Source organism: Martes martes, assembly GCF_963455335.1.
Source record: "Martes martes genome assembly, chromosome: 18".
NCBI classification, from domain to species: Eukaryota; Metazoa; Chordata; class Mammalia; order Carnivora; family Mustelidae; genus Martes; species Martes martes.
In genome coordinates, this window is record NC_137906.1 from 17,719,011 (window position 1) to 17,786,233 (window position 67,223).

Sequence of the window (67,223 nt, forward strand, 5' to 3'; positions counted from 1 at the left end):
CCTCCACCCCGGGGACGTGTGGGTGCCGCCCGCGCCTCCGGTCCGGCGGCGGGCTTCAGGGAGTCAGGCACTTTGGAAGCATGGGCCGGGCACGAGAGCGAGACAGCGGGGCCCTGAATTCACAGCAACACCGTGCTCCGGGGAGAACGACGTCCGGGGAAAGACGAGTGCAGAGAGAGAAGCACGCAGGAGAGTGGAAGCGTCCCGCTTCGGGAGGCCGGAGCGCCCGGGCCGTGGGGCCGGGCTCTCCCAGGGTAGCGCTCCGAAGCGGAGGTGGGAAGCTGTTGGCTGCCTCGGCCTCTGTGGCATGGCCCGCGTTCCGGTCCCCTGGAGCTCCCTGGGAGAAACAAGAGAGGGGGGCATGCCAACAGCACCACCCCGCACTCGTCGCTCCACGGAGAAGCATGCCTTAGGAAAGCTGAGCCTGGAAAGCTCGAGTGAGCACCACAGCCTTCCCTCCGAGCGAGAAGCCTGGAGCTGAGCGGCATTGGGCGTGCAGGCCTCTCTGGCCGAGAGCGAGAGAGTGGGCGCGGCGGGTGGAGGCGGAAGCCCAGGGAAGGCTGCCTGCAGGGCCTGGGGTCGGGGGCCGACCGAGATGTCGGCCCCTTCTCTCGGCCTCACCGTAGCCCCGCAGAAGGGCTGCGAAAGCGGCTCCTGCTGCGACGGTGAAGCGCCACATGGAGCAGGACAAACGGCCTAGTTCGGAGGGCGCGGGAGAACGTCTGACAGCAGCCTCGTTTCCCTCAGCTGCAGAGAGCCTTCGGAAGACCCCAGCGGAGCAAGCGTTCGGAAAGCCCCGGGTTGCACAGCCGGCTCGTGGAGAGAGCCGAAAGGCTACGCCGGCCTCCCACCAGCCTCTCTGGGGTGGCTCTGAGCAGGGAGCCCTGCCGGAAGCGGGCGGTGGAAGCGCAGAGCTCCTGCCAAGGGAGAGCGTCAGGAAGAGGCAGTGGCCCAGCAAGCCCCACTCCGTCCCGTGAAGAGAGAAGCGCTTGTGGCCCCTAGGAGCACAGAGCAAGGGCCAGACCCTCAGCTCCTTCTGCGCGCGTCACGGAGCGGTCCCTGTCAGCTCCCCCTTCCCCTCAGTCCCAGAGCCTTCCCTCAGACGCAGTGGAGGACGCCCACGCTCTGCCGGCTCGGGCCTCCACCCCGGGGACGTGTGGGTGCCGCCCGCGCCTCCGGTCCGGCGGCGGGCTTCAGGGAGTCAGGCACTTTGGAAGCATGGGCCGGGCACGAGAGCGAGACAGCGGGGCCCTGAATTCACAGCAACACCGTGCTCCGGGGAGAACGACGTCCGGGGAAAGACGAGTGCGGAGAGAGAAGCACGCAGGAGAGTGGAAGCGTCCCGCTTCGGGAGGCCGGAGCGCCCGGGCCGTGGGGCCGGGCTCTCCCGGGGCAGCGCTCCGAAGCGGAGGTGGGAAGCTGGTGGCTGCCTCGGCCTCTGTGGCATGGCCCGCGTTCCGGACCCCTGGAGCTCCCTGGGAGAAACAAGAGAGGGGGGCATGCCAACAGCACCACCCCGCACTCGTCGCTCCACGGAGAAGCATGCCTTCGGAAAGCTGAGCCTGGAAAGCTCGAGTGAGCACCACAGCCTTCCCTCCGAGCGAGAAGCCTGGAGCCGAGCGGCCTTGGGCGTGCAGACCTCTCTGGCCGAGAGCGAGAGAGTGGGCGCGGCGGGTGGAGGCGGAAGCCCAGGGAAGGCTGCCTGCAGGGCCTGGGGTCGGTGGCCGACCGAGATGTCGGCCCCTTCTCTGGGCCTCACCGTAGCCCCGCAGAAGGGCTGCGAAAGCGGCTCCTGCTGCCACGGTGAAGCGCCACATGGAGCAGGCCAAACGGCCTAGTTCGGAGGGCGCGGGAGAACGTCTGACAGCAGCCTCGTTTCCCTCAGCTGCAGAGAGCCTTCGGACGACCCCAGCGGAGCAAGCGTTCGGAAAGCCCCGGGCTGCACAGCCGGCTCGCGGAGAGAGCCGAACGGCTGCGCCGGCCTCCCACCAGCCTCTCTGGGGTGGCTCTGAGCAGGGAGCCCTGCCCGAAGCGGGCGGTGGAAGCGCAGAGCTCCTGCCAAGGGAGAGCGTCAGGACGAGGCAGTGGCCCAGCAAGCCCCACTCCGTCCCGGGAAGAGAGAAGCGCTTGTGGCCCCTAGGAGCACAGAGCAAGGGCCAGACCCTCAGCTCCTTCTGCGCGCGTCACGGAGCGGTCCCTGTCAGCTCCCCCTTCCCCTCAGTCCCAGAGCCTTCCCTCAGACGCAGTGGAGGACGCCCACGCTCTGCCGGCTCGGGCCTCCACCCCGGGGACGTGTGGGTGCCGCCCGCGCCTCCGGTCCGGCGGCGGGCTTCAGGGAGTCAGGCACTTTGGAAGCATGGGCCGGGCACGAGAGCGAGACAGCGGGGCCCTGAATTCACAGCAACACCGTGCTCCGGGGAGAACGACGTCCGGGGAAAGACGAGTGCGGAGAGAGAAGCACGCAGGAGAGGGGAAGCGTCCCGCTTCGGGAGGCCGGAGCGCCCGGGCCGTGGGGCCGGGCTCTCCCGGGGCAGCGCTCCGAAGCGGAGGTGGGAAGCTGGTGGCTGTCTCGGCCTCTGTGGCATGGCCCGCGTTCCGGCCCCCTGGAGCTCCCTGGGAGAAACAAGAGAGGGGGGCATGCCAACAGCACCACCCCGCACTCGTCGCTCCACGGAGAAGCATGCCTTCGGAAAGCTGAGCCTGGTAAGCTCGAGTGAGCACCACAGCCTTCCCTCCGAGCGAGAAGCCTGGAGCCGAGCGGCCTTGGGCGTGCAGACCTCTCTGGCCGAGAGCGAGAGAGTGGGCGCGGCGGGTGGAGGCGGAAGCCCAGGGAAGGCTGCCTGCAGGGCCTGGGGTCGGTGGCCGACCGAGATGTTGGCCCCTTCTCTCGGCCTCACCGTAGCCCCGCAGAAGGGCTGCGAAAGCGGCTCCTGCTGCGACGGTGAAGCGCCGCATGGAGCAGGACAAACGACCTAGTTCGGAGGGCGCGGGAGAACGTCTGACAGCAGCCTCGTTTCCCTCAGCTGCAGAGAGCCTTCGGAAGACCCCAGCGGAGCAAGCGTTCGGAAAGCCCCGGGCTGCACAGCCGGCTCGCGGAGAGAGCCGAACGGCCGCGCCGGCCTTCCACCAGCCTCTCTGGGGTGGCTCTGAGCAGGGAGCCCTGCCCGAGACGGGCGGTGGAAGCGCAGAGCTCCTGCCAAGGGAGAGCGTCAGGACGAGGCAGTGGCCCAGCAAGCCCCACTCCGTCCCGTGAAGAGAGAAGCGCTTGTGGCCCCTAGGAGCACAGAGCAAGGGCCAGACCCTCAGCTCCTTCTGCGCGCGTCACGGAGCGGTCCCTGTCAGCTCCCCCTTCCCCTCAGTCCCAGAGCCTTCCCTCAGACGCAGTGGAGGACGCCCACGCTCTGCCGGCTCGGGCCTCCACCCCGGGGACGTGTGGGTGCCGCCCGCGCCTCCGGTCCGGCGGCGGGCTTCAGGGAGTCAGGCACTTTGGAAGCATGGGCCGGGCACGAGAGCGAGACAGCGGGGCCCTGAATTCACAGCAACACCGTGCTCCGGGGAGAACGACGTCCGGGGAAAGACGAGTGCGGAGAGAGAAGCACGCAGGAGAGTGGAAGCGTCCCGCTTCGGGAGGCCGGAGTGCCCGGGCCGTGGGGCCGGGCTCTCCCGGGGCAGCGCTCCGAAGCGGAGGTGGGAAGCTGGTGGCTGCCTCGGCCTCTGTGGCATGGCCCGCGTTCCGGCCCCCTGGAGCTCCCTGGGAGAAACAAGAGAGGGGGGCATGCCAACAGCACCACCCCGCACTCGTCGCTCCACGGAGAAGCATGCCTTCGGAAAGCTGAGCCTGGAAAGCTCGAGTGAGCACCACAGCCTTCCCTCCGAGCGAGAAGCCTGGAGCCGAGCGGCCTTGGGCGTGCAGGCCTCTCTGGCCGAGAGCGAGAGAGTGGGCGCGGCGGGTGGAGGCGGAAGCCCAGGGAAGGCTGCCTGCAGGGCCTGGGGTCGGGGGCCGACCGAGATGTCGGCCCCTTCTCTCGGCCTCACCGTAGCCCCGCAGAAGGGCTGCGAAAGCGGCTCCTGCTGCGACGGTGAAGCGCCACATGGAGCAGGACAAACGGCCTAGTTCGGAGGGCGCGGGAGAACGTCTGACAGCAGCCTCGTTTCCCTCAGCTGCAGAGAGCCTTCGGACGACCCAGCGGAGCAAGCGTTCGGAAAGCCCCGGGCTGCACAGCCGGCTCGCGGAGAGAGCCGAACGGCCGCGCCGGCCTCCCACCAGCCTCTCTGGGGTGGCTCTGAGCAGGAAGCCCTGCCCGAAGCGGTCGGTGGAAGCGCAGAGCTCCTATCAAGGGAGAGTGTCAGGAGGAGGCAGTGGCCCAGCAAGCCCCACTCCGTCCCATGAAGAGAGAAGCGCTTGTGGCCCCTAGGAGCACAGAGCAAGGGCCAGACCCTCAGCTCCTTCTGCGCGCGTCACGGAGCGGTCCCTGTCAGCTCCCCCTTCCCCTCAGTCCCAGAGCCTTCCCTCAGACGCAGTGGAGGACGCCCACGCTCTGCCGGCTCGGGCCTCCACCCCGGGGACGTGTGGGTGCCGCCCGCGCCTCCGGTCCGGCGGCGGGCTTCAGGGAGTCAGGCACTTTGGAAGCATGGGCCGGGCACGAGAGCGAGACAGCGGGGCCCTGAATTCACAGCAACACCGTGCTCCGGGGAGAACGACGTCCGGGGAAAGACGAGTGCGGAGAGAGAAGCACGCAGGAGAGTGGAAGCGTCCCGCTTCGGGAGGCCGGAGCGCCCGGGCCGTGGGGCCGGGCTCTCCCGGGGCAGCGCTCCGAAGCGGAGGTGGGAAGCTGGTGGCTGCCTCGGCCTCTGTGGCATGGCCCGCGTTCCGGCCCCCTGGAGCTCCCTGGGAGAAACAAGAGAGGGGGGCATGCCAACAGCACCACCCCGCACTCGTCGCTCCACGGAGAAGCATGCCTTCGGAAAGCTGAGCCTGGAAAGCTCGAGTGAGCACCACAGCCTTCCCTCCGAGCGAGAAGCCTGGAGCCGAGCGGCCTTGGGCGTGCAGGCCTCTCTGGCCGAGAGCGAGAGAGTGGGCGCGGCGGGTGGGGGCGGAAGCCCAGGGAAGGCTGCCTGCAGGGCCTGGGGTCGGGGGCCGACCGAGATGTCGGCCCCTTCTCTCGGCCTCACCGTAGCCCCGCAGAAGGGCTGCGAAAGCGGCTACTGCTGCGACGGTAAAGCGCCGCATGGAGCAGGACAAACGGCCTAGTTCGTAGGGCGCGGGAGAACGTCTGACAGCAGCCTCGTTTCCCTCAGGTGCAGAGAGCCTTCGGACGACCCCAGTGGAGCAAGCGTTCGGAAAGCCCCGGGCTGCACAGCCGGCTCGCGGAGAGAGCCGAACGGCCGCGCCGGCCTTCCACCAGCCTCTCTGGGGTGGCTCTGAGCAGGGAGCCCTGCCCGAGACGGGCGGTGGAAGCGCAGAGCTCCTGCCAAGGGAGAGCGTCAGGACGAGGCAGTGGCCCAGCAAGCCCCACTCCGTCCTGTGAAGAGAGAAGCGCTTGTGGCCCCTAGGAGCTCAGAGCAAGGCCAGACCCTCAGCTCCTTCTGCGTGCGTCACGGAGCGGTCCCTGTCAGCTCCCCCTTCCCCTCAGTCCCAGAGCCTTCCCTCAGACGCAGTGGAGGACGCCCACGCTCTGCCGGCTCGGGCCTCCACCCCGGGGACGTGTGGGTGCCGCCCGCGCCTCCGGTCCGGCGGCGGGCTTCAGGGAGTCAGGCACTTTGGAAGCATGGGCCGGGCACGAGAGCGAGACAGCGGGGCCCTGAATTCACAGCAACACCGTGCTCCGGGGAGAACGACGTCCGGGGAAAGACGAGTGCGGAGAGAGAAGCACGCAGGATAGTGGAAGCGTCCCGCTTCGGGAGGCCGGAGCGCCCGGGCCGTGGGGCCGGGCTCTCCCGGGGCAGCGCTCCGAAGCGGAGGTGGGAAGCTGTTGGCTGCCGCGGCCTCTGTGGCATGGCCCGCGTTCCGGTCCCCTGGAGCTCCCTGGGAGAAACAAGAGAGGGGGGCATGCCAACAGCACCACCCCGCACTAGTCGCTCCATGGAGAAGCATGCCTTCGGAAAGCTGAGCCTGGAAAGCTCGAGTGAGCACCACAGCCTTCCCTCCGAGCGAGAAGCCTGGAGCCGAGCGGCCTTGGGCGTGCAGGCCTCTCTGGCCGAGAGGGAGAGAGTGGGCGCGGCGGGTGGAGGCGGAAGCCCAGGGTAGGCTGCCTGCAGGGCCTGGGGTCGGGGGCCGACCGAGATGTCGGCCCCTTCTCTCGGCCTCACCGTAGCCCCGCAGAAGGGCTGCGAAAGCGGCTACTGCTGCGACGGTGAAGCGCCACATGGAGCAGGACAAACGGCCTAGTTGGGGGGGCGCGGGAGAACGTCAGACAGCAGCCTCTTTTCCCTCAGGTGCAGAGAGCCTTCGGACGACCCAGCGGAGCAAGCGTTCGGAAAGCCCCGGGCTGCACAGCCGGCTCGCGGAGAGAGCCGAACGGCCGCGCCGGCCTCCCACCAGCCTCTCTGGGGTGGCTCTGAGCAGGGAGCCCTGCCCGAAGCGGGCGGTGGAAGCGCAGAGCTCCTGCCAAGGGAGAGCGTCAGGACGAGGCAGTGGCCCAGCAAGCCCCACTCCATCCCGTGAAGAGAGAAGCGCTTGTGGCCCCTAGGAGCACAGAGCAAGGGCCAGACCCTCAGCTCCTTCTGCGCGCGTCACGGAGCGGTCCCTGTCAGCTCCCCCTTCCTCTCAGTCCCAGAGCCTTCCCTCAGACGCAGTGGAGGACGCCCACGCTCTGCCGGCTCGGGCCTCCACCCCGGGGACGTGTGGGTGCCGCCCGCGCCTCCGGTCCGGCGGCGGGCTTCAGGGAGTCAGGCACTTTGGAAGCATGGGCCGGGCACGAGAGCGAGACAGCGGGGCCCTGAATTCACAGCAACACCGTGCTCCGGGGAGAACGACGTCCGGGGAAAGACGAGTGCGGAGAGAGAAGCACGCAGGAGAGTGGAAGCGTCCCGCTTCGGGAGGCCGGAGCGCCCGGGCCGTGGGGCCGGGCTCTCCCGGGGCAGCGCTCCGAAGCGGAGGTGGGAAGCTGGTGGCTGCCTCGGCCTCTGTGGCATGGCCCGCGTTCCGGCCCCCTGGAGCTCCCTGGGAGAAACAAGAGAGGGGGGCATGCCAACAGCACCACCCCGCACTCGTCGCTCCACGGAGAAGCATGCCTTCGGAAAGCTGAGCCTGGAAAGCTCGAGTGAGCACCACAGCCTTCCCTCCGAGCGAGAAGCCTGGAGCCGAGCGGCCTTGGGCGTGCAGGCCTCTCTGGCCGAGAGCGAGAGAGTGGGCGCGGCGGGTGGAGGCGGAAGCCCAGGGAAGGCTGCCTGCAGGGCCTGGGGTCAGGGGCCGACCGAGATGTCGGCCCCTTCTCTCGGCCTCACCGTAGCCCCGCAGAAGGGCTGCGAAAGCGGCTCCTGCTGCGACGGTGAAGCGCCACATGGAGCAGGACAAACGGCCTAGTTCGGAGGGCGCGGGAGAACGTCTGACAGCAGCCTCGTTTCCCTCAGCTGCCGAGAGCCTTCGGACGACCCAGCGGAGCAAGCGTTCGGAAAGCCCCGGGCTGCACAGCCGGCTCGCGGAGAGAGCCGAACGGCCGCGCCGGCCTCCCACCAGCCTCTCTGGGGTGGCTCTGAGCAGGAAGCCCTGCCCGAAGCGGTCGGTGGAAGCGCAGAGCTCCTATCAAGGGAGAGTGTCAGGAGGAGGCAGTGGCCCAGCAAGCCCCACTCCGTCCCGTGAAGAGAGAAGCGCTTGTGGCCCCTAGGAGCACAGAGCAAGGGCCAGACCCTCAGCTCCTTCTGCGCGCGTCACGGAGCGGTCCCTGTCAGCTCCCCCTTCCCCTCAGTCCCAGAGCCTTCCCTCAGACGCAGTGGAGGACGCCCACGCTCTGCCGGCTCGGGCCTCCACCCCGGGGACGTGTGGGTGCCGCCCGCGCCTCCGGTCCGGCGGCGGGCTTCAGGGAGTCAGGCACTTTGGAAGCATGGGCCGGGCACGAGAGCGAGACAGCGGGGCCCTGAATTCACAGCAACACCGTGCTCCGGGGAGAACGACGTCCGGGGAAAGACGAGTGCGGAGAGAGAAGCACGCAGGAGAGTGGAAGCGTCCCGCTTCGGGAGGCCGGAGCGCCCGGGCCGTGGGGCCGGGCTCTCCCGGGGCAGCGCTCCGAAGCGGAGGTGGGAAGCTGGTGGCTGCCTCGGCCTCTGTGGCATGGCCCGCGTTCCGGCCCCCTGGAGCTCCCTGGGAGAAACAAGAGAGGGGGGCATGCCAACAGCACCACCCCGCACTCGTCGCTCCACGGAGAAGCATGCCTTCGGAAAGCTGAGCCTGGAAAGCTCGAGTGAGCACCACAGCCTTCCCTCCGAGCGAGAAGCCTGGAGCCGAGCGGCCTTGGGCGTGCAGGCCTCTCTGGCCGAGAGCGAGAGAGTGGGCGCGGCGGGTGGAGGCGGAAGCCCAGGGAAGGCTGCCTGCAGGGCCTGGGGTCGGGGGCCGACCGAGATGTCGGCCCCTTCTCTCGGCCTCACCGTAGCCCCGCAGAAGGGCTGCGAAAGCGGCTCCTGCTGCGACGGTGAAGCGCCACATGGAGCAGGACAAACGGCCTAGTTCGGAGGGCGCGGGAGAACGTCTGACAGCAGCCTCGTTTCCCTCAGCTGCAGAGAGCCTTCGGACGACCCCAGCGGAGCAAGCGTTCGGAAAGCCCCGGGCTGCACAGCCGGCTCGCGGAGAGAGCCGAACGGCTGCGCCGGCCTCCCACCAGCCTCTCTGGGGTGGCTCTGAGCAGGGAGCCCTGCCGGAAGCGGGCGGTGGAAGCGCAGAGCTCCTGCCAAGGGAGAGCGTCAGGACGAGGCAGTGGCCCAGCAAGCCCCACTCCGTCCCGTGAAGAGAGAAGGGCTTGTGGCCCCTAGGAGCACAGAGCAAGGGCCAGACCCTCAGCTCCTTCTGCGCGCGTCACGGAGCGGTCCCTGTCAGCTCCCCCTTCCCCTCAGTCCCAGAGCCTTCCCTCAGACGCAGTGGAGGACGCCCACGCTCTGCCGGCTCGGGCCTCCACCCCGGGGACGTGTGGGTGCCGCCCGCGCCTCCGGTCCGGCGGTGGGCTTCAGGGAGTCAGGCACTTTGGAAGCATGGGCCGGGCACGAGAGCGAGACAGCGGGGCCCTGAATTCACAGCAACACCGTGCTCCGGGGAGAACGACGTCCGGGGAAAGACGAGTGCGGAGAGAGAAGCACGCAGGAGAGTGGAAGCGTCCCGCTTCGGGAGGCCGGAGCGCCCGGGGCCGTGGGGCCGGGCTCTCCCGGGGCAGCGCTCCGAAGCGGAGGTGGGAAGCTGGTGGCTGCCTCGGCCTCTGTGGCATGGCCCGCGTTCCGGCTCCCTGGAGCTCCCTGGGAGAAACAAGAGAGGGGGGCATGCCAACAGCACCACCCCGCACTCGTCGCTCCACGGAGAAGCATGCCTTAGGAAAGCTGAGCCTGGAAAGCTCGAGTGAGCACCACAGCCTTCCCTCCGAGCGAGAAGCCTGGAGCCGAGCGGCCTTGGGCGTGCAGGCCTCTCTGGCCGAGAGCGAGAGAGTGGGCGCGGCGGGTGGAGGCGGAAGCCCAGGGAAGGCTGCCTGCAGGGCCTGGGGTCGGGGGCCGACCGAGATGTCGGCCCCTTCTCTCGGCCTCACCGTAGCCCCGCAGAAGGGCTGCGAAAGCGATTCCTGCTGCGACGGTGAAGCGCCACATGGAGCAGGACAAACGGCCTAGTTCGGAGGGCGCGGGAGAACGTCTGACAGCAGCCTCGTTTCCCTCAGCTGCAGAGAGCCTTCAGAAGACCCCAGCGGAGCAAGCGTTCGGAAAGCCCCGGGTTGCACAGCCGGCTCGCGCAGAGAGCCGAAAGGCTACGCCGGCCTTCCACCAGCCTCTCTGGGGTGGCTCTGAGCAGGGAGCCCTGCCGGAAGCGGGCGGTGGAAGCGCAGAGCTCCTGCCAAGGGAGAGCGTCAGGACGAGGCAGTGGCCCAGCAAGCCCCACTCCGTCCCGTGAAGAGAGAAGCGCTTGTGGCCCCTACGAGCACAGAGCAAGGGCCAGACCCTCAGCTCCTTCTGCGCGCGTCACGGAGCGGTCCCTGTCAGCTCCCCCTTCCCCTCAGTCCCAGAGCCTTCCCTCAGACGCAGTGGAGGACGCCCACGCTCTGCCGGCTCGGGCCTCCACCCCGGGGACGTGTGGGTGCCGCCCGCGCCTCCGGTCCGGCGGCGGGCTTCAGGGAGTCAGGCACTTTGGAAGCATGGGCCGGGCACGAGAGCGAGACAGCGGGGCCCTGAATTCACAGCAACACCGTGCTCCGGGGAGAACGACGTCCGGGGAAAGACGAGTGCGGAGAGAGAAGCACGCAGGAGAGTGGAAGCGTCCCGCTTCGGGAGGCCGGAGCGCCCGGGCCGTGGGGCCGGGCTCTCCCGGGGCAGCGCTCCGAAGCGGAGGTGGGAAGCTGGTGGCTGCCTCGGCCTCTGTGGCATGGCCCGCGTTCCGGCCCCCTGGAGCTCCCTGGGAGAAACAAGAGAGGGGGGCATGCCAACAGCACCACCCCGCACTCGTCGCTCCACGGAGAAGCATGCCTTCGGAAAGCTGAGCCTGGAAAGCTCGAGTGAGCACCACAGCCTTCCCTCCGAGCGAGAAGCCTGGAGCCGAGCGGCCTTGGGCGTGCAGGCCTCTCTGGCCGAGAGCGAGAGAGTGGGCGCGGCGGGTGGGGGCGGAAGCCCAGGGAAGGCTGCCTGCAGGGCCTGGGGTCGGGGGCCGACCGAGATGTCGGCCCCTTCTCTCGGCCTCACCGTAGCCCCGCAGAAGGGCTGCGAAAGCGGCTACTGCTGCGACGGTAAAGCGCCGCATGGAGCAGGACAAACGGCCTAGTTCGTAGGGCGCGGGAGAACGTCTGACAGCAGCCTCGTTTCCCTCAGGTGCAGAGAGCCTTCGGACGACCCCAGTGGAGCAAGCGTTCGGAAAGCCCCGGGCTGCACAGCCGGCTCGCGGAGAGAGCCGAACGGCCGCGCCGGCCTTCCACCAGCCTCTCTGGGGTGGCTCTGAGCAGGGAGCCCTGCCCGAGACGGGCGGTGGAAGCGCAGAGCTCCTGCCAAGGGAGAGCGTCAGGACGAGGCAGTGGCCCAGCAAGCCCCACTCCGTCCTGTGAAGAGAGAAGCGCTTGTGGCCCCTAGGAGCTCAGAGCAAGGCCAGACCCTCAGCTCCTTCTGCGCGCGTCACGGAGCGGTCCCTGTCAGCTCCCCCTTCCCCTCAGTCCCAGAGCCTTCCCTCAGACGCAGTGGAGGACGCCCACGCTCTGCCGGCTCGGGCCTCCACCCCGGGGACGTGTGGGTGCCGCCCGCGCCTCCGGTCCGGCGGCGGGCTTCAGGGAGTCAGGCACTTTGGAAGCATGGGCCGGGCACGAGAGCGAGACAGCGGGGCCCTGAATTCACAGCAACACCGTGCTCCGGGGAGAACGACGTCCGGGGAAAGACGAGTGCGGAGAGAGAAGCACGCAGGATAGTGGAAGCGTCCCGCTTCGGGAGGCCGGAGCGCCCGGGCCGTGGGGCCGGGCTCTCCCGGGGCAGCGCTCCGAAGCGGAGGTGGGAAGCTGTTGGCTGCCGCGGCCTCTGTGGCATGGCCCGCGTTCCGGTCCCCTGGAGCTCCCTGGGAGAAACAAGAGAGGGGGGCATGCCAACAGCACCACCCCGCACTAGTCGCTCCATGGAGAAGCATGCCTTCGGAAAGCTGAGCCTGGAAAGCTCGAGTGAGCACCACAGCCTTCCCTCCGAGCGAGAAGCCTGGAGCCGAGCGGCCTTGGGCGTGCAGGCCTCTCTGGCCGAGAGCGAGAGAGTGGGCGCGGCGGGTGGAGGCGGAAGCCCAGGGTAGGCTGCCTGCAGGGCCTGGGGTCGGGGGCCGACCGAGATGTCGGCCCCTTCTCTCGGCCTCACCGTAGCCCCGCAGAAGGGCTGCGAAAGCGGCTACTGCTGCGACGGTGAAGCGCCACATGGAGCAGGACAAACGGCCTAGTTGGGGGGGCGCGGGAGAACGTCAGACAGCAGCCTCTTTTCCCTCAGGTGCAGAGAGCCTTCGGACGACCCAGCGGAGCAAGCGTTCGGAAAGCCCCGGGCTGCACAGCCGGCTCGCGGAGAGAGCCGAACGGCCGCGCCGGCCTCCCACCAGCCTCTCTGGGGTGGCTCTGAGCAGGGAGCCCTGCCCGAAGCGGGCGGTGGAAGCGCAGAGCTCCTGCCAAGGGAGAGCGTCAGGACGAGGCAGTGGCCCAGCAAGCCCCACTCCATCCCGTGAAGAGAGAAGCGCTTGTGGCCCCTAGGAGCACAGAGCAAGGGCCAGACCCTCAGCTCCTTCTGCGCGCGTCACGGAGCGGTCCCTGTCAGCTCCCCCTTCCTCTCAGTCCCAGAGCCTTCCCTCAGACGCAGTGGAGGACGCCCACGCTCTGCCGGCTCGGGCCTCCACCCCGGGGACGTGTGGGTGCCGCCCGCGCCTCCGGTCCGGCGGCGGGCTTCAGGGAGTCAGGCACTTTGGAAGCATGGGCCGGGCACGAGAGCGAGACAGCGGGGCCCTGAATTCACAGCAACACCGTGCTCCGGGGAGAACGACGTCCGGGGAAAGACGAGTGCGGAGAGAGAAGCACGCAGGAGAGTGGAAGCGTCCCGCTTCGGGAGGCCGGAGCGCCCGGGCCGTGGGGCCGGGCTCTCCCGGGGCAGCGCTCCGAAGCGGAGGTGGGAAGCTGGTGGCTGCCTCGGCCTCTGTGGCATGGCCCGCGTTCCGGCCCCCTGGAGCTCCCTGGGAGAAACAAGAGAGGGGGGCATGCCAACAGCACCACCCCGCACTCGTCGCTCCACGGAGAAGCATGCCTTCGGAAAGCTGAGCCTGGAAAGCTCGAGTGAGCACCACAGCCTTCCCTCCGAGCGAGAAGCCTGGAGCCGAGCGGCCTTGGGCGTGCAGGCCTCTCTGGCCGAGAGCGAGAGAGTGGGCGCGGCGGGTGGAGGCGGAAGCCCAGGGAAGGCTGCCTGCAGGGCCTGGGGTCAGGGGCCGACCGAGATGTCGGCCCCTTCTCTCGGCCTCACCGTAGCCCCGCAGAAGGGCTGCGAAAGCGGCTCCTGCTGCGACGGTGAAGCGCCACATGGAGCAGGACAAACGGCCTAGTTCGGAGGGCGCGGGAGAACGTCTGACAGCAGCCTCGTTTCCCTCAGCTGCCGAGAGCCTTCGGACGACCCAGCGGAGCAAGCGTTCGGAAAGCCCCGGGCTGCACAGCCGGCTCGCGGAGAGAGCCGAACGGCCGCGCCGGCCTCCCACCAGCCTCTCTGGGGTGGCTCTGAGCAGGAAGCCCTGCCCGAAGCGGTCGGTGGAAGCGCAGAGCTCCTATCAAGGGAGAGTGTCAGGAGGAGGCAGTGGCCCAGCAAGCCCCACTCCGTCCCGTGAAGAGAGAAGCGCTTGTGGCCCCTAGGAGCACAGAGCAAGGGCCAGACCCTCAGCTCCTTCTGCGCGCGTCACGGAGCGGTCCCTGTCAGCTCCCCCTTCCCCTCAGTCCCAGAGCCTTCCCTCAGACGCAGTGGAGGACGCCCACGCTCTGCCGGCTCGGGCCTCCACCCCGGGGACGTGTGGGTGCCGCCCGCGCCTCCGGTCCGGCGGCGGGCTTCAGGGAGTCAGGCACTTTGGAAGCATGGGCCGGGCACGAGAGCGAGACAGCGGGGCCCTGAATTCACAGCAACACCGTGCTCCGGGGAGAACGACGTCCGGGGAAAGACGAGTGCGGAGAGAGAAGCACGCAGGAGAGTGGAAGCGTCCCGCTTCGGGAGGCCGGAGCGCCCGGGCCGTGGGGCCGGGCTCTCCCGGGGCAGCGCTCCGAAGCGGAGGTGGGAAGCTGGTGGCTGCCTCGGCCTCTGTGGCATGGCCCGCGTTCCGGCCCCCTGGAGCTCCCTGGGAGAAACAAGAGAGGGGGGCATGCCAACAGCACCACCCCGCACTCGTCGCTCCACGGAGAAGCATGCCTTCGGAAAGCTGAGCCTGGAAAGCTCGAGTGAGCACCACAGCCTTCCCTCCGAGCGAGAAGCCTGGAGCCGAGCGGCCTTGGGCGTGCAGGCCTCTCTGGCCGAGAGCGAGAGAGTGGGCGCGGCGGGTGGAGGCGGAAGCCCAGGGAAGGCTGCCTGCAGGGCCTGGGGTCGGGGGCCGACCGAGATGTCGGCCCCTTCTCTCGGCCTCACCGTAGCCCCGCAGAAGGGCTGCGAAAGCGGCTCCTGCTGCGACGGTGAAGCGCCACATGGAGCAGGACAAACGGCCTAGTTCGGAGGGCGCGGGAGAACGTCTGACAGCAGCCTCGTTTCCCTCAGCTGCAGAGAGCCTTCGGACGACCCCAGCGGAGCAAGCGTTCGGAAAGCCCCGGGCTGCACAGCCGGCTCGCGGAGAGAGCCGAACGGCTGCGCCGGCCTCCCACCAGCCTCTCTGGGGTGGCTCTGAGCAGGGAGCCCTGCCGGAAGCGGGCGGTGGAAGCGCAGAGCTCCTGCCAAGGGAGAGCGTCAGGACGAGGCAGTGGCCCAGCAAGCCCCACTCCGTCCCGTGAAGAGAGAAGCGCTTGTGGCCCCTAGGAGCACAGAGCAAGGGCCAGACCCTCAGCTCCTTCTGCGCGCGTCACGGAGCGGTCCCTGTCAGCTCCCCCTTCCCCTCAGTCCCAGAGCCTTCCCTCAGACGCAGTGGAGGACGCCCACGCTCTGCCGGCTCGGGCCTCCACCCCGGGGACGTGTGGGTGCCGCCCGCGCCTCCGGTCCGGCGGTGGGCTTCAGGGAGTCAGGCACTTTGGAAGCATGGGCCGGGCACGAGAGCGAGACAGCGGGGCCCTGAATTCACAGCAACACCGTGCTCCGGGGAGAACGACGTCCGGGGAAAGACGAGTGCGGAGAGAGAAGCACGCAGGAGAGTGGAAGCGTCCCGCTTCGGGAGGCCGGAGCGCCCGGGGCCGTGGGGCCGGGCTCTCCCGGGGCAGCGCTCCGAAGCGGAGGTGGGAAGCTGGTGGCTGCCTCGGCCTCTGTGGCATGGCCCGCGTTCCGGCTCCCTGGAGCTCCCTGGGAGAAACAAGAGAGGGGGGCATGCCAACAGCACCACCCCGCACTCGTCGCTCCACGGAGAAGCATGCCTTAGGAAAGCTGAGCCTGGAAAGCTCGAGTGAGCACCACAGCCTTCCCTCCGAGCGAGAAGCCTGGAGCCGAGCGGCCTTGGGCGTGCAGGCCTCTCTGGCCGAGAGCGAGAGAGTGGGCGCGGCGGGTGGAGGCGGAAGCCCAGGGAAGGCTGCCTGCAGGGCCTGGGGTCGGGGGCCGACCGAGATGTCGGCCCCTTCTCTCGGCCTCACCGTAGCCCCGCAGAAGGGCTGCGAAAGCGATTCCTGCTGCGACGGTGAAGCGCCACATGGAGCAGGACAAACGGCCTAGTTCGGAGGGCGCGGGAGAACGTCTGACAGCAGCCTCGTTTCCCTCAGCTGCAGAGAGCCTTCAGAAGACCCCAGCGGAGCAAGCGTTCGGAAAGCCCCGGGTTGCACAGCCGGCTCGCGCAGAGAGCCGAAAGGCTACGCCGGCCTTCCACCAGCCTCTCTGGGGTGGCTCTGAGCAGGGAGCCCTGCCGGAAGCGGGCGGTGGAAGCGCAGAGCTCCTGCCAAGGGAGAGCGTCAGGACGAGGCAGTGGCCCAGCAAGCCCCACTCCGTCCCGTGAAGAGAGAAGCGCTTGTGGCCCCTACGAGCACAGAGCAAGGGCCAGACCCTCAGCTCCTTCTGCGCGCGTCACGGAGCGGTCCCTGTCAGCTCCCCCTTCCCCTCAGTCCCAGAGCCTTCCCTCAGACGCAGTGGAGGACGCCCACGCTCTGCCGGCTCGGGCCTCCACCCCGGGGACGTGTGGGTGCCGCCCGCGCCTCCGGTCCGGCGGCGGGCTTCAGGGAGTCAGGCACTTTGGAAGCATGGGCCGGGCACGAGAGCGAGACAGCGGGGCCCTGAATTCACAGCAACACCGTGCTCCGGGGAGAACGACGTCCGGGGAAAGACGAGTGCGGAGAGAGAAGCACGCAGGAGAGTGGAAGCGTCCCGCTTCGGGAGGCCGGAGCGCCCGGGCCGTGGGGCCGGGCTCTCCCGGGGCAGCGCTCCGAAGCGGAGGTGGGAAGCTGGTGGCTGCCTCGGCCTCTGTGGCATGGCCCGCGTTCCGGCCCCCTGGAGCTCCCTGGGAGAAACAAGAGAGGGGGGCATGCCAACAGCACCACCCCGCACTCGTCGCTCCACGGAGAAGCATGCCTTCCGAAAGCTGAGCCTGGAAAGCTCGAGTGAGCACCACAGCCTTCCCTCCGAGCGAGAAGCCTGGAGCCGAGCGGCCTTGGGCGTGCAGACCTCTCTGGCCGAGAGCGAGAGAGTGGGCGCGGCGGGTGGAGGCGGAAGCCCAGGGAAGGCTGCCTGCAGGGCCTGGGGTCGGGGGCCGACCGAGATGTCGGCCCCTTCTCTCGGCCTCACCGTAGCCCCGCAGAAGGGCTGCGAAAGCGGCTCCTGCTGCGACGGTGAAGCGCCACATGGAGCAGGACAAACGGCCTAGTTCGGAGGGCGCGGGAGAACGTCTGACAGCAGCCTCGTTTCCCTCAGCTGCAGAGAGCCTTCGGAAGACCCCAGCGGAGCAAGCGTTCGGAAAGCCCCGGGTTGCACAGCCGGCTCGCGGAGAGAGCCGAAAGGCTACGCCGGCCTCCCACCAGCCTCACTGGGGTGGCTCTGAGCAGGGAGCCCTGCCGGAAGCGGGCGGTGGAAGCGCAGAGCTCCTGCCAAGGGAGAGCGTCAGGACGAGGCAGTGGCCCAGCAAGCCCCACTCCGTCCCGTGAAGAGAGAAGCGCTTGTGGCCCCTAGGAGCACAGAGCAAGGGCCAGACCCTCAGCTCCTTCTGCGCGCGTCACGGAGCGGTCCCTGTCAGCTCCCCCTTCCCCTCAGTCCCAGAGCCTTCCCTCAGACGCAGTGGAGGACGCCCACGCTCTGCCGGCTCGGGCCTCCACCCCGGGGACGTGTGGGTGCCGCCCGCGCCTCCGGTCCGGCGGCGGGCTTCAGGGAGTCAGGCACTTTGGAAGCATGGGCCGGGCACGAGAGCGAGACAGCGGGGCCCTGAATTCACAGCAACACCGTGCTCCGGGGAGAACGACGTCCGGGGAAAGACGAGTGCGGAGAGAGAAGCACGCAGGAGAGTGGAAGCGTCCCGCTTCGGGAGGCCGGAGCGCCCGGGCCGTGGGGCCGGGCTCTCCCAGGGTAGCGCTCCGAAGCGGAGGTGGGAAGCTGTTGGCTGCCTCGGCCTCTGTGGCATGGCCCGCGTTCCGGTCCCCTGGAGCTCCCTGGGAGAAACAAGAGAGGGGGGCATGCCAACAGCACCACCCCGCACTCGTCGCTCCACGGAGAAGCATGCCTTAGGAAAGCTGAGCCTGGAAAGCTCGAGTGAGCACCACAGCCTTCCCTCCGAGCGAGAAGCCTGGAGCCGAGCGGCATTGGGCGTGCAGGCCTCTCTGGCCGAGAGCGAGAGAGTGGGCGCGGCGGGTGGAGGCGGAAGCCCAGGGAAGGCTGCCTGCAGGGCCTGGGGTCGGGGGCCGACCGAGATGTCGGCCCCTTCTCTCGGCCTCACCGTAGCCCCGCAGAAGGGCCGCGAAAGCGGCTCCTGCTGCGACGGTGAAGCGCCACATGGAGCAGGACAAACGGCCTAGTTCGGAGGGCGCGGGAGAACGTCTGACAGCAGCCTCGTTTCCCTCAGCTGCAGAGAGCCTTCGGAAGACCCCAGCGGAGCAAGCGTTCGGAAAGCCCCGGGTTGCACAGCCGGCTCGTGGAGAGAGCCGAAAGGCTACGCCGGCCTCCCACCAGCCTCTCTGGGGTGGCTCTGAGCAGGGAGCCCTGCCGGAAGCGGGCGGTGGAAGCGCAGAGCTCCTGCCAAGGGAGAGCGTCAGGAAGAGGCAGTGGCCCAGCAAGCCCCACTCCGTCCCGTGAAGAGAGAAGCGCTTGTGGCCCCTAGGAGCACAGAGCAAGGGTCAGACCCTCAGCTCCTTCTGCGCGCGTCACGGAGCGGTCCCTGTCAGCTCCCCCTTCCCCTCAGTCCCAGAGCCTTCCCTCAGACGCAGTGGAGGACGCCCACGCTCTGCCGGCTCGGGCCTCCACCCCGGGGACGTGTGGGTGCCGCCCGCGCCTCCGGTCCGGCGGCGGGCTTCAGGGAGTCAGGCACTTTGGAAGCATGGGCCGGGCACGAGAGCGAGACAGCGGGGCCCTGAATTCACAGCAACACCGTGCTCCGGGGAGAACGACGTCCGGGGAAAGACGAGTGCGGAGAGAGAAGCACGCAGGAGAGTGGAAGCGTCCCGCTTCGGGAGGCCGGAGCGCCCGGGCCGTGGGGCCGGGCTCTCCCGGGGCAGCGCTCCGAAGCGGAGGTGGGAAGCTGGTGGCTGCCTCGGCCTCTGTGGCATGGCCCGCGTTCCGGCCCCCTGGAGCTCCCTGGGAGAAACAAGAGAGGGGGGCATGCCAACAGCACCACCCCGCACTCGTCGCTCCACGGAGAAGCATGCCTTAGGAAAGCTGAGCCTGGAAAGCTCGAGTGAGCACCACAGCCTTCCCTCCGAGCGAGAAGCCTGGAGCAGAGCGGCCTTGGGCGTGCAGGCCTCTCTGGTCGAGAGCGAGAGAGTGGGCGCGGCGGGTGGAGGCGGAAGCCCAGGGAAGGCTGCCTGCAGGGCCTGGGGTCGGGGGCCGACCGAGATGTCGGCCCCTTCTCTCGGCCTCACCGTAGCCCCGCAGAAGGGCTGCGAAAGCGGCTCCTGCTGCCACGGTGAAGCGCCACATGGAGCAGGCCAAACGGCCTAGTTCGGAGGGCGCGGGAGAACGTCTGACAGCAGCCTCGTTTCCCTCAGCTGCAGAGAGCCTTCGGACGACCCCAGCGGAGCAAGCGTTCGGAAAGCCCCGGGCTGCACAGCCGGCTCGCGGAGAGAGCCGAACGGCTGCGCCGGCCTCCCACCAGCCTCTCTGGGGTGGCTCTGAGCAGGGAGCCCTGCCCGAAGCGGGCGGTGGAAGCGCAGAGCTCCTGCCAAGGGAGAGCGTCAGGACGAGGCAGTGGCCCAGCAAGCCCCACTCCGTCCCGGGAAGAGAGAAGCGCTTGTGGCCCCTAGGAGCACAGAGCAAGGGCCAGACCCTCAGCTCCTTCTGCGCGCGTCACGGAGCGGTCCCTGTCAGCTCCCCCTTCCCCTCAGTCCCAGAGCCTTCCCTCAGACGCAGTGGAGGACGCCCACGCTCTGCCGGCTCGGGCCTCCACCCCGGGGACGTGTGGGTGCCGCCCGCGCCTCCGGTCCGGCGGCGGGCTTCAGGGAGTCAGGCACTTTGGAAGCATGGGCCGGGCACGAGAGCGAGACAGCGGGGCCCTGAATTCACAGCAACACCGTGCTCCGGGGAGAACGACGTCCGGGGAAAGACGAGTGCGGAGAGAGAAGCACGCAGGAGAGTGGAAGCGTCCCGCTTCGGGAGGCCGGAGCGCCCGGGCCGTGGGGCCGGGCTCTCCCGGGGCAGCGCTCCGAAGCGGAGGTGGGAAGCTGGTGGCTGCCTCGGCCTCTGTGGCATGGCCCGCGTTCCGGCCCCCTGGAGCTCCCTGGGAGAAACAAGAGAGGGGGGCATGCCAACAGCACCACCCCGCACTCGTCGCTCCACGGAGAAGCATGCCTTCCGAAAGCTGAGCCTGGAAAGCTCGAGTGAGCACCACAGCCTTCCCTCCGAGCGAGAAGCCTGGAGCCGAGCGGCCTTGGGCGTGCAGACCTCTCTGGCCGAGAGCGAGAGAGTGGGCGCGGCGGGTGGAGGCGGAAGCCCAGGGAAGGCTGCCTGCAGGGCCTGGGGTCGGGGGCCGACCGAGATGTCGGCCCCTTCTCTCGGCCTCACCGTAGCCCCGCAGAAGGGCTGCGAAAGCGGCTCCTGCTGCGACGGTGAAGCGCCACATGGAGCAGGACAAACGGCCTAGTTCGGAGGGCGCGGGAGAACGTCTGACAGCAGCCTCGTTTCCCTCAGCTGCAGAGAGCCTTCGGAAGACCCCAGCGGAGCAAGCGTTCGGAAAGCCCCGGGTTGCACAGCCGGCTCGCGGAGAGAGCCGAAAGGCTACGCCGGCCTCCCACCAGCCTCTCTGGGGTGGCTCTGAGCAGGGAGCCCTGCCGGAAGCGGGCGGTGGAAGCGCAGAGCTCCTGCCAAGGGAGAGCGTCAGGACGAGGCAGTGGCCCAGCAAGCCCCACTCCGTCCCGTGAAGAGAGAAGCGCTTGTGGCCCCTAGGAGCACAGAGCAAGGGCCAGACCCTCAGCTCCTTCTGCGCGCGTCACGGAGCGGTCCCTGTCAGCTCCCCCTTCCCCTCAGTCCCAGAGCCTTCCCTCAGACGCAGTGGAGGACGCCCACGCTCTGCCGGCTCGGGCCTCCACCCCGGGGACGTGTGGGTGCCGCCCGCGCCTCCGGTCCGGCGGCGGGCTTCAGGGAGTCAGGCACTTTGGAAGCATGGGCCGGGCACGAGAGCGAGACAGCGGGGCCCTGAATTCACAGCAACACCGTGCTCCGGGGAGAACGACGTCCGGGGAAAGACGAGTGCAGAGAGAGAAGCACGCAGGAGAGTGGAAGCGTCCCGCTTCGGGAGGCCGGAGCGCCCGGGCCGTGGGGCCGGACTCTCCCAGGGTAGCGCTCCGAAGCGGAGGTGGGAAGCTGTTGGCTGCCTCGGCCTCTGTGGCATGGCCCGCGTTCCGGTCCCCTGGAGCTCCCTGGGAGAAACAAGAGAGGGGGGCATGCCAACAGCACCACCCCGCACTCGTCGCTCCACGGAGAAGCATGCCTTAGGAAAGCTGAGCCTGGAAAGCTCGAGTGAGCACCACAGCCTTCCCTCCGAGCGAGAAGCCTGGAGCCGAGCGGCATTGGGCGTGCAGGCCTCTCTGGCCGAGAGCGAGAGAGTGGGCGCGGCGGGTGGAGGCGGAAGCCCAGGGAAGGCTGCCTGCAGGGCCTGGGGTCGGGGGCCGACCGAGATGTCGGCCCCTTCTCTCGGCCTCACCGTAGCCCCGCAGAAGGGCTGCGAAAGCGGCTCCTGCTGCGACGGTGAAGCGCCACATGGAGCAGGACAAACGGCCTAGTTCGGAGGGCGCGGGAGAACGTCTGACAGCAGCCTCGTTTCCCTCAGCTGCAGAGAGCCTTCGGAAGACCCCAGCGGAGCAAGCGTTCGGAAAGCCCCGGGTTGCACAGCCGGCTCGTGGAGAGAGCCGAAAGGCTACGCCGGCCTCCCACCAGCCTCTCTGGGGTGGCTCTGAGCAGGGAGCCCTGCCGGAAGCGGGCGGTGGAAGCGCAGAGCTCCTGCCAAGGGAGAGCGTCAGGAAGAGGCAGTGGCCCAGCAAGCCCCACTCCGTCCCGTGAAGAGAGAAGCGCTTGTGGCCCCTAGGAGCACAGAGCAAGGGCCAGACCCTCAGCTCCTTCTGCGCGCGTCACGGAGCGGTCCCTGTCAGCTCCCCCTTCCCCTCAGTCCCAGAGCCTTCCCTCAGACGCAGTGGAGGACGCCCACGCTCTGCCGGCTCGGGCCTCCACCCCGGGGACGTGTGGGTGCCGCCCGCGCCTCCGGTCCGGCGGCGGGCTTCAGGGAGTCAGGCACTTTGGAAGCATGGGCCGGGCACGAGAGCGAGACAGCGGGGCCCTGAATTCACAGCAACACCGTGCTCCGGGGAGAACGACGTCCGGGGAAAGACGAGTGCGGAGAGAGAAGCACGCAGGAGAGTGGAAGCGTCCCGCTTCGGGAGGCCGGAGCGCCCGGGCCGTGGGGCCGGGCTCTCCCGGGGCAGCGCTCCGAAGCGGAGGTGGGAAGCTGGTGGCTGCCTCGGCCTCTGTGGCATGGCCCGCGTTCCGGACCCCTGGAGCTCCCTGGGAGAAACAAGAGAGGGGGGCATGCCAACAGCACCACCCCGCACTCGTCGCTCCACGGAGAAGCATGCCTTCCGAAAGCTGAGCCTGGAAAGCTCGAGTGAGCACCACAGCCTTCCCTCCGAGCGAGAAGCCTGGAGCCGAGCGGCCTTGGGCGTGCAGACCTCTCTGGCCGAGAGCGAGAGAGTGGGCGCGGCGGGTGGAGGCGGAAGCCCAGGGAAGGCTGCCTGCAGGGCCTGGGGTCGGTGGCCGACCGAGATGTCGGCCACTTCTCTGGGCCTCACCGTAGCCCCGCAGAAGGGCTGCGAAAGCGGCTCCTGCTGCCACGGTGAAGCGCCACATGGAGCAGGCCAAACGGCCTAGTTCGGAGGGCGCGGGAGAACGTCTGACAGCAGCCTCGTTTCCCTCAGCTGCAGAGAGCCTTCGGACGACCCCAGCGGAGCAAGCGTTCGGAAAGCCCCGGGCTGCACAGCCGGCTCGCGGAGAGAGCCGAACGGCTGCGCCGGCCTCCCACCAGCCTCTCTGGGGTGGCTCTGAGCAGGGAGCCCTGCCCGAAGCGGGCGGTGGAAGCGCAGAGCTCCTGCCAAGGGAGAGCGTCAGGACGAGGCAGTGGCCCAGCAAGCCCCACTCCGTCCCGGGAAGAGAGAAGCGCTTGTGGCCCCTAGGAGCACAGAGCAAGGGCCAGACCCTCAGCTCCTTCTGCGCGCGTCACGGAGCGGTCCCTGTCAGCTCCCCCTTCCCCTCAGTCCCAGAGCCTTCCCTCAGACGCAGTGGAGGACGCCCACGCTCTGCCGGCTCGGGCCTCCACCCCGGGGACGTGTGGGTGCCGCCCGCGCCTCCGGTCCGGCGGCGGGCTTCAGGGAGTCAGGCACTTTGGAAGCATGGGCCGGGCACGAGAGCGAGACAGCGGGGCCCTGAATTCACAGCAACACCGTGCTCCGGGGAGAACGACGTCCGGGGAAAGACGAGTGCGGAGAGAGAAGCACGCAGGAGAGGGGAAGCGTCCCGCTTCGGGAGGCCGGAGCGCCCGGGCCGTGGGGCCGGGCTCTCCCGGGGCAGCGCTCCGAAGCGGAGGTGGGAAGCTGGTGGCTGTCTCGGCCTCTGTGGCATGGCCCGCGTTCCGGCCCCCTGGAGCTCCCTGGGAGAAACAAGAGAGGGGGGCATGCCAACAGCACCACCCCGCACTCGTCGCTCCACGGAGAAGCATGCCTTCGGAAAGCTGAGCCTGGTAAGCTCGAGTGAGCACCACAGCCTTCCCTCCGAGCGAGAAGCCTGGAGCCGAGCGGCCTTGGGCGTGCAGACCTCTCTGGCCGAGAGCGAGAGAGTGGGCGCGGCGGGTGGAGGCGGAAGCCCAGGGAAGGCTGCCTGCAGGGCCTGGGGTCGGTGGCCGACCGAGATGTTGGCCCCTTCTCTCGGCCTCACCGTAGCCCCGCAGAAGGGCTGCGAAAGCGGCTCCTGCTGCGACGGTGAAGCGCCGCATGGAGCAGGACAAACGACCTAGTTCGGAGGGCGCGGGAGAACGTCTGACAGCAGCCTCGTTTCCCTCAGCTGCAGAGAGCCTTCGGAAGACCCCAGCGGAGCAAGCGTTCGGAAAGCCCCGGGCTGCACAGCCGGCTCGCGGAGAGAGCCGAACGGCCGCGCCGGCCTTCCACCAGCCTCTCTGGGGTGGCTCTGAGCAGGGAGCCCTGCCCGAGACGGGCGGTGGAAGCGCAGAGCTCCTGCCAAGGGAGAGCGTCAGGACGAGGCAGTGGCCCAGCAAGCCCCACTCCGTCCCGTGAAGAGAGAAGCGCTTGTGGCCCCTAGGAGCACAGAGCAAGGGCCAGACCCTCAGCTCCTTCTGCGCGCGTCACGGAGCGGTCCCTGTCAGCTCCCCCTTCCCCTCAGTCCCAGAGCCTTCCCTCAGACGCAGTGGAGGACGCCCACGCTCTGCCGGCTCGGGCCTCCACCCCGGGGACGTGTGGGTGCCGCCCGCGCCTCCGGTCCGGCGGCGGGCTTCAGGGAGTCAGGCACTTTGGAAGCATGGGCCGGGCACGAGAGCGAGACAGCGGGGCCCTGAATTCACAGCAACACCGTGCTCCGGGGAGAACGACGTCCGGGGAAAGACGAGTGCGGAGAGAGAAGCACGCAGGAGAGTGGAAGCGTCCCGCTTCGGGAGGCCGGAGCGCCCGGGCCGTGGGGCCGGGCTCTCCCGGGGCAGCGCTCCGAAGCGGAGGTGGGAAGCTGGTGGCTGCCTCGGCCTCTGTGGCATGGCCCGCGTTCCGGCCCCCTGGAGCTCCCTGGGAGAAACAAGAGAGGGGGGCATGCCAACAGCACCACCCCGCACTCGTCGCTCCACGGAGAAGCATGCCTTCGGAAAGCTGAGCCTGGAAAGCTCGAGTGAGCACCACAGCCTTCCCTCCGAGCGAGAAGCCTGGAGCCGAGCGGCCTTGGGCGTGCAGGCCTCTCTGGCCGAGAGCGAGAGAGTGGGCGCGGCGGGTGGAGGCGGAAGCCCAGGGAAGGCTGCCTGCAGGGCCTGGGGTCGGGGGCCGACCGAGATGTCGGCCCCTTCTCTCGGCCTCACCGTAGCCCCGCAGAAGGGCTGCGAAAGCGGCTCCTGCTGCGACGGTGAAGCGCCACATGGAGCAGGACAAACGGCCTAGTTCGGAGGGCGCGGGAGAACGTCTGACAGCAGCCTCGTTTCCCTCAGCTGCAGAGAGCCTTCGGACGACCCAGCGGAGCAAGCGTTCGGAAAGCCCCGGGCTGCACAGCCGGCTCGCGGAGAGAGCCGAACGGCCGCGCCGGCCTCCCACCAGCCTCTCTGGGGTGGCTCTGAGCAGGAAGCCCTGCCCGAAGCGGTCGGTGGAAGCGCAGAGCTCCTATCAAGGGAGAGTGTCAGGAGGAGGCAGTGGCCCAGCAAGCCCCACTCCGTCCCATGAAGAGAGAAGCGCTTGTGGCCCCTAGGAGCACAGAGCAAGGGCCAGACCCTCAGCTCCTTCTGCGCGCGTCACGGAGCGGTCCCTGTCAGCTCCCCCTTCCCCTCAGTCCCAGAGCCTTCCCTCAGACGCAGTGGAGGACGCCCACGCTCTGCCGGCTCGGGCCTCCACCCCGGGGACGTGTGGGTGCCGCCCGCGCCTCCGGTCCGGCGGCGGGCTTCAGGGAGTCAGGCACTTTGGAAGCATGGGCCGGGCACGAGAGCGAGACAGCGGGGCCCTGAATTCACAGCAACACCGTGCTCCGGGGAGAACGACGTCCGGGGAAAGACGAGTGCGGAGAGAGAAGCACGCAGGAGAGTGGAAGCGTCCCGCTTCGGGAGGCCGGAGCGCCCGGGCCGTGGGGCCGGGCTCTCCCGGGGCAGCGCTCCGAAGCGGAGGTGGGAAGCTGGTGGCTGCCTCGGCCTCTGTGGCATGGCCCGCGTTCCGGCCCCCTGGAGCTCCCTGGGAGAAACAAGAGAGGGGGGCATGCCAACAGCACCACCCCGCACTCGTCGCTCCACGGAGAAGCATGCCTTCGGAAAGCTGAGCCTGGAAAGCTCGAGTGAGCACCACAGCCTTCCCTCCGAGCGAGAAGCCTGGAGCCGAGCGGCCTTGGGCGTGCAGGCCTCTCTGGCCGAGAGCGAGAGAGTGGGCGCGGCGGGTGGGGGCGGAAGCCCAGGGAAGGCTGCCTGCAGGGCCTGGGGTCGGGGGCCGACCGAGATGTCGGCCCCTTCTCTCGGCCTCACCGTAGCCCCGCAGAAGGGCTGCGAAAGCGGCTACTGCTGCGAAGGTAAAGCGCCGCATGGAGCAGGACAAACGGCCTAGTTCGTAGGGCGCGGGAGAACGTCTGACAGCAGCCTCGTTTCCCTCAGCTGCAGAGAGCCTTCGGACGACCCCAGTGGAGCAAGCGTTCGGAAAGCCCCGGGCTGCACAGCCGGCTCGCGGAGAGAGCCGAACGGCCGCGCCGGCCTTCCACCAGCCTCTCTGGGGTGGCTCTGAGCAGGGAGCCCTGCCCGAGACGGGCGGTGGAAGCGCAGAGCTCCTGCCAAGGGAGAGCGTCAGGACGAGGCAGTGGCCCAGCAAGCCCCACTCCGTCCTGTGAAGAGAGAAGCGCTTGTGGCCCCTAGGAGCTCAGAGCAAGGCCAGACCCTCAGCTCCTTCTGCGCGCGTCACGGAGCGGTCCCTGTCAGCTCCCCCTTCCCCTCAGTCCCAGAGCCTTCCCTCAGACGCAGTGGAGGACGCCCATGCTCTGCCGGCTCGGGCCTCCACCCCGGGGACGTGTGGGTGCCGCCCGCGCCTCCGGTCCGGCGGCGGGCTTCAGGGAGTCAGGCACTTTGGAAGCATGGGCCGGGCACGAGAGCGAGACAGCGGGGCCCTGAATTCACAGCAACACCGTGCTCCGGGGAGAACGACGTCCGGGGAAAGACGAGTGCGGAGAGAGAAGCACGCAGGAGAGTGGAAGCGTCCCGCTTCGGGAGGCCGGAGCGCCCGGGCCGTGGGGCCGGGCTCTCCCGGGGCAGCGCTCCGAAGCGGAGGTGGGAAGCTGGTGGCTGCCTCGGCCTCTGTGGCATGGCCCGCGTTCCGGCCCCCTGGAGCTCCCTGGGAGAAACAAGAGAGGGGGGCATGCCAACAGCACCACCCCGCACTCGTCGCTCCACGGAGAAGCATGCCTTCGGAAAGCTGAGCCTGGAAAGCTCGAGTGAGCACCACAGCCTTCCCTCCGAGCGAGAAGCCTGGAGCCGAGCGGCCTTGGGCGTGCAGGCCTCTCTGGCCGAGAGCGAGAGAGTGGGCGCGGCGGGTGGGGGCGGAAGCCCAGGGAAGGCTGCCTGCAGGGCCTGGGGTCGGGGGCCGACCGAGATGTCGGCCCCTTCTCTCGGCCTCACCGTAGCCCCGCAGAAGGGCTGCGAAAGCGGCTACTGCTGCGACGGTAAAGCGCCGCATGGAGCAGGACAAACGGCCTAGTTCGTAGGGCGCGGGAGAACGTCTGACAGCAGCCTCGTTTCCCTCAGCTGCAGAGAGCCTTCGGACGACCCCAGTGGAGCAAGCGTTCGGAAAGCCCCGGGCTGCACAGCCGGCTCGCGGAGAGAGCCGAACGGCCGCGCCGGCCTTCCACCAGCCTCTCTGGGGTGGCTCTGAGCAGGGAGCCCTGCCCGAGACGGGCGGTGGAAGCGCAGAGCTCCTGCCAAGGGAGAGCGTCAGGACGAGGCAGTGGCCCAGCAAGCCCCACTCCGTCCTGTGAAGAGAGAAGCGCTTGTGGCCCCTAGGAGCTCAGAGCAAGGCCAGACCCTCAGCTCCTTCTGCGCGCGTCACGGAGCGGTCCCTGTCAGCTCCCCCTTCCCCTCAGTCCCAGAGCCTTCCCTCAGACGCAGTGGAGGACGCCCACGCTCTGCCGGCTCGGGCCTCCACCCCGGGGACGTGTGGGTGCCGCCCGCGCCTCCGGTCCGGCGGCGGGCTTCAGGGAGTCAGGCACTTTGGAAGCATGGGCCGGGCACGAGAGCGAGACAGCGGGGCCCTGAATTCACAGCAACACCGTGCTCCGGGGAGAACGACGTCCGGGGAAAGACGAGTGCGGAGAGAGAAGCACGCAGGATAGTGGAAGCGTCCCGCTTCGGGAGGCCGGAGCGCCCGGGCCGTGGGGCCGGGCTCTCCCGGGGCAGCGCTCCGAAGCGGAGGTGGGAAGCTGTTGGCTGCCGCGGCCTCTGTGGCATGGCCCGCGTTCCGGTCCCCTGGAGCTCCCTGGGAGAAACAAGAGAGGGGGGCATGCCAACAGCACCACCCCGCACTAGTCGCTCCATGGAGAAGCATGCCTTCGGAAAGCTGAGCCTGGAAAGCTCGAGTGAGCACCACAGCCTTCCCTCCGAGCGAGAAGCCTGGAGCCGAGCGGCCTTGGGCGTGCAGGCCTCTCTGGCCGAGAGGGAGAGAGTGGGCGCGGCGGGTGGAGGCGGAAGCCCAGGGTAGGCTGCCTGCAGGGCCTGGGGTCGGGGGCCGACCGAGATGTCGGCCCCTTCTCTCGGCCTCACCGTAGCCCCGCAGAAGGGCTGCGAAAGCGGCTACTGCTGCGACGGTGAAGCGCCACATGGAGCAGGACAAACGGCCTATTTGGGGGGGCGCGGGAGAACGTCAGACAGCAGCCTCTTTTCCCTCAGGTGCAGAGAGCCTTCGGACGACCCAGCGGAGCAAGCGTTCGGAAAGCCCCGGGCTGCACAGCCGGCTCGCGGAGAGAGCCGAACGGCCGCGCCGGCCTCCCACCAGCCTCTCTGGGGTGGCTCTGAGCAGGGAGCCCTGCCCGAAGCGGGCGGTGGAAGCGCAGAGCTCCTGCCAAGGGAGAGCGTCAGGACGAGGCAGTGGCCCAGCAAGCCCCACTCCATCCCGTGAAGAGAGAAGCGCTTGTGGCCCCTAGGAGCACAGAGCAAGGGCCAGACCCTCAGCTCCTTCTGCGCGCGTCACGGAGCGGTCCCTGTCAGCTCCCCCTTCCTCTCAGTCCCAGAGCCTTCCCTCAGACGCAGTGGAGGACGCCCACGCTCTGCCGGCTCGGGCCTCCACCCCGGGGACGTGTGGGTGCCGCCCGCGCCTCCGGTCCGGCGGCGGGCTTCAGGGAGTCAGGCACTTTGGAAGCATGGGCCGGGCACGAGAGCGAGACAGCGGGGCCCTGAATTCACAGCAACACCGTGCTCCGGGGAGAACGACGTCCGGGGAAAGACGAGTGCGGAGAGAGAAGCACGCAGGAGAGTGGAAGCGTCCCGCTTCGGGAGGCCGGAGCGCCCGGGCCGTGGGGCCGGGCTCTCCCGGGGCAGCGCTCCGAAGCGGAGGTGGGAAGCTGGTGGCTGCCTCGGCCTCTGTGGCATGGCCCGCGTTCCGGCCCCCTGGAGCTCCCTGGGAGAAACAAGAGAGGGGGGCATGCCAACAGCACCACCCCGCACTCGTCGCTCCACGGAGAAGCATGCCTTCGGAAAGCTGAGCCTGGAAAGCTCGAGTGAGCACCACAGCCTTCCCTCCGAGCGAGAAGCCTGGAGCCGAGCGGCCTTGGGCGTGCAGGCCTCTCTGGCCGAGAGCGAGAGAGTGGGCGCGGCGGGTGGAGGCGGAAGCCCAGGGAAGGCTGCCTGCAGGGCCTGGGGTCAGGGGCCGACCGAGATGTCGGCCCCTTCTCTCGGCCTCACCGTAGCCCCGCAGAAGGGCTGCGAAAGCGGCTCCTGCTGCGACGGTGAAGCGCCACATGGAGCAGGACAAACGGCCTAGTTCGGAGGGCGCGGGAGAACGTCTGACAGCAGCCTCGTTTCCCTCAGCTGCCGAGAGCCTTCGGACGACCCAGCGGAGCAAGCGTTCGGAAAGCCCCGGGCTGCACAGCCGGCTCGCGGAGAGAGCCGAACGGCCGCGCCGGCCTCCCACCAGCCTCTCTGGGGTGGCTCTGAGCAGGAAGCCCTGCCCGAAGCGGTCGGTGGAAGCGCAGAGCTCCTATCAAGGGAGAGTGTCAGGAGGAGGCAGTGGCCCAGCAAGCCCCACTCCGTCCCGTGAAGAGAGAAGCGCTTGTGGCCCCTAGGAGCACAGAGCAAGGGCCAGACCCTCAGCTCCTTCTGCGCGCGTCACGGAGCGGTCCCTGTCAGCTCCCCCTTCCCCTCAGTCCCAGAGCCTTCCCTCAGACGCAGTGGAGGACGCCCACGCTCTGCCGGCTCGGGCCTCCACCCCGGGGACGTGTGGGTGCCGCCCGCGCCTCCGGTCCGGCGGCGGGCTTCAGGGAGTCAGGCACTTTGGAAGCATGGGCCGGGCACGAGAGCGAGACAGCGGGGCCCTGAATTCACAGCAACACCGTGCTCCGGGGAGAACGACGTCCGGGGAAAGACGAGTGCGGAGAGAGAAGCACGCAGGAGAGTGGAAGCGTCCCGCTTCGGGAGGCCGGAGCGCCCGGGCCGTGGGGCCGGGCTCTCCCGGGGCAGCGCTCCGAAGCGGAGGTGGGAAGCTGGTGGCTGCCTCGGCCTCTGTGGCATGGCCCGCGTTCCGGCCCCCTGGAGCTCCCTGGGAGAAACAAGAGAGGGGGGCATGCCAACAGCACCACCCCGCACTCGTCGCTCCACGGAGAAGCATGCCTTCGGAAAGCTGAGCCTGGAAAGCTCGAGTGAGCACCACAGCCTTCCCTCCGAGCGAGAAGCCTGGAGCCGAGCGGCCTTGGGCGTGCAGACCTCTCTGGCCGAGAGCGAGAGAGTGGGCGCGGCGGGTGGAGGCGGAAGCCCAGGGAAGGCTGCCTGCAGGGCCTGGGGTCGGTGGCCGACCGAGATGTCGGCCCCTTCTCTCGGCCTCACCGTAGCCCCGCAGAAGGGCTGCGAAAGCGGCTCCTGCTGCCACGGTGAAGCGCCACATGGAGCAGGCCAAACGGCCTAGTTCGGAGGGCGCGGGAGAACGTCTGACAGCAGCCTCGTTTCCCTCAGCTGCAGAGAGCCTTCGGACGACCCCAGCGGAGCAAGCGTTCGGAAAGCCCCGGGCTGCACAGCCGGCTCGCGGAGAGAGCCGAACGGCCGCGCCGGCCTTCCACCAGCCTCTCTGGGGTGGCTCTGAGCAGGGAGCCCTGCCCGAGACGGGCGGTGGAAGCGCAGAGCTCCTGCCAAGGGAGAGCGTCAGGACGAGGCAGTGGCCCAGCAAGCCCCACTCCGTCCTGTGAAGAGAGAAGCGCTTGTGGCCCCTAGGAGCTCAGAGCAAGGCCAGACCCTCAGCTCCTTCTGCGCGCGTCACGGAGCGGTCCCTGTCAGCTCCCCCTTCCCCTCAGTCCCAGAGCCTTCCCTCAGACGCAGTGGAGGACGCCCACGCTCTGCCGGCTCGGGCCTCCACCCCGGGGACGTGTGGGTGCCGCCCGCGCCTCCGGTCCGGCGGCGGGCTTCAGGGAGTCAGGCACTTTGGAAGCATGGGCCGGGCACGAGAGCGAGACAGCGGGGCCCTGAATTCACAGCAACACCGTGCTCCGGGGAGAACGACGTCCGGGGAAAGACGAGTGCGGAGAGAGAAGCACGCAGGAGAGTGGAAGCGTCCCGCTTCGGGAGGCCGGAGCGCCCGGGCCGTGGGGCCGGGCTCTCCCGGGGCAGCGCTCCGAAGCGGAGGTGGGAAGCTGGTGGCTGCCTCGGCCTCTGTGGCATGGCCCGCGTTCCGGCCCCCTGGAGCTCCCTGGGAGAAACAAGAGAGGGGGGCATGCCAACAGCACCACCCCGCACTCGTCGCTCCACGGAGAAGCATGCCTTCGGAAAGCTGAGCCTGGAAAGCTCGAGTGAGCACCACAGCCTTCCCTCCGAGCGAGAAGCCTGGAGCCGAGCGGCCTTGGGCGTGCAGGCCTCTCTGGCCGAGAGCGAGAGAGTGGGCGCGGCGGGTGGGGGCGGAAGCCCAGGGAAGGCTGCCTGCAGGGCCTGGGGTCGGGGGCCGACCGAGATGTCGGCCCCTTCTCTCGGCCTCACCGTAGCCCCGCAGAAGGGCTGCGAAAGCGGCTACTGCTGCGACGGTAAAGCGCCGCATGGAGCAGGACAAACGGCCTAGTTCGTAGGGCGCGGGAGAACGTCTGACAGCAGCCTCGTTTCCCTCAGCTGCAGAGAGCCTTCGGACGACCCCAGTGGAGCAAGCGTCCGGAAAGCCCCGGGCTGCACAGCCGGCTCGCGGAGAGAGCCGAACGGCCGCGCCGGCCTTCCACCAGCCTCTCTGGGGTGGCTCTGAGCAGGGAGCCCTGCCCGAGACGGGCGGTGGAAGCGCAGAGCTCCTGCCAAGGGAGAGCGTCAGGACGAGGCAGTGGCCCAGCAAGCCCCACTCCGTCCTGTGAAGAGAGAAGCGCTTGTGGCCCCTAGGAGCTCAGAGCAAGGCCAGACCCTCAGCTCCTTCTGCGCGCGTCACGGAGCGGTCCCTGTCAGCTCCCCCTTCCCCTCAGTCCCAGAGCCTTCCCTCAGACGCAGTGGAGGACGCCCACGCTCTGCCGGCTCGGGCCTCCACCCCGGGGACGTGTGGGTGCCGCCCGCGCCTCCGGTCCGGCGGCGGGCTTCAGGGAGTCAGGCACTTTGGAAGCATGGGCCGGGCACGAGAGCGAGACAGCGGGGCCCTGAATTCACAGCAACACCGTGCTCCGGGGAGAACGACGTCCGGGGAAAGACGAGTGCGGAGAGAGAAGCACGCAGGAGAGTGGAAGCGTCCCGCTTCGGGAGGCCGGAGCGCCCGGGCCGTGGGGCCGGGCTCTCCCGGGGCAGCGCTCCGAAGCGGAGGTGGGAAGCTGTTGGCTGCCGCGGCCTCTGTGGCATGGCCCGCGTTCCGGTCCCCTGGAGCTCCCTGGGAGAAACAAGAGAGGGGGGCATGCCAACAGCACCACCCCGCACTAGTCGCTCCATGGAGAAGCATGCCTTCGGAAAGCTGAGCCTGGAAAGCTCGAGTGAGCACCACAGCCTTCCCTCCGAGCGAGAAGCCTGGAGCCGAGCGGCCTTGGGCGTGCAGGCCTCTCTGGCCGAGAGCGAGAGAGTGGGCGCGGCGGGTGGAGGCGGAAGCCCAGGGAAGGCTGCCTGCAGGGCCTGGGGTCGGGGGCCGACCGAGATGTCGGCCCCTTCTCTCGGCCTCACCGTAGCCCCGCAGAAGGGCTGCGAAAGCGGCTACTGCTGCGACGGTGAAGCGCCACATGGAGCAGGACAAACGGCCTAGTTGGGGGGGCGCGGGAGAACGTCAGACAGCAGCCTCTTTTCCCTCAGCTGCAAAGAGCCTTCGGAAGACCCCAGCGGAGCAAGCGTTCGGAAAGCCCCGGGTTGCACAGCCGGCTCGTGGAGAGAGCCGAAAGGCTACGCCGGCCTCCCACCAGCCTCTCTGGGGTGGCTCTGAGCAGGGAGCCCTGCCGGAAGTGGGCGGTGGAAGCGCAGAGCTCCTGCCAAGGGAGAGCGTCAGGAAGAGGCAGTGGCCCAGCAAGCCCCACTCCGTCCCGTGAAGAGAGAAGCGCTTGTGGCCCCTAGGAGCACAGAGCAAGGGCCAGACCCTCAGCTCCTTCTGCGCGCGTCACGGAGCGGTCCCTGTCAGCTCCCCCTTCCCCTCAGTCCCAGAGCCTTCCCTCAGACGCAGTGGAGGACGCCCACGCTCTGCCGGCTCGGGCCTCCACCCCGGGGACGTGTGGGTGCCGCCCGCGCCTCCGGTCCGGCGGCGGGCTTCAGGGAGTCAGGCACTTTGGAAGCATGGGCCGGGCACGAGAGCGAGACAGCGGGGCCCTGAATTCACAGCAACACCGTGCTCCGGGGAGAACGACGTCCGGGGAAAGACGAGTGCGGAGAGAGAAGCACGCAGGAGAGTGGAAGCGTCCCGCTTCGGGAGGCCGGAGCGCCCGGGCCGTGGGGCCGGGCTCTCCCGGGGCAGCGCTCCGAAGCGGAGGTGGGAAGCTGGTGGCTGCCTCGGCCTCTGTGGCATGGCCCGCGTTCCGGCCCCCTGGAGCTCCCTGGGAGAAACAAGAGAGGGGGGCATGCCAACAGCACCACCCCGCACTCGTCGCTCCACGGAGAAGCATGCCTTCGGAAAGCTGAGCCTGGAAAGCTCGAGTGAGCACCACAGCCTTCCCTCCGAGCGAGAAGCCTGGAGCCGAGCGGCCTTGGGCGTGCAGACCTCTCTGGCCGAGAGCGAGAGAGTGGGCGCGGCGGGTGGAGGCGGAAGCCCAGGGAAGGCTGCCTGCAGGGCCTGGGGTCGGTGGCCGACCGAGATGTCGGCCCCTTCTCTGGGCCTCACCGTAGCCCCGCAGAAGGGCTGCGAAAGCGGCTCCTGCTGCCACGGTGAAGCGCCACATGGAGCAGGCCAAACGGCCTAGTTCGGAGGGCGCGGGAGAACGTCTGACAGCAGCCTCGTTTCCCTCAGCTGCAGAGAGCCTTCGGACGACCCCAGCGGAGCAAGCGTTCGGAAAGCCCCGGGCTGCACAGCCGGCTCGCGGAGAGAGCCGAACGGCTGCGCCGGCCTCCCACCAGCCTCTCTGGGGTGGCTCTGAGCAGGGAGCCCTGCCCGAAGCGGGCGGTGGAAGCGCAGAGCTCCTGCCAAGGGAGAGCGTCAGGACGAGGCAGTGGCCCAGCAAGCCCCACTCCGTCCCGGGAAGAGAGAAGCGCTTGTGGCCCCTAGGAGCACAGAGCAAGGGCCAGACCCTCAGCTCCTTCTGCGCGCGTCACGGAGCGGTCCCTGTCAGCTCCCCCTTCCCCTCAGTCCCAGAGCCTTCCCTCAGACGCAGTGGAGGACGCCCACGCTCTGCCGGCTCGGGCCTCCACCCCGGGGACGTGTGGGTGCCGCCCGCGCCTCCGTTCCGGCGGCGGGCTTCAGGGAGTCAGGCACTTTGGAAGCATGGGCCGGGCACGAGAGCGAGACAGCGGGGCCCTGAATTCACAGCAACACCGTGCTCCGGGGAGAACGACGTCCGGGGAAAGACGAGTGCGGAGAGAGAAGCACGCAGGAGAGTGGAAGCGTCCCGCTTCGGGAGGCCGGAGCGCCCGGGCCGTGGGGCCGGGCTCTCCCGGGGCAGCGCTCCGAAGCGGAGGTGGGAAGCTGGTGGCTGTCTCGGCCTCTGTGGCATGGCCCGCGTTCCGGCCCCCTGGAGCTCCCTGGGAGAAACAAGAGAGGGGGGCATGCCAACAGCACCACCCCGCACTCGTCGCTCCACGGAGAAGCATGCCTTCGGAAAGCTGAGCCTGGTAAGCTCGAGTGAGCACCACAGCCTTCCCTCCGAGCGAGAAGCCTGGAGCCGAGCGGCCTTGGGCGTGCAGACCTCTCTGGCCGAGAGCGAGAGAGTGGGCGCAGCGGGTGGAGGCGGAAGCCCAGGGAAGGCTGCCTGCAGGGCCTGGGGTCGGTGGCCGACCGAGATGTCGGCCCCTTCTCTCGGCCTCACCGTAGCCCCGCAGAAGGGCTGCGAAAGCGGCTCCTGCTGCGACGGTGAAGCGCCGCATGGAGCAGGACAAACGACCTAGTTCGGAGGGCGCGGGAGAACGTCTGACAGCAGCCTCGTTTCCCTCAGCTGCAGAGAGCCTTCGGAAGACCCCAGCGGAGCAAGCGTTCGGAAAGCCCCGGGCTGCACAGCCGGCTCGCGGAGAGAGCCGAACGGCCGCGCTGGCCTTCCACCAGCCTCTCTGGGGTGGCTCTGAGCAGGGAGCCCTGCCCGAGACGGGCGGTGGAAGCGCAGAGCTCCTGCCAAGGGAGAGCGTCAGGACGAGGCAGTGGCCCAGCAAGCCCCACTCCGTCCCGTGAAGAGAGAAGCGCTTGTGGCCCCTAGGAGCACAGAGCAAGGGCCAGACCCTCAGCTCCTTCTGCGCGCGTCACGGAGCGGTCCCTGTCAGCTCCCCCTTCCCCTCAGTCCCAGAGCCTTCCCTCAGACGCAGTGGAGGACGCCCACGCTCTGCCGGCTCGGGCCTCCACCCCGGGGACGTGTGGGTGCCGCCCGCGCCTCCGGTCCGGCGGCGGGCTTCAGGGAGTCAGGCACTTTGGAAGCATGGGCCGGGCACGAGAGCGAGACAGCGGGGCCCTGAATTCACAGCAACACCGTGCTCCGGGGAGAACGACGTCCGGGGAAAGACGAGTGCGGAGAGAGAAGCACGCAGGAGAGTGGAAGCGTCCCGCTTCGGGAGGCCGGAGCGCCCGGGCCGTGGGGCCGGGCTCTCCCGGGGCAGCGCTCCGAAGCGGAGGTGGGAAGCTGGTGGCTGCCTCGGCCTCTGTGGCATGGCCCGCGTTCCGGCCCCCTGGAGCTCCCTGGGAGAAACAAGAGAGGGGGGCATGCCAACAGCACCACCCCGCACTCGTCGCTCCACGGAGAAGCATGCCTTCGGAAAGCTGAGCCTGGAAAGCTCGAGTGAGCACCACAGCCTTCCCTCCGAGCGAGAAGCCTGGAGCCGAGCGGCCTTGGGCGTGCAGGCCTCTCTGGCCGAGAGCGAGAGAGTGGGCGCGGCGGGTGGAGGCGGAAGCCCAGGGAAGGCTGCCTGCAGGGCCTGGGGTCGGGGGCCGACCGAGATGTCGGCCCCTTCTCTCGGCCTCACCGTAGCCCCGCAGAAGGGCTGCGAAAGCGGCTCCTGCTGCGACGGTGAAGCGCCACATGGAGCAGGCCAAACGGCCTAGTTCGGAGGGCGCGGGAGAACGTCTGACAGCAGCCTCGTTTCCCTCAGCTGCCGAGAGCCTTCGGACGACCCAGCGGAGCAAGCGTTCGGAAAGCCCCGGGCTGCACAGCCGGCTCGCGGAGAGAGCCGAACGGCCGCGCCGGCCTCCCACCAGCCTCTCTGGGGTGGCTCTGAGCAGGAAGCCCTGCCCGAAGCGGTCGGTGGAAGCGCAGAGCTCCTATCAAGGGAGAGTGTCAGGAGGAGGCAGTGGCCCAGCAAGCCCCACTCCGTCCCATGAAGAGAGAAGCGCTTGTGGCCCCTAGGAGCACAGAGCAAGGGCCAGACCCTCAGCTCCTTCTGCGCGCGTCACGGAGCGGTCCCTGTCAGCTCCCCCTTCCCCTCAGTCCCAGAGCCTTCCCTCAGACGCAGTGGAGGACGCCCACGCTCTGCCGGCTCGGGCCTCCACCCCGGGGACGTGTGGGTGCCGCCCGCGCCTCCGGTCCGGCGGCGGGCTTCAGGGAGTCAGGCACTTTGGAAGCATGGGCCGGGCACGAGAGCGAGACAGCGGGGCCCTGAATTCACAGCAACACCGTGCTCCGGGGAGAACGACGTCCGGGGAAAGACGAGTGCGGAGAGAGAAGCACGCAGGAGAGTGGAAGCGTCCCGCTTCGGGAGGCCGGAGCGCCCGGGCCGTGGGGCCGGGCTCTCCCGGGGCAGCGCTCCGAAGCGGAGGTGGGAAGCTGGTGGCTGCCTCGGCCTCTGTGGCATGGCCCGCGTTCCGGCCCCCTGGAGCTCCCTGGGAGAAACAAGAGAGGGGGGCATGCCAACAGCACCACCCCGCACTCGTCGCTCCACGGAGAAGCATGCCTTCGGAAAGCTGAGCCTGGAAAGCTCGAGTGAGCACCACAGCCTTCCCTCCGAGCGAGAAGCCTGGAGCCGAGCGGCCTTGGGCGTGCAGACCTCTCTGGCCGAGAGCGAGAGAGTGGGCGCGGCGGGTGGAGGCGGAAGCCCAGGGAAGGCTGCCTGCAGGGCCTGGGGTCGGTGGCCGACCGAGATGTCGGCCCCTTCTCTCGGCCTCACCGTAGCCCCGCAGAAGGGCTGCGAAAGCGGCTCCTGCTGCCACGGTGAAGCGCCACATGGAGCAGGCCAAACGGCCTAGTTCGGAGGGCGCGGGAGAACGTCTGACAGCAGCCTCGTTTCCCTCAGCTGCAGAGAGCCTTCGGACGACCCCAGCGGAGCAAGCGTTCGGAAAGCCCCGGGCTGCACAGCCGGCTCGCAGAGAGAGCCGAACGGCTGCGCCGGCCTCCCACCAGCCTCTCTGGGGTGGCTCTGAGCAGGGAGCCCTGCCCGAAGCGGGCGGTGGAAGCGCAGAGCTCCTGCCAAGGAAGAGCTTCAGGACGAGGCAGTGGCCCAGCAAGCCCCACTCCGTCCCGTGAAGAGAGAAGCGCTTGTGGCCCCTAGGAGCACAGAGCAAGGGCCAGACCCTCAGCTCCTTCTGCGCGCGTCACGGAGCGGTCCCTGTCAGCTCCCCCTTCCCCTCAGTCCCAGAGCCTTCCCTCAGACGCAGTGGAGGACGCCCACGCTCTGCCGGCTCGGGCCTCCACCCCGGGGACGTGTGGGTGCCACCCGCGCCTCCGGTCCGGCGGCGGGCTTCAGGGAGTCAGGCACTTTGGAAGCATGGGCCGGGCACGAGAGCGAGACAGCGGGGCCCTGAATTCACAGCAACACCGTGCTCCGGGGAGAACGACGTCCGGGGAAAGACGAGTGCGGAGAGAGAAGCACGCAGGAGAGTGGAAGCGTCCCGCTTCGGGAGGCCGGAGCGCCCGGGCCGTGGGGCCGGGCTCTCCCGGGGCAGCGCTCCGAAGCGGAGGTGGGAAGCTGGTGGCTGCCTCGGCCTCTGTGGCATGGCCCGCGTTCCGGCCCCCTGGAGCTCCCTGGGAGAAACAAGAGAGGGGGGCATGCCAACAGCACCACCCCGCACTCGTCGCTCCACGGAGAAGCATGCCTTCGGAAAGCTGAGCCTGGAAAGCTCGAGTGAGCACCACAGCCTTCCCTCCGAGCGAGAAGCCTGGAGCCGAGCGGCCTTGGGCGTGCAGGCCTCTCTGGCCGAGAGCGAGAGAGTGGGCGCGGCGGGTGGGGGCGGAAGCCCAGGGAAGGCTGCCTGCAGGGCCTGGGGTCGGGGGCCGACCGAGATGTCGGCCCCTTCTCTCGGCCTCACCGTAGCCCCGCAGAAGGGCTGCGAAAGCGGCTACTGCTGCGACGGTAAAGCGCCGCATGGAGCAGGACAAACGGCCTAGTTCGTAGGGCGCGGGAGAACGTCTGACAGCAGCCTCGTTTCCCTCAGCTGCAGAGAGCCTTCGGACGACCCCAGTGGAGCAAGCGTTCGGAAAGCCCCGGGCTGCACAGCCGGCTCGCGGAGAGAGCCGAACGGCCGCGCCGGCCTTCCACCAGCCTCTCTGGGGTGGCTCTGAGCAGGGAGCCCTGCCCGAGACGGGCGGTGGAAGCGCAGAGCTCCTGCCAAGGGAGAGCGTCAGGACGAGGCAGTGGCCCAGCAAGCCCCACTCCGTCCTGTGAAGAGAGAAGCGCTTGTGGCCCCTAGGAGCTCAGAGCAAGGCCAGACCCTCAGCTCCTTCTGCGCGCGTCACGGAGCGGTCCCTGTCAGCTCCCCCTTCCCCTCAGTCCCAGAGCCTTCCCTCAGACGCAGTGGAGGACGCCCACGCTCTGCCGGCTCGGGCCTCCACCCCGGGGACGTGTGGGTGCCGCCCGCGCCTCCGGTCCGGCGGCGGGCTTCAGGGAGTCAGGCACTTTGGAAGCATGGGCCGGGCACGAGAGCGAGACAGCGGGGCCCTGAATTCACAGCAACACCGTGCTCCGGGGAGAACGACGTCCGGGGAAAGACGAGTGCGGAGAGAGAAGCACGCAGGAGAGTGGAAGCGTCCCGCTTCGGGAGGCCGGAGCGCCCGGGCCGTGGGGCCGGGCTCTCCCGGGGCAGCGCTCCGAAGCGGAGGTGGGAAGCTGGTGGCTGCCTCGGCCTCTGTGGCATGGCCCGCGTTCCGGCCCCCTGGAGCTCCCTGGGAGAAACAAGAGAGGGGGGCATGCCAACAGCACCACCCCGCACTCGTCGCTCCACGGAGAAGCATGCCTTCGGAAAGCTGAGCCTGGAAAGCTCGAGTGAGCACCACAGCCTTCCCTCCGAGCGAGAAGCCTGGAGCCGAGCGGCCTTGGGCGTGCAGGCCTCTCTGGCCGAGAGCGAGAGAGTGGGCGCGGCGGGTGGAGGCGGAAGCCCAGGGAAGGCTGCCTGCAGGGCCTGGGGTCGGGGGCCGACCGAGATGTCGGCCCCTTCTCTCGGCCTCACCGTAGCCCCGCAGAAGGGCTGCGAAAGCGGCTCCTGCTGCGACGGTGAAGCGCCACATGGAGCAGGACAAACGGCCTAGTTCGGAGGGCGCGGGAGAACGTCTGACAGCAGCCTCGTTTCCCTCAGCTGCCGAGAGCCTTCGGACGACCCAGCGGAGCAAGCGTTCGGAAAGCCCCGGGCTGCACAGCCGGCTCGCGGAGAGAGCCGAACGGCCGCGCCGGCCTCCCACCAGCCTCTCTGGGGTGGCTCTGAGCAGGAAGCCCTGCCCGAAGCGGTCGGTGGAAGCGCAGAGCTCCTATCAAGGGAGAGTGTCAGGAGGAGGCAGTGGCCCAGCAAGTCCCACTCCGTCCCATGAAGAGAGAAGCGCTTGTGGCCCCTAGGAGCACAGAGCAAGGGCCAGACCCTCAGCTCCTTCTGCGCGCGTCACGGAGCGGTCCCTGTCAGCTCCCCCTTCCCCTCAGTCCCAGAGCCTTCCCTCAGACGCAATGGAGGACGCCCACGCTCTGCCGGCTCGGGCCTCCACCCCGGGGACGTGTGGGTGCCGCCCGCGCCTCCGGTCCGGCGGCGGGCTTCAGGGAGTCAGGCACTTTGGAAGCATGGGCCGGGCACGAGAGCGAGACAGCGGGGCCCTGAATTCACAGCAACACCGTGCTCCGGGGAGAACGACGTCCGGGGAAAGACGAGTGCGGAGAGAGAAGCACGCAGGAGAGTGGAAGCGTCCCGCTTCGGGAGGCCGGAGCGCCCGGGCCGTGGGGCCGGGCTCTCCCGGGGCAGCGCTCCGAAGCGGAGGTGGGAAGCTGGTGGCTGCCTCGGCCTCTGTGGCATGGCCCGCGTTCCGGCCCCCTGGAGCTCCCTGGGAGAAACAAGAGAGGGGGGCATGCCAACAGCACCACCCCGCACTCGTCGCTCCACGGAGAAGCATGCCTTCGGAAAGCTGAGCCTGGAAAGCTCGAGTGAGCACCACAGCCTTCCCTCCGAGCGAGAAGCCTGGAGCCGAGCGGCCTTGGGCGTGCAGGCCTCTCTGGCCGAGAGCGAGAGAGTGGGCGCGGCGGGTGGGGGCGGAAGCCCAGGGAAGGCTGCCTGCAGGGCCTGGGGTCGGGGGCCGACCGAGATGTCGGCCCCTTCTCTCGGCCTCACCGTAGCCCTGCAGAAGGGCTGCGAAAGCGGCTACTGCTGCGACGGTAAAGCGCCGCATGGAGCAGGACAAACGGCCTAGTTCGTAGGGCGCGGGAGAACGTCTGACAGCAGCCTCGTTTCCCTCAGCTGCAGAGAGCCTTCGGACGACCCCAGTGGAGCAAGCGTTCGGAAAGCCCCGGGCTGCACAGCCGGCTCGCGGAGAGAGCCGAACGGCCGCGCCGGCCTTCCACCAGCCTCTCTGGGGTGGCTCTGAGCAGGGAGCCCTGCCCGAGACGGGCGGTGGAAGCGCAGAGCTCCTGCCAAGGGAGAGCGTCAGGACGAGGCAGTGGCCCAGCAAGCCCCACTCCGTCCTGTGAAGAGAGAAGCGCTTGTGGCCCCTAGGAGCTCAGAGCAAGGCCAGACCCTCAGCTCCTTCTGCGCGCGTCACGGAGCGGTCCCTGTCAGCTCCCCCTTCCCCTCAGTCCCAGAGCCTTCCCTCAGACGCAGTGGAGGACGCCCACGCTCTGCCGGCTCGGGCCTCCACCCCGGGGACGTGTGGGTGCCGCCCGCGCCTCCGGTCCGGCGGCGGGCTTCAGGGAGTCAGGCACTTTGGAAGCATGGGCCGGGCACGAGAGCGAGACAGCGGGGCCCTGAATTCACAGCAACACCGTGCTCCGGGGAGAACGACGTCCGGGGAAAGACGAGTGCGGAGAGAGAAGCACGCAGGAGAGTGGAAGCGTCCCGCTTCGGGAGGCCGGAGCGCCCGGGCCGTGGGGCCGGGCTCTCCCGGGGCAGCGCTCCGAAGCGGAGGTGGGAAGCTGGTGGCTGCCTCGGCCTCTGTGGCATGGCCCGCGTTCCGGCCCCCTGGAGCTCCCTGGGAGAAACAAGAGAGGGGGGCATGCCAACAGCACCACCCCGCACTCGTCGCTCCACGGAGAAGCATGCCTTCGGAAAGCTGAGCCTGGAAAGCTCGAGTGAGCACCACAGCCTTCCCTCCGAGCGAGAAGCCTGGAGCCGAGCGGCCTTGGGCGTGCAGGCCTCTCTGGCCGAGAGCGAGAGAGTGGGCGCGGCGGGTGGGGGCGGAAGCCCAGGGAAGGCTGCCTGCAGGGCCTGGGGTCGGGGGCCGACCGAGATGTCGGCCCCTTCTCTCGGCCTCACCGTAGCCCCGCAGAAGGGCTGCGAAAGCGGCTACTGCTGCGACGGTAAAGCGCCGCATGGAGCAGGACAAACGGCCTAGTTCGTAGGGCGCGGGAGAACGTCTGACAGCAGCCTCGTTTCCCTCAGCTGCAGAGAGCCTTCGGACGACCCCAGTGGAGCAAGCGTTCGGAAAGCCCCGGGCTGCACAGCCGGCTCGCGGAGAGAGCCGAACGGCCGCGCCGGCCTTCCACCAGCCTCTCTGGGGTGGCTCTGAGCAGGGAGCCCTGCCCGAGACGGGCGGTGGAAGCGCAGAGCTCCTGCCAAGGGAGAGCGTCAGGACGAGGCAGTGGCCCAGCAAGCCCCACTCCGTCCTGTGAAGAGAGAAGCGCTTGTGGCCCCTAGGAGCTCAGAGCAAGGCCAGACCCTCAGCTCCTTCTGCGCGCGTCACGGAGCGGTCCCTGTCAGCTCCCCCTTCCCCTCAGTCCCAGAGCCTTCCCTCAGACGCAGTGGAGGACGCCCACGCTCTGCCGGCTCGGGCCTCCACCCCGGGGACGTGTGGGTGCCGCCCGCGCCTCCGGTCCGGCGGCGGGCTTCAGGGAGTCAGGCACTTTGGAAGCATGGGCCGGGCACGAGAGCGAGACAGCGGGGCCCTGAATTCACAGCAACACCGTGCTCCGGGGAGAACGACGTCCGGGGAAAGACGAGTGCGGAGAGAGAAGCACGCAGGAGAGTGGAAGCGTCCCGCTTCGGGAGGCCGGAGCGCCCGGGCCGTGGGGCCGGGCTCTCCCGGGGCAGCGCTCCGAAGCGGAGGTGGGAAGCTGGTGGCTGCCTCGGCCTCTGTGGCATGGCCCGCGTTCCGGCCCCCTGGAGCTCCCTGGGAGAAACAAGAGAGGGGGGCATGCCAACAGCACCACCCCGCACTCGTCGCTCCACGGAGAAGCATGCCTTCGGAAAGCTGAGCCTGGAAAGCTCGAGTGAGCACCACAGCCTTCCCTCCGAGCGAGAAGCCTGGAGCCGAGCGGCCTTGGGCGTGCAGGCCTCTCTGGCCGAGAGCGAGAGAGTGGGCGCGGCGGGTGGGGGCGGAAGCCCAGGGAAGGCTGCCTGCAGGGCCTGGGGTCGGGGGCCGACCGAGATGTCGGCCCCTTCTCTCGGCCTCACCGTAGCCCCGCAGAAGGGCTGCGAAAGCGGCTACTGCTGCGACGGTAAAGCGCCGCATGGAGCAGGACAAACGGCCTAGTTCGTAGGGCGCGGGAGAACGTCTGACAGCAGCCTCGTTTCCCTCAGCTGCAGAGAGCCTTCGGACGACCCCAGTGGAGCAAGCGTTCGGAAAGCCCCGGGCTGCACAGCCGGCTCGCGGAGAGAGCCGAACGGCCGCGCCGGCCTTCCACCAGCCTCTCTGGGGTGGCTCTGAGCAGGGAGCCCTGCCCGAGACGGGCGGTGGAAGCGCAGAGCTCCTGCCAAGGGAGAGCGTCAGGACGAGGCAGTGGCCCAGCAAGCCCCACTCCGTCCTGTGAAGAGAGAAGCGCTTGTGGCCCCTAGGAGCTCAGAGCAAGGCCAGACCCTCAGCTCCTTCTGCGCGCGTCACGGAGCGGTCCCTGTCAGCTCCCCCTTCCCCTCAGTCCCAGAGCCTTCCCTCAGACGCAGTGGAGGACGCCCACGCTCTGCCGGCTCGGGCCTCCACCCCGGGGACGTGTGGGTGCCGCCCGCGCCTCCGGTCCGGCGGCGGGCTTCAGGGAGTCAGGCACTTTGGAAGCATGGGCCGGGCACGAGAGCGAGACAGCGGGGCCCTGAATTCACAGCAACACCGTGCTCCGGGGAGAACGACGTCCGGGGAAAGACGAGTGCGGAGAGAGAAGCACGCAGGAGAGTGGAAGCGTCCCGCTTCGGGAGGCCGGAGCGCCCGGGCCGTGGGGCCGGGCTCTCCCGGGGCAGCGCTCCGAAGCGGAGGTGGGAAGCTGGTGGCTGCCTCGGCCTCTGTGGCATGGCCCGCGTTCCGGCCCCCTGGAGCTCCCTGGGAGAAACAAGAGAGGGGGGCATGCCAACAGCACCACCCCGCACTCGTCGCTCCACGGAGAAGCATGCCTTCGGAAAGCTGAGCCTGGAAAGCTCGAGTGAGCACCACAGCCTTCCCTCCGAGCGAGAAGCCTGGAGCCGAGCGGCCTTGGGCGTGCAGGCCTCTCTGGCCGAGAGCGAGAGAGTGGGCGCGGCGGGTGGAGGCGGAAGCCCAGGGAAGGCTGCCTGCAGGGCCTGGGGTCGGGGGCCGACCGAGATGTCGGCCCCTTCTCTCGGCCTCACCGTAGCCCCGCAGAAGGGCTGCGAAAGCGGCTCCTGCTGCGACGGTGAAGCGCCACATGGAGCAGGACAAACGGCCTAGTTCGGAGGGCGCGGGAGAACGTCTGACAGCAGCCTCGTTTCCCTCAGCTGCCGAGAGCCTTCGGACGACCCAGCGGAGCAAGCGTTCGGAAAGCCCCGGGCTGCACAGCCGGCTCGCGGAGAGAGCCGAACGGCCGCGCCGGCCTCCCACCAGCCTCTCTGGGGTGGCTCTGAGCAGGAAGCCCTGCCCGAAGCGGTCGGTGGAAGCGCAGAGCTCCTATCAAGGGAGAGTGTCAGGAGGAGGCAGTGGCCCAGCAAGTCCCACTCCGTCCCATGAAGAGAGAAGCGCTTGTGGCCCCTAGGAGCACAGAGCAAGGGCCAGACCCTCAGCTCCTTCTGCGCGCGTCACGGAGCGGTCCCTGTCAGCTCCCCCTTCCCCTCAGTCCCAGAGCCTTCCCTCAGACGCAATGGAGGACGCCCACGCTCTGCCGGCTCGGGCCTCCACCCCGGGGACGTGTGGGTGCCGCCCGCGCCTCCGGTCCGGCGGCGGGCTTCAGGGAGTCAGGCACTTTGGAAGCATGGGCCGGGCACGAGAGCGAGACAGCGGGGCCCTGAATTCACAGCAACACCGTGCTCCGGGGAGAACGACGTCCGGGGAAAGACGAGTGCGGAGAGAGAAGCACGCAGGAGAGTGGAAGCGTCCCGCTTCGGGAGGCCGGAGCGCCCGGGCCGTGGGGCCGGGCTCTCCCGGGGCAGCGCTCCGAAGCGGAGGTGGGAAGCTGGTGGCTGCCTCGGCCTCTGTGGCATGGCCCGCGTTCCGGCCCCCTGGAGCTCCCTGGGAGAAACAAGAGAGGGGGGCATGCCAACAGCACCACCCCGCACTCGTCGCTCCACGGAGAAGCATGCCTTCGGAAAGCTGAGCCTGGAAAGCTCGAGTGAGCACCACAGCCTTCCCTCCGAGCGAGAAGCCTGGAGCCGAGCGGCCTTGGGCGTGCAGGCCTCTCTGGCCGAGAGCGAGAGAGTGGGCGCGGCGGGTGGGGGCGGAAGCCCAGGGAAGGCTGCCTGCAGGGCCTGGGGTCGGGGGCCGACCGAGATGTCGGCCCCTTCTCTCGGCCTCACCGTAGCCCCGCAGAAGGGCTGCGAAAGCGGCTACTGCTGCGACGGTAAAGCGCCGCATGGAGCAGGACAAACGGCCTAGTTCGTAGGGCGCGGGAGAACGTCTGACAGCAGCCTCGTTTCCCTCAGCTGCAGAGAGCCTTCGGACGACCCCAGTGGAGCAAGCGTTCGGAAAGCCCCGGGCTGCACAGCCGGCTCGCGGAGAGAGCCGAACGGCCGCGCCGGCCTTCCACCAGCCTCTCTGGGGTGGCTCTGAGCAGGGAGCCCTGCCCGAGACGGGCGGTGGAAGCGCAGAGCTCCTGCCAAGGGAGAGCGTCAGGACGAGGCAGTGGCCCAGCAAGCCCCACTCCGTCCTGTGAAGAGAGAAGCGCTTGTGGCCCCTAGGAGCTCAGAGCAAGGCCAGACCCTCAGCTCCTTCTGCGCGCGTCACGGAGCGGTCCCTGTCAGCTCCCCCTTCCCCTCAGTCCCAGAGCCTTCCCTCAGACGCAGTGGAGGACGCCCACGCTCTGCCGGCTCGGGCCTCCACCCCGGGGACGTGTGGGTGCCGCCCGCGCCTCCGGTCCGGCGGCGGGCTTCAGGGAGTCAGGCACTTTGGAAGCATGGGCCGGGCACGAGAGCGAGACAGCGGGGCCCTGAATTCACAGCAACACCGTGCTCCGGGGAGAACGACGTCCGGGGAAAGACGAGTGCGGAGAGAGAAGCACGCAGGAGAGTGGAAGCGTCCCGCTTCGGGAGGCCGGAGCGCCCGGGCCGTGGGGCCGGGCTCTCCCGGGGCAGCGCTCCGAAGCGGAGGTGGGAAGCTGGTGGCTGCCTCGGCCTCTGTGGCATGGCCCGCGTTCCGGCCCCCTGGAGCTCCCTGGGAGAAACAAGAGAGGGGGGCATGCCAACAGCACCACCCCGCACTCGTCGCTCCACGGAGAAGCATGCCTTCGGAAAGCTGAGCCTGGAAAGCTCGAGTGAGCACCACAGCCTTCCCTCCGAGCGAGAAGCCTGGAGCCGAGCGGCCTTGGGCGTGCAGGCCTCTCTGGCCGAGAGCGAGAGAGTGGGCGCGGCGGGTGGAGGCGGAAGCCCAGGGAAGGCTGCCTGCAGGGCCTGGGGTCGGGGGCCGACCGAGATGTCGGCCCCTTCTCTCGGCCTCACCGTAGCCCCGCAGAAGGGCTGCGAAAGCGGCTCCTGCTGCGACGGTGAAGCGCCACATGGAGCAGGCCAAACGGCCTAGTTCGGAGGGCGCGGGAGAACGTCTGACAGCAGCCTCGTTTCCCTCAGCTGCCGAGAGCCTTCGGACGACCCAGCGGAGCAAGCGTTCGGAAAGCCCCGGGCTGCACAGCCGGCTCGCGGAGAGAGCCGAACGGCCGCGCCGGCCTCCCACCAGCCTCTCTGGGGTGGCTCTGAGCAGGAAGCCCTGCCCGAAGCGGTCGGTGGAAGCGCAGAGCTCCTATCAAGGGAGAGTGTCAGGAGGAGGCAGTGGCCCAGCAAGTCCCACTCCGTCCCATGAAGAGAGAAGCGCTTGTGGCCCCTAGGAGCACAGAGCAAGGGCCAGACCCTCAGCTCCTTCTGCGCGCGTCACGGAGCGGTCCCTGTCAGCTCCCCCTTCCCCTCAGTCCCAGAGCCTTCCCTCAGACGCAGTGGAGGACGCCCACGCTCTGCCGGCTCGGGCCTCCACCCCGGGGACGTGTGGGTGCCGCCCGCGCCTCCGGTCCGGCGGCGGGCTTCAGGGAGTCAGGCACTTTGGAAGCATGGGCCGGGCACGAGAGCGAGACAGCGGGGCCCTGAATTCACAGCAACACCGTGCTCCGGGGAGAACGACGTCCGGGGAAAGACGAGTGCGGAGAGAGAAGCACGCAGGAGAGTGGAAGCGTCCCGCTTCGGGAGGCCGGAGCGCCCGGGCCGTGGGGCCGGGCTCTCCCGGGGCAGCGCTCCGAAGCGGAGGTGGGAAGCTGGTGGCTGCCTCGGCCTCTGTGGCATGGCCCGCGTTCCGGCCCCCTGGAGCTCCCTGGGAGAAACAAGAGAGGGGGGCATGCCAACAGCACCACCCCGCACTCGTCGCTCCACGGAGAAGCATGCCTTCGGAAAGCTGAGCCTGGAAAGCTCGAGTGAGCACCACAGCCTTCCCTCCGAGCGAGAAGCCTGGAGCCGAGCGGCCTTGGGCGTGCAGGCCTCTCTGGCCGAGAGCGAGAGAGTGGGCGCGGCGGGTGGAGGCGGAAGCCCAGGGAAGGCTGCCTGCAGGGCCTGGGGTCGGGGGCCGACCGAGATGTCGGCCCCTTCTCTCGGCCTCACCGTAGCCCCGCAGAAGGGCTGCGAAAGCGGCTCCTGCTGCGACGGTGAAGCGCCACATGGAGCAGGACAAACGGCCTAGTTCGGAGGGCGCGGGAGAACGTCTGACAGCAGCCTCGTTTCCCTCAGCTGCCGAGAGCCTTCAGGCGACCCAGCGGAGCAAGCGTTCGGAAAGCCCCGGGCTGCACAGCCGGCTCGCGGAGAGAGCCGAACGGCCGCGCCGGCCTCCCACCAGCCTCTCTGGGGTGGCTCTGAGCAGGGAGCCCTGCCCGAAGCGGGCGGTGGAAGCGCAGAGCTCCTGCCAAGGGAGAGCTTCAGGACGAGGCAGTGGCCCAGCAAGCCCCACTCCATCCCGTGAAGAGAGAAGCGCTTGTGGCCCCTAGGAGCACAGAGCAAGGGCCAGACCCTCAGCTCCTTCTGCGCGCGTCACGGAGCGGTCCCTGTCAGCTCCCCCTTCCTCTCAGTCCCAGAGCCTTCCCTCAGACGCAGTGGAGGACGCCCACGCTCTGCCGGCTCGGGCCTCCACCCCGGGGACGTGTGGGTGCCGCCCGCGCCTCCGGTCCGGCGGCGGGCTTCAGGGAGTCAGGCACTTTGGAAGCATGGGCCGGGCACGAGAGCGAGACAGCGGGGCCCTGAATTCACAGCAACACCGTGCTCCGGGGAGAACGACGTCCGGGGAAAGACGAGTGCGGAGAGAGAAGCACGCAGGAGAGTGGAAGCGTCCCGCTTCGGGAGGCCGGAGCGCCCGGGCCGTGGGGCCGGGCTCTCCCGGGGCAGCGCTCCGAAGCGGAGGTGGGAAGCTGGTGGCTGCCTCGGCCTCTGTGGCATGGCCCGCGTTCCGGCCCCCTGGAGCTCCCTGGGAGAAACAAGAGAGGGGGGCATGCCAACAGCACCACCCCGCACTCGTCGCTCCACGGAGAAGCATGCCTTCGGAAAGCTGAGCCTGGAAAGCTCGAGTGAGCACCACAGCCTTCCCTCCGAGCGAGAAGCCTGGAGCCGAGCGGCCTTGGGCGTGCAGGCCTCTCTGGCCGAGAGCGAGAGAGTGGGCGCGGCGGGTGGAGGCGGAAGCCCAGGGAAGGCTGCCTGCAGGGCCTGGGGTCGGGGGCCGACCGAGATGTCGGCCCCTTCTCTCGGCCTCACCGTAGCCCCGCAGAAGGGCTGCGAAAGCGGCTCCTGCTGCGACGGTGAAGCGCCACATGGAGCAGGACAAACGGCCTAGTTCGGAGGGCGCGGGAGAACGTCTGACAGCAGCCTCGTTTCCCTCAGCTGCCGAGAGCCTTCGGACGACCCAGCGGAGCAAGCGTTCGGAAAGCCCCGGGCTGCACAGCCGGCTCGCGGAGAGAGCCGAACGGCCGCGCCGGCCTCCCACCAGCCTCTCTGGGGTGGCTCTGAGCAGGAAGCCCTGCCCGAAGCGGTCGGTGGAAGCGCAGAGCTCCTATCAAGGGAGAGTGTCAGGAGGAGGCAGTGGCCCAGCAAGCCCCACTCCGTCCCGTGAAGAGAGAAGCGCTTGTGGCCCCTAGGAGCACAGAGCAAGGGCCAGACCCTCAGCTCCTTCTGCGCGCGTCACGGAGCGGTCCCTGTCAGCTCCCCCTTCCCCTCAGTCCCAGAGCCTTCCCTCAGACGCAGTGGAGGACGCCCACGCTCTGCCGGCTCGGGCCTCCACCCCGGGGACGTGTGGGTGCCGCCCGCGCCTCCGGTCCGGCGGCGGGCTTCAGGGAGTCAGGCACTTTGGAAGCATGGGCCGGGCACGAGAGCGAGACAGCGGGGCCCTGAATTCACAGCAACACCGTGCTCCGGGGAGAACGACGTCCGGGGAAAGACGAGTGCGGAGAGAGAAGCACGCAGGAGAGTGGAAGCGTCCCGCTTCGGGAGGCCGGAGCGCCCGGGCCGTGGGGCCGGGCTCTCCCGGGGCAGCGCTCCGAAGCGGAGGTGGGAAGCTGGTGGCTGCCTCGGCCTCTGTGGCATGGCCCGCGTTCCGGCCCCCTGGAGCTCCCTGGGAGAAACAAGAGAGGGGGGCATGCCAACAGCACCACCCCGCACTCGTCGCTCCACGGAGAAGCATGCCTTCGGAAAGCTGAGCCTGGAAAGCTCGAGTGAGCACCACAGCCTTCCCTCCGAGCGAGAAGCCTGGAGCCGAGCGGCCTTGGGCGTGCAGACCTCTCTGGCCGAGAGCGAGAGAGTGGGCGCGGCGGGTGGAGGCGGAAGCCCAGGGAAGGCTGCCTGCAGGGCCTGGGGTCGGTGGCCGACCGAGATGTCGGCCCCTTCTCTCGGCCTCACCGTAGCCCCGCAGAAGGGCTGCGAAAGCGGCTCCTGCTGCCACGGTGAAGCGCCACATGGAGCAGGCCAAACGGCCTAGTTCGGAGGGCGCGGGAGAACGTCTGACAGCAGCCTCGTTTCCCTCAGCTGCAGAGAGCCTTCGGACGACCCCAGCGGAGCAAGCGTTCGGAAAGCCCCGGGCTGCACAGCCGGCTCGCGGAGAGAGCCGAACGGCCGCGCCGGCCTTCCACCAGCCTCTCTGGGGTGGCTCTGAGCAGGGAGCCCTGCCCGAGACGGGCGGTGGAAGCGCAGAGCTCCTGCCAAGGGAGAGCGTCAGGACGAGGCAGTGGCCCAGCAAGCCCCACTCCGTCCTGTGAAGAGAGAAGCGCTTGTGGCCCCTAGGAGCTCAGAGCAAGGCCAGACCCTCAGCTCCTTCTGCGCGCGTCACGGAGCGGTCCCTGTCAGCTCCCCCTTCCCCTCAGTCCCAGAGCCTTCCCTCAGACGCAGTGGAGGACGCCCACGCTCTGCCGGCTCGGGCCTCCACCCCGGGGACGTGTGGGTGCCGCCCGCTCCTCCGGTCCGGCGGCGGGCTTCAGGGAGTCAGGCACTTTGGAAGCATGGGCCGGGCACGAGAGCGAGACAGCGGGGCCCTGAATTCACAGCAACACCGTGCTCCGGGGAGAACGACGTCCGGGGAAAGACGAGTGCGGAGAGAGAAGCACGCAGGAGAGTGGAAGCGTCCCGCTTCGGGAGGCCGGAGCGCCCGGGCCGTGGGGCCGGGCTCTCCCGGGGCAGCGCTCCGAAGCGGAGGTGGGAAGCTGGTGGCTGCCTCGGCCTCTGTGGCATGGCCCGCGTTCCGGCCCCCTGGAGCTCCCTGGGAGAAACAAGAGAGGGGGGCATGCCAACAGCACCACCCCGCACTCGTCGCTCCACGGAGAAGCATGCCTTCGGAAAGCTGAGCCTGGAAAGCTCGAGTGAGCACCACAGCCTTCCCTCCGAGCGAGAAGCCTGGAGCCGAGCGGCCTTGGGCGTGCAGGCCTCTCTGGCCGAGAGCGAGAGAGTGGGCGCGGCGGGTGGGGGCGGAAGCCCAGGGAAGGCTGCCTGCAGGGCCTGGGGTCGGGGGCCGACCGAGATGTCGGCCCCTTCTCTCGGCCTCACCGTAGCCCCGCAGAAGGGCTGCGAAAGCGGCTACTGCTGCGACGGTAAAGCGCCGCATGGAGCAGGACAAACGGCCTAGTTCGTAGGGCGCGGGAGAACGTCTGACAGCAGCCTCGTTTCCCTCAGCTGCAGAGAGCCTTCGGACGACCCCAGTGGAGCAAGCGTTCGGAAAGCCCCGGGCTGCACAGCCGGCTCGCGGAGAGAGCCGAACGGCCGCGCCGGCCTTCCACCAGCCTCTCTGGGGTGGCTCTGAGCAGGGAGCCCTGCCCGAGACGGGCGGTGGAAGCGCAGAGCTCCTGCCAAGGGAGAGCGTCAGGACGAGGCAGTGGCCCAGCAAGCCCCACTCCGTCCTGTGAAGAGAGAAGCGCTTGTGGCCCCTAGGAGCTCAGAGCAAGGCCAGACCCTCAGCTCCTTCTGCGCGCGTCACGGAGCGGTCCCTGTCAGCTCCCCCTTCCCCTCAGTCCCAGAGCCTTCCCTCAGACGCAGTGGAGGACGCCCACGCTCTGCCGGCTCGGGCCTCCACCCCGGGGACGTGTGGGTGCCGCCCGCGCCTCCGGTCCGGCGGCGGGCTTCAGGGAGTCAGGCACTTTGGAAGCATGGGCCGGGCACGAGAGCGAGACAGCGGGGCCCTGAATTCACAGCAACACCGTGCTCCGGGGAGAACGACGTCCGGGGAAAGACGAGTGCGGAGAGAGAAGCACGCAGGAGAGTGGAAGCGTCCCGCTTCGGGAGGCCGGAGCGCCCGGGCCGTGGGGCCGGGCTCTCCCGGGGCAGCGCTCCGAAGCGGAGGTGGGAAGCTGGTGGCTGCCTCGGCCTCTGTGGCATGGCCCGCGTTCCGGCCCCCTGGAGCTCCCTGGGAGAAACAAGAGAGGGGGGCATGCCAACAGCACCACCCCGCACTCGTCGCTCCACGGAGAAGCATGCCTTCCGAAAGCTGAGCCTGGAAAGCTCGAGTGAGCACCACAGCCTTCCCTCCGAGCGAGAAGCCTGGAGCCGAGCGGCCTTGGGCGTGCAGACCTCTCTGGCCGAGAGCGAGAGAGTGGGCGCGGCGGGTGGAGGCGGAAGCCCAGGGAAGGCTGCCTGCAGGGCCTGGGGTCGGTGGCCGACCGAGATGTCGGCCCCTTCTCTGGGCCTCACCGTAGCCCCGCAGAAGGGCTGCGAAAGCGGCTCCTGCTGCCACGGTGAAGCGCCACATGGAGCAGGCCAAACGGCCTAGTTCGGAGGGCGCGGGAGAACGTCTGACAGCAGCCTCGTTTCCCTCAGCTGCAGAGAGCCTTCGGACGACCCCAGCGGAGCAAGCGTTCGGAAAGCCCCGGGCTGCACAGCCGGCTCGCGGAGAGAGCCGAACGGCTGCGTCGGCCTCCCACCAGCCTCTCTGGGGTGGCTCTGAGCAGGGAGCCCTGCCCGAAGCGGGCGGTGGAAGCGCAGAGCTCCTGCCAAGGGAGAGCGTCAGGACGAGGCAGTGGCCCAGCAAGCCCCACTCCGTCCCGGGAAGAGAGAAGCGCTTGTGGCCCCTAGGAGCACAGAGCAAGGGCCAGACCCTCAGCTCCTTCTGCGCGCGTCACGGAGCGGTCCCTGTCAGCTCCCCCTTCCCCTCAGTCCCAGAGCCTTCCCTCAGACGCAGTGGAGGACGCCCACGCTCTGCCGGCTCGGGCCTCCACCCCGGGGACGTGTGGGTGCCGCCCGCGCCTCCGTTCCAGCGGCGGGCTTCAGGGAGTCAGGCACTTTGGAAGCATGGGCCGGGCACGAGAGCGAGACAGCGGGGCCCTGAATTCACAGCAACACCGTGCTCCGGGGAGAACGACGTCCGGGGAAAGACGAGTGCGGAGAGAGAAGCACGCAGGAGAGTGGAAGCGTCCCGCTTCGGGAGGCCGGAGCGCCCGGGCCGTGGGGCCGGGCTCTCCCGGGGCAGCGCTCCGAAGCGGAGGTGGGAAGCTGGTGGCTGTCTCGGCCTCTGTGGCATGGCCCGCGTTCCGGCCCCCTGGAGCTCCCTGGGAGAAACAAGAGAGGGGGGCATGCCAACAGCACCACCCCGCACTCGTCGCTCCACGGAGAAGCATGCCTTCGGAAAGCTGAGCCTGGTAAGCTCGAGTGAGCACCACAGCCTTCCCTCCGAGCGAGAAGCCTGGAGCCGAGCGGCCTTGGGCGTGCAGACCTCTCTGGCCGAGAGCGAGAGAGTGGGCGCAGCGGGTGGAGGCGGAAGCCCAGGGAAGGCTGCCTGCAGGGCCTGGGGTCGGTGGCCGACCGAGATGTCGGCCCCTTCTCTCGGCCTCACCGTAGCCCCGCAGAAGGGCTGCGAAAGCGGCTCCTGCTGCGACGGTGAAGCGCCGCATGGAGCAGGACAAACGACCTAGTTCGGAGGGCGCGGGAGAACGTCTGACAGCAGCCTCGTTTCCCTCAGCTGCAGAGAGCCTTCGGAAGACCCCAGCGGAGCAAGCGTTCGGAAAGCCCCGGGCTGCACAGCCGGCTCGCGGAGAGAGCCGAACGGCCGCGCCGGCCTTCCACCAGCCTCTCTGGGGTGGCTCTGAGCAGGGAGCCCTGCCCGAGACGGGCGGTGGAAGCGCAGAGCTCCTGCCAAGGGAGAGCGTCAGGACGAGGCAGTGGCCCAGCAAGCCCCACTCCGTCCTGTGAAGAGAGAAGCGCTTGTGGCCCCTAGGAGCACAGAGCAAGGGCCAGACCCTCAGCTCCTTCTGCGCGCGTCACGGAGCGGTCCCTGTCAGCTCCCCCTTCCCCTCAGTCCCAGAGCCTTCCCTCAGACGCAGTGGAGGACGCCCACGCTCTGCCGGCTCGGGCCTCCACCCCGGGGACGTGTGGGTGCCGCCCGCGCCTCCGGTCCGGCGGCGGGCTTCAGGGAGTCAGGCACTTTGGAAGCATGGGCCGGGCACGAGAGCGAGACAGCGGGGCCCTGAATTCACAGCAACACCGTGCTCCGGGGAGAACGACGTCCGGGGAAAGACGAGTGCGGAGAGAGAAGCACGCAGGAGAGTGGAAGCGTCCCGCTTCGGGAGGCCGGAGCGCCCGGGCCGTGGGGCCGGGCTCTCCCGGGGCAGCGCTCCGAAGCGGAGGTGGGAAGCTGGTGGCTGCCTCGGCCTCTGTGGCATGGCCCGCGTTCCGGCCCCCTGGAGCTCCCTGGGAGAAACAAGAGAGGGGGGCATGCCAACAGCACCACCCCGCACTCGTCGCTCCACGGAGAAGCATGCCTTCGGAAAGCTGAGCCTGGAAAGCTCGAGTGAGCACCACAGCCTTCCCTCCGAGCGAGAAGCCTGGAGCCGAGCGGCCTTGGGCGTGCAGGCCTCTCTGGCCGAGAGCGAGAGAGTGGGCGCGGCGGGTGGAGGCGGAAGCCCAGGGAAGGCTGCCTGCAGGGCCTGGGGTCGGGGGCCGACCGAGATGTCGGCCCCTTCTCTCGGCCTCACCGTAGCCCCGCAGAAGGGCTGCGAAAGCGGCTCCTGCTGCGACGGTGAAGCGCCACATGGAGCAGGCCAAACGGCCTAGTTCGGAGGGCGCGGGAGAACGTCTGACAGCAGCCTCGTTTCCCTCAGCTGCCGAGAGCCTTCGGACGACCCAGCGGAGCAAGCGTTCGGAAAGCCCCGGGCTGCACAGCCGGCTCGCGGAGAGAGCCGAACGGCCGCGCCGGTCTCCCACCAGCCTCTCTGGGGTGGCTCTGAGCAGGAAGCCCTGCCCGAAGCGGTCGGTGGAAGCGCAGAGCTCCTATCAAGGGAGAGTGTCAGGAGGAGGCAGTGGCCCAGCAAGCCCCACTCCGTCCCATGAAGAGAGAAGCGCTTGTGGCCCCTAGGAGCACAGAGCAAGGGCCAGACCCTCAGCTCCTTCTGCGCGCGTCACGGAGCGGTCCCTGTCAGCTCCCCCTTCCCCTCAGTCCCAGAGCCTTCCCTCAGACGCAGTGGAGGACGCCCACGCTCTGCCGGCTCGGGCCTCCACCCCGGGGACGTGTGGGTGCCGCCCGCGCCTCCGGTCCGGCGGTGGGCTTCAGGGAGTCAGGCACTTTGGAAGCATGGGCCGGGCACGAGAGCGAGACAGCGGGGCCCTGAATTCACAGCAACACCGTGCTCCGGGGAGAACGACGTCCGGGGAAAGACGAGTGCGGAGAGAGAAGCACGCAGGAGAGTGGAAGCGTCCCGCTTCGGGAGGCCGGAGCGCCCGGGCCGTGGGGCCGGGCTCTCCCGGGGCAGCGCTCCGAAGCGGAGGTGGGAAGCTGGTGGCTGCCTCGGCCTCTGTGGCATGGCCCGCGTTCCGGCCCCCTGGAGCTCCCTGGGAGAAACAAGAGAGGGGGGCATGCCAACAGCACCACCCCGCACTCGTCGCTCCACGGAGAAGCATGCCTTCGGAAAGCTGAGCCTGGAAAGCTCGAGTGAGCACCACAGCCTTCCCTCCGAGCGAGAAGCCTGGAGCCGAGCGGCCTTGGGCGTGCAGACCTCTCTGGCCGAGAGCGAGAGAGTGGGCGCGGCGGGTGGAGGCGGAAGCCCAGGGAAGGCTGCCTGCAGGGCCTGGGGTCGGTGGCCGACCGAGATGTCGGCCCCTTCTCTCGGCCTCACCGTAGCCCCGCAGAAGGGCTGCGAAAGCGGCTCCTGCTGCCACGGTGAAGCGCCACATGGAGCAGGCCAAACGGCCTAGTTCGGAGGGCGCGGGAGAACGTCTGACAGCAGCCTCGTTTCCCTCAGCTGCAGAGAGCCTTCGGACGACCCCAGCGGAGCAAGCGTTCGGAAAGCCCCGGGCTGCACAGCCGGCTCGCAGAGAGAGCCGAACGGCTGCGCCGGCCTCCCACCAGCCTCTCTGGGGTGGCTCTGAGCAGGGAGCCCTGCCCGAAGCGGGCGGTGGAAGCGCAGAGCTCCTGCCAAGGAAGAGCGTCAGGACGAGGCAGTGGCCCAGCAAGCCCCACTCCGTCCCGTGAAGAGAGAAGCGCTTGTGGCCCCTAGGAGCACAGAGCAAGGGCCAGACCCTCAGCTCCTTCTGCGCGCGTCACGGAGCGGTCCCTGTCAGCTCCCCCTTCCCCTCAGTCCCAGAGCCTTCCCTCAGACGCAGTGGAGGACGCCCACGCTCTGCCGGCTCGGGCCTCCACCCCGGGGACGTGTGGGTGCCACCCGCGCCTCCGGTCCGGCGGCGGGCTTCAGGGAGTCAGGCACTTTGGAAGCATGGGCCGGGCACGAGAGCGAGACAGCGGGGCCCTGAATTCACAGCAACACCGTGCTCCGGGGAGAACGACGTCCGGGGAAAGACGAGTGCGGAGAGAGAAGCACGCAGGAGAGTGGAAGCGTCCCGCTTCGGGAGGCCGGAGCGCCCGGGCCGTGGGGCCGGGCTCTCCCGGGGCAGCGCTCCGAAGCGGAGGTGGGAAGCTGGTGGCTGCCTCGGCCTCTGTGGCATGGCCCGCGTTCCGGCCCCCTGGAGCTCCCTGGGAGAAACAAGAGAGGGGGGCATGCCAACAGCACCACCCCGCACTCGTCGCTCCACGGAGAAGCATGCCTTCGGAAAGCTGAGCCTGGAAAGCTCGAGTGAGCACCACAGCCTTCCCTCCGAGCGAGAAGCCTGGAGCCGAGCGGCCTTGGGCGTGCAGGCCTCTCTGGCCGAGAGCGAGAGAGTGGGCGCGGCGGGTGGGGGCGGAAGCCCAGGGAAGGCTGCCTGCAGGGCCTGGGGTCGGGGGCCGACCGAGATGTCGGCCCCTTCTCTCGGCCTCACCGTAGCCCCGCAGAAGGGCTGCGAAAGCGGCTACTGCTGCGACGGTAAAGCGCCGCATGGAGCAGGACAAACGGCCTAGTTCGTAGGGCGCGGGAGAACGTCTGACAGCAGCCTCGTTTCCCTCAGCTGCAGAGAGCCTTCGGACGACCCCAGTGGAGCAAGCGTTCGGAAAGCCCCGGGCTGCACAGCCGGCTCGCGGAGAGAGCCGAACGGCCGCGCCGGCCTTCCACCAGCCTCTCTGGGGTGGCTCTGAGCAGGGAGCCCTGCCCGAGACGGGCGGTGGAAGCGCAGAGCTCCTGCCAAGGGAGAGCGTCAGGACGAGGCAGTGGCCCAGCAAGCCCCACTCCGTCCTGTGAAGAGAGAAGCGCTTGTGGCCCCTAGGAGCTCAGAGCAAGGCCAGACCCTCAGCTCCTTCTGCGCGCGTCACGGAGCGGTCCCTGTCAGCTCCCCCTTCCCCTCAGTCCCAGAGCCTTCCCTCAGACGCAGTGGAGGACGCCCACGCTCTGCCGGCTCGGGCCTCCACCCCGGGGACGTGTGGGTGCCGCCCGCGCCTCCGGTCCGGCGGCGGGCTTCAGGGAGTCAGGCACTTTGGAAGCATGGGCCGGGCACGAGAGCGAGACAGCGGGGCCCTGAATTCACAGCAACACCGTGCTCCGGGGAGAACGACGTCCGGGGAAAGACGAGTGCGGAGAGAGAAGCACGCAGGAGAGTGGAAGCGTCCCGCTTCGGGAGGCCGGAGCGCCCGGGCCGTGGGGCCGGGCTCTCCCGGGGCAGCGCTCCGAAGCGGAGGTGGGAAGCTGGTGGCTGCCTCGGCCTCTGTGGCATGGCCCGCGTTCCGGCCCCCTGGAGCTCCCTGGGAGAAACAAGAGAGGGGGGCATGCCAACAGCACCACCCCGCACTCGTCGCTCCACGGAGAAGCATGCCTTCGGAAAGCTGAGCCTGGAAAGCTCGAGTGAGCACCACAGCCTTCCCTCCGAGCGAGAAGCCTGGAGCCGAGCGGCCTTGGGCGTGCAGGCCTCTCTGGCCGAGAGCGAGAGAGTGGGCGCGGCGGGTGGGGGCGGAAGCCCAGGGAAGGCTGCCTGCAGGGCCTGGGGTCGGGGGCCGACCGAGATGTCGGCCCCTTCTCTCGGCCTCACCGTAGCCCCGCAGAAGGGCTGCGAAAGCGGCTACTGCTGCGACGGTAAAGCGCCGCATGGAGCAGGACAAACGGCCTAGTTCGTAGGGCGCGGGAGAACGTCTGACAGCAGCCTCGTTTCCCTCAGCTGCAGAGAGCCTTCGGACGACCCCAGTGGAGCAAGCGTTCGGAAAGCCCCGGGCTGCACAGCCGGCTCGCGGAGAGAGCCGAACGGCCGCGCCGGCCTTCCACCAGCCTCTCTGGGGTGGCTCTGAGCAGGGAGCCCTGCCCGAGACGGGCGGTGGAAGCGCAGAGCTCCTGCCAAGGGAGAGCGTCAGGACGAGGCAGTGGCCCAGCAAGCCCCACTCCGTCCTGTGAAGAGAGAAGCGCTTGTGGCCCCTAGGAGCTCAGAGCAAGGCCAGACCCTCAGCTCCTTCTGCGCGCGTCACGGAGCGGTCCCTGTCAGCTCCCCCTTCCCCTCAGTCCCAGAGCCTTCCCTCAGACGCAGTGGAGGACGCCCACGCTCTGCCGGCTCGGGCCTCCACCCCGGGGACGTGTGGGTGCCGCCCGCGCCTCCGGTCCGGCGGCGGGCTTCAGGGAGTCAGGCACTTTGGAAGCATGGGCCGGGCACGAGAGCGAGACAGCGGGGCCCTGAATTCACAGCAACACCGTGCTCCGGGGAGAACGACGTCCGGGGAAAGACGAGTGCGGAGAGAGAAGCACGCAGGAGAGTGGAAGCGTCCCGCTTCGGGAGGCCGGAGCGCCCGGGCCGTGGGGCCGGGCTCTCCCGGGGCAGCGCTCCGAAGCGGAGGTGGGAAGCTGGTGGCTGCCTCGGCCTCTGTGGCATGGCCCGCGTTCCGGCCCCCTGGAGCTCCCTGGGAGAAACAAGAGAGGGGGGCATGCCAACAGCACCACCCCGCACTCGTCGCTCCACGGAGAAGCATGCCTTCGGAAAGCTGAGCCTGGAAAGCTCGAGTGAGCACCACAGCCTTCCCTCCGAGCGAGAAGCCTGGAGCCGAGCGGCCTTGGGCGTGCAGGCCTCTCTGGCCGAGAGCGAGAGAGTGGGCGCGGCGGGTGGAGGCGGAAGCCCAGGGAAGGCTGCCTGCAGGGCCTGGGGTCGGGGGCCGACCGAGATGTCGGCCCCTTCTCTCGGCCTCACCGTAGCCCCGCAGAAGGGCTGCGAAAGCGGCTCCTGCTGCGACGGTGAAGCGCCACATGGAGCAGGACAAACGGCCTAGTTCGGAGGGCGCGGGAGAACGTCTGACAGCAGCCTCGTTTCCCTCAGCTGCCGAGAGCCTTCGGACGACCCAGCGGAGCAAGCGTTCGGAAAGCCCCGGGCTGCACAGCCGGCTCGCGGAGAGAGCCGAACGGCCGCGCCGGCCTCCCACCAGCCTCTCTGGGGTGGCTCTGAGCAGGAAGCCCTGCCCGAAGCGGGCGGTGGAAGCGCAGAGCTCCTATCAAGGGAGAGTGTCAGGAGGAGGCAGTGGCCCAGCAAGCCCCACTCCGTCCCGTGAAGAGAGAAGCGCTTGTGGCCCCTAGGAGCACAGAGCAAGGGCCAGACCCTCAGCTCCTTCTGCGCGCGTCACGGAGCGGTCCCTGTCAGCTCCCCCTTCCCCTCAGTCCCAGAGCCTTCCCTCAGACGCAGTGGAGGACGCCCACGCTCTGCCGGCTCGGGCCTCCACCCCGGGGACGTGTGGGTGCCGCCCGCGCCTCCGGTCCGGCGGCGGGCTTCAGGGAGTCAGGCACTTTGGAAGCATGGGCCGGGCACGAGAGCGAGACAGCGGGGCCCTGAATTCACAGCAACACCGTGCTCCGGGGAGAACGACGTCCGGGGAAAGACGAGTGCGGAGAGAGAAGCACGCAGGAGAGTGGAAGCGTCCCGCTTCGGGAGGCCGGAGCGCCCGGGCCGTGGGGCCGGGCTCTCCCGGGGCAGCGCTCCGAAGCGGAGGTGGGAAGCTGGTGGCTGCCTCGGCCTCTGTGGCATGGCCCGCGTTCCGGCCCCCTGGAGCTCCCTGGGAGAAACAAGAGAGGGGGGCATGCCAACAGCACCACCCCGCACTCGTCGCTCCACGGAGAAGCATGCCTTCGGAAAGCTGAGCCTGGAAAGCTCGAGTGAGCACCACAGCCTTCCCTCCGAGCGAGAAGCCTGGAGCCGAGCGGCCTTGGGCGTGCAGGCCTCTCTGGCCGAGAGCGAGAGAGTGGGCGCGGCGGGTGGGGGCGGAAGCCCAGGGAAGGCTGCCTGCAGGGCCTGGGGTCGGGGGCCGACCGAGATGTCGGCCCCTTCTCTCGGCCTCACCGTAGCCCCGCAGAAGGGCTGCGAAAGCGGCTACTGCTGCGACGGTAAAGCGCCGCATGGAGCAGGACAAACGGCCTAGTTCGTAGGGCGCGGGAGAACGTCTGACAGCAGCCTCGTTTCCCTCAGCTGCAGAGAGCCTTCGGACGACCCCAGTGGAGCAAGCGTTCGGAAAGCCCCGGGCTGCACAGCCGGCTCGCGGAGAGAGCCGAACGGCCGCGCCGGCCTTCCACCAGCCTCTCTGGGGTGGCTCTGAGCAGGGAGCCCTGCCCGAGACGGGCGGTGGAAGCGCAGAGCTCCTGCCAAGGGAGAGCGTCAGGACGAGGCAGTGGCCCAGCAAGCCCCACTCCGTCCTGTGAAGAGAGAAGCGCTTGTGGCCCCTAGGAGCTCAGAGCAAGGCCAGACCCTCAGCTCCTTCTGCGCGCGTCACGGAGCGGTCCCTGTCAGCTCCCCCTTCCCCTCAGTCCCAGAGCCTTCCCTCAGACGCAGTGGAGGACGCCCACGCTCTGCCGGCTCGGGCCTCCACCCCGGGGACGTGTGGGTGCCGCCCGCGCCTCCGGTCCGGCGGCGGGCTTCAGGGAGTCAGGCACTTTGGAAGCATGGGCCGGGCACGAGAGCGAGACAGCGGGGCCCTGAATTCACAGCAACACCGTGCTCCGGGGAGAACGACGTCCGGGGAAAGACGAGTGCGGAGAGAGAAGCACGCAGGAGAGTGGAAGCGTCCCGCTTCGGGAGGCCGGAGCGCCCGGGCCGTGGGGCCGGGCTCTCCCGGGGCAGCGCTCCGAAGCGGAGGTGGGAAGCTGGTGGCTGCCTCGGCCTCTGTGGCATGGCCCGCGTTCCGGCCCCCTGGAGCTCCCTGGGAGAAACAAGAGAGGGGGGCATGCCAACAGCACCACCCCGCACTCGTCGCTCCACGGAGAAGCATGCCTTCGGAAAGCTGAGCCTGGAAAGCTCGAGTGAGCACCACAGCCTTCCCTCCGAGCGAGAAGCCTGGAGCCGAGCGGCCTTGGGCGTGCAGGCCTCTCTGGCCGAGAGCGAGAGAGTGGGCGCGGCGGGTGGAGGCGGAAGCCCAGGGAAGGCTGCCTGCAGGGCCTGGGGTCGGGGGCCGACCGAGATGTCGGCCCCTTCTCTCGGCCTCACCGTAGCCCCGCAGAAGGGCTGCGAAAGCGGCTCCTGCTGCGACGGTGAAGCGCCACATGGAGCAGGACAAACGGCCTAGTTCGGAGGGCGCGGGAGAACGTCTGACAGCAGCCTCGTTTCCCTCAGCTGCCGAGAGCCTTCGGACGACCCAGCGGAGCAAGCGTTCGGAAAGCCCCGGGCTGCACAGCCGGCTCGCGGAGAGAGCCGAACGGCCGCGCCGGCCTCCCACCAGCCTCTCTGGGGTGGCTCTGAGCAGGAAGCCCTGCCCGAAGCGGGCGGTGGAAGCGCAGAGCTCCTATCAAGGGAGAGTGTCAGGAGGAGGCAGTGGCCCAGCAAGCCCCACTCCGTCCCGTGAAGAGAGAAGCGCTTGTGGCCCCTAGGAGCACAGAGCAAGGGCCAGACCCTCAGCTCCTTCTGCGCGCGTCACGGAGCGGTCCCTGTCAGCTCCCCCTTCCCCTCAGTCCCAGAGCCTTCCCTCAGACGCAGTGGAGGACGCCCACGCTCTGCCGGCTCGGGCCTCCACCCCGGGGACGTGTGGGTGCCGCCCGCGCCTCCGGTCCGGCGGCGGGCTTCAGGGAGTCAGGCACTTTGGAAGCATGGGCCGGGCACGAGAGCGAGACAGCGGGGCCCTGAATTCACAGCAACACCGTGCTCCGGGGAGAACGACGTCCGGGGAAAGACGAGTGCGGAGAGAGAAGCACGCAGGAGAGTGGAAGCGTCCCGCTTCGGGAGGCCGGAGCGCCCGGGCCGTGGGGCCGGGCTCTCCCGGGGCAGCGCTCCGAAGCGGAGGTGGGAAGCTGGTGGCTGCCTCGGCCTCTGTGGCATGGCCCGCGTTCCGGCCCCCTGGAGCTCCCTGGGAGAAACAAGAGAGGGGGGCATGCCAACAGCACCACCCCGCACTCGTCGCTCCACGGAGAAGCATGCCTTCGGAAAGCTGAGCCTGGAAAGCTCGAGTGAGCACCACAGCCTTCCCTCCGAGCGAGAAGCCTGGAGCCGAGCGGCCTTGGGCGTGCAGGCCTCTCTGGCCGAGAGCGAGAGAGTGGGCGCGGCGGGTGGAGGCGGAAGCCCAGGGAAGGCTGCCTGCAGGGCCTGGGGTCGGGGGCCGACCGAGATGTCGGCCCCTTCTCTCGGCCTCACCGTAGCCCCGCAGAAGGGCTGCGAAAGCGGCTCCTGCTGCGACGGTGAAGCGCCACATGGAGCAGGACAAACGGCCTAGTTCGGAGGGCGCGGGAGAACGTCTGACAGCAGCCTCGTTTCCCTCAGCTGCCGAGAGCCTTCGGACGACCCAGCGGAGCAAGCGTTCGGAAAGCCCCGGGCTGCACAGCCGGCTCGCGGAGAGAGCCGAACGGCCGCGCCGGCCTCCCACCAGCCTCTCTGGGGTGGCTCTGAGCAGGGAGCCCTGCCCGAAGCGGGCGGTGGAAGCGCAGAGCTCCTGCCAAGGGAGAGCTTCAGGACGAGGCAGTGGCCCAGCAAGCCCCACTCCATCCCGTGAAGAGAGAAGCGCTTGTGGCCCCTAGGAGCACAGAGCAAGGGCCAGACCCTCAGCTCCTTCTGCGCGCGTCACGGAGCGGTCCCTGTCAGCTCCCCCTTCCTCTCAGTCCCAGAGCCTTCCCTCAGACGCAGTGGAGGACGCCCACGCTCTGCCGGCTCGGGCCTCCACCCCGGGGACGTGTGGGTGCCGCCCGCGCCTCCGGTCCGGCGGCGGGCTTCAGGGAGTCAGGCACTTTGGAAGCATGGGCCGGGCACGAGAGCGAGACAGCGGGGCCCTGAATTCACAGCAACACCGTGCTCCGGGGAGAACGACGTCCGGGGAAAGACGAGTGCGGAGAGAGAAGCACGCAGGAGAGTGGAAGCGTCCCGCTTCGGGAGGCCGGAGCGCCCGGGCCGTGGGGCCGGGCTCTCCCGGGGCAGCGCTCCGAAGCGGAGGTGGGAAGCTGGTGGCTGCCTCGGCCTCTGTGGCATGGCCCGCGTTCCGGCCCCCTGGAGCTCCCTGGGAGAAACAAGAGAGGGGGGCATGCCAACAGCACCACCCCGCACTCGTCGCTCCACGGAGAAGCATGCCTTCGGAAAGCTGAGCCTGGAAAGCTCGAGTGAGCACCACAGCCTTCCCTCCGAGCGAGAAGCCTGGAGCCGAGCGGCCTTGGGCGTGCAGGCCTCTCTGGCCGAGAGCGAGAGAGTGGGCGCGGCGGGTGGAGGCGGAAGCCCAGGGAAGGCTGCCTGCAGGGCCTGGGGTCGGGGGCCGACCGAGATGTCGGCCCCTTCTCTCGGCCTCACCGTAGCCCCGCAGAAGGGCTGCGAAAGCGGCTCCTGCTGCGACGGTGAAGCGCCACATGGAGCAGGACAAACGGCCTAGTTCGGAGGGCGCGGGAGAACGTCTGACAGCAGCCTCGTTTCCCTCAGCTGCCGAGAGCCTTCGGACGACCCAGCGGAGCAAGCGTTCGGAAAGCCCCGGGCTGCACAGCCGGCTAGCGGAGAGAGCCGAACGGCCGCGCCGGCCTCCCACCAGCCTCTCTGGGGTGGCTCTGAGCAGGAAGCCCTGCCCGAAGCGGTCGGTGGAAGCGCAGAGCTCCTATCAAGGGAGAGTGTCAGGAGGAGGCAGTGGCCCAGCAAGCCCCACTCCGTCCCGTGAAGAGAGAAGCGCTTGTGGCCCCTAGGAGCACAGAGCAAGGGCCAGACCCTCAGCTCCTTCTGCGCGCGTCACGGAGCGGTCCCTGTCAGCTCCCCCTTCCCCTCAGTCCCAGAGCCTTCCCTCAGACGCAGTGGAGGACGCCCACGCTCTGCCGGCTCGGGCCTCCACCCCGGGGACGTGTGGGTGCCGCCCGCGCCTCCGGTCCGGCGGCGGGCTTCAGGGAGTCAGGCACTTTGGAAGCATGGGCCGGGCACGAGAGCGAGACAGCGGGGCCCTGAATTCACAGCAACACCGTGCTCCGGGGAGAACGACGTCCGGGGAAAGACGAGTGCGGAGAGAGAAGCACGCAGGAGAGTGGAAGCGTCCCGCTTCGGGAGGCCGGAGCGCCCGGGCCGTGGGGCCGGGCTCTCCCGGGGCAGCGCTCCGAAGCGGAGGTGGGAAGCTGGTGGCTGCCTCGGCCTCTGTGGCATGGCCCGCGTTCCGGCCCCCTGGAGCTCCCTGGGAGAAACAAGAGAGGGGGGCATGCCAACAGCACCACCCCGCACTCGTCGCTCCACGGAGAAGCATGCCTTCGGAAAGCTGAGCCTGGAAAGCTCGAGTGAGCACCACAGCCTTCCCTCCGAGCGAGAAGCCTGGAGCCGAGCGGCCTTGGGCGTGCAGACCTCTCTGGCCGAGAGCGAGAGAGTGGGCGCGGCGGGTGGAGGCGGAAGCCCAGGGAAGGCTGCCTGCAGGGCCTGGGGTCGGTGGCCGACCGAGATGTCGGCCCCTTCTCTCGGCCTCACCGTAGCCCCGCAGAAGGGCTGCGAAAGCGGCTCCTGCTGCCACGGTGAAGCGCCACATGGAGCAGGCCAAACGGCCTAGTTCGGAGGGCGCGGGAGAACGTCTGACAGCAGCCTCGTTTCCCTCAGCTGCAGAGAGCCTTCGGACGACCCCAGCGGAGCAAGCGTTCGGAAAGCCCCGGGCTGCACAGCCGGCTCGCGGAGAGAGCCGAACGGCCGCGCCGGCCTTCCACCAGCCTCTCTGGGGTGGCTCTGAGCAGGGAGCCCTGCCCGAGACGGGCGGTGGAAGCGCAGAGCTCCTGCCAAGGGAGAGCGTCAGGACGAGGCAGTGGCCCAGCAAGCCCCACTCCGTCCTGTGAAGAGAGAAGCGCTTGTGGCCCCTAGGAGCTCAGAGCAAGGCCAGACCCTCAGCTCCTTCTGCGCGCGTCACGGAGCGGTCCCTGTCAGCTCCCCCTTCCCCTCAGTCCCAGAGCCTTCCCTCAGACGCAGTGGAGGACGCCCACGCTCTGCCGGCTCGGGCCTCCACCCCGGGGACGTGTGGGTGCCGCCCGCGCCTCCGGTCCGGCGGCGGGCTTCAGGGAGTCAGGCACTTTGGAAGCATGGGCCGGGCACGAGAGCGAGACAGCGGGGCCCTGAATTCACAGCAACACCGTGCTCCGGGGAGAACGACGTCCGGGGAAAGACGAGTGCGGAGAGAGAAGCACGCAGGAGAGTGGAAGCGTCCCGCTTCGGGAGGCCGGAGCGCCCGGGCCGTGGGGCCGGGCTCTCCCGGGGCAGCGCTCCGAAGCGGAGGTGGGAAGCTGGTGGCTGCCTCGGCCTCTGTGGCATGGCCCGCGTTCCGGCCCCCTGGAGCTCCCTGGGAGAAACAAGAGAGGGGGGCATGCCAACAGCACCACCCCGCACTCGTCGCTCCACGGAGAAGCATGCCTTCGGAAAGCTGAGCCTGGAAAGCTCGAGTGAGCACCACAGCCTTCCCTCCGAGCGAGAAGCCTGGAGCCGAGCGGCCTTGGGCGTGCAGGCCTCTCTGGCCGAGAGCGAGAGAGTGGGCGCGGCGGGTGGGGGCGGAAGCCCAGGGAAGGCTGCCTGCAGGGCCTGGGGTCGGGGGCCGACCGAGATGTCGGCCCCTTCTCTCGGCCTCACCGTAGCCCCGCAGAAGGGCTGCGAAAGCGGCTACTGCTGCGACGGTAAAGCGCCGCATGGAGCAGGACAAACGGCCTAGTTCGTAGGGCGCGGGAGAACGTCTGACAGCAGCCTCGTTTCCCTCAGCTGCAGAGAGCCTTCGGACGACCCCAGTGGAGCAAGCGTTCGGAAAGCCCCGGGCTGCACAGCCGGCTCGCGGAGAGAGCCGAACGGCCGCGCCGGCCTTCCACCAGCCTCTCTGGGGTGGCTCTGAGCAGGGAGCCCTGCCCGAGACGGGCGGTGGAAGCGCAGAGCTCCTGCCAAGGGAGAGCGTCAGGACGAGGCAGTGGCCCAGCAAGCCCCACTCCGTCCTGTGAAGAGAGAAGCGCTTGTGGCCCCTAGGAGCTCAGAGCAAGGCCAGACCCTCAGCTCCTTCTGCGCGCGTCACGGAGCGGTCCCTGTCAGCTCCCCCTTCCCCTCAGTCCCAGAGCCTTCCCTCAGACGCAGTGGAGGACGCCCACGCTCTGCCGGCTCGGGCCTCCACCCCGGGGACGTGTGGGTGCCGCCCGCGCCTCCGGTCCGGCGGCGGGCTTCAGGGAGTCAGGCACTTTGGAAGCATGGGCCGGGCACGAGAGCGAGACAGCGGGGCCCTGAATTCACAGCAACACCGTGCTCCGGGGAGAACGACGTCCGGGGAAAGACGAGTGCGGAGAGAGAAGCACGCAGGAGAGTGGAAGCGTCCCGCTTCGGGAGGCCGGAGCGCCCGGGCCGTGGGGCCGGGCTCTCCCGGGGCAGCGCTCCGAAGCGGAGGTGGGAAGCTGGTGGCTGCCTCGGCCTCTGTGGCATGGCCCGCGTTCCGGCCCCCTGGAGCTCCCTGGGAGAAACAAGAGAGGGGGGCATGCCAACAGCACCACCCCGCACTCGTCGCTCCACGGAGAAGCATGCCTTCCGAAAGCTGAGCCTGGAAAGCTCGAGTGAGCACCACAGCCTTCCCTCCGAGCGAGAAGCCTGGAGCCGAGCGGCCTTGGGCGTGCAGACCTCTCTGGCCGAGAGCGAGAGAGTGGGCGCGGCGGGTGGAGGCGGAAGCCCAGGGAAGGCTGCCTGCAGGGCCTGGGGTCGGGGGCCGACCGAGATGTCGGCCCCTTCTCTCGGCCTCACCGTAGCCCCGCAGAAGGGCTGCGAAAGCGGCTCCTGCTGCGACGGTGAAGCGCCACATGGAGCAGGACAAACGGCCTAGTTCTGAGGGCGCGGGAGAACGTCTGACAGCAGCCTCGTTTCCCTCAGCTGCAGAGAGCCTTCGGAAGACCCCAGCGGAGCAAGCGTTCGGAAAGCCCCGGGTTGCACAGCCGGCTCGCGGAGAGAGCCGAAAGGCTACGCCGGCCTCCCACCAGCCTCTCTGGGGTGGCTCTGAGCAGGGAGCCCTGCCGGAAGCGGGCGGTGGAAGCGCAGAGCTCCTGCCAAGGGAGAGCGTCAGGACGAGGCAGTGGCCCAGCAAGCCCCACTCCGTCCCGTGAAGAGAGAAGCGCTTGTGGCCCCTAGGAGCACAGAGCAAGGGCCAGACCCTCAGCTCCTTCTGCGCGCGTCACGGAGCGGTCCCTGTCAGCTCCCCCTTCCCCTCAGTCCCAGAGCCTTCCCTCAGACGCAGTGGAGGACGCCCACGCTCTGCCGGCTCGGGCCTCCACCCCGGGGACGTGTGGGTGCCGCCCGCGCCTCCGGTCCGGCGGCGGGCTTCAGGGAGTCAGGCACTTTGGAAGCATGGGCCGGGCACGAGAGCGAGACAGCGGGGCCCTG